This window comes from Trachurus trachurus, assembly GCF_905171665.1.
Source record: "Trachurus trachurus genome assembly, chromosome: 14".
In the NCBI taxonomy this organism is placed as follows: domain Eukaryota; kingdom Metazoa; phylum Chordata; class Actinopteri; order Carangiformes; family Carangidae; genus Trachurus; species Trachurus trachurus.
The window spans coordinates 24,391,838-24,463,609 of NC_139903.1; the positions used below are offsets into that span (position 1 = coordinate 24,391,838).

The 71,772-nt window shown below is 41.5% G+C and overlaps 4 protein-coding genes across 10 annotated transcripts; 1 reads left to right on the forward strand and 3 right to left on the reverse strand.

Moving 5' to 3' along the window:
* Positions 1-3,567: 3,567 nt before the first annotated feature.
* On the forward strand, positions 3,568-21,214 carry LOC310996936 (periostin-like). 7 transcript variants are annotated; one of them, XM_083986474.1, is made up of 24 exons: positions 3,568-3,797; positions 4,619-4,717; positions 9,472-9,536; positions 9,658-9,815; positions 9,908-10,072; positions 10,169-10,315; positions 10,480-10,621; positions 12,041-12,253; positions 12,353-12,487; positions 12,631-12,779; positions 13,197-13,333; positions 14,057-14,187; positions 14,320-14,450; positions 15,789-15,891; positions 15,979-16,046; positions 16,147-16,192; positions 16,282-16,317; positions 17,693-18,027; positions 18,067-18,154; positions 18,248-18,283; positions 19,853-19,897; positions 20,119-20,205; positions 20,317-20,364; positions 20,634-21,214. In XM_083986474.1, exons 1-24 carry the CDS (start codon positions 3,679-3,681, stop codon positions 20,684-20,686), a joined length of 2,736 nt encoding a protein of 911 aa, XP_083842600.1. In that variant the 5' UTR covers positions 3,568-3,678; the 3' UTR covers positions 20,687-21,214. The 7 variants fall into 7 exon arrangements, with proteins under 7 accessions (XP_083842600.1, XP_083842601.1, XP_083842604.1 ...); XM_083986475.1 differs by having other exon boundaries at positions 17,693-17,862; positions 17,902-18,154; XM_083986478.1 differs by having other exon boundaries at positions 17,693-17,862; positions 17,941-18,154.
* Positions 21,215-30,044: 8,830 nt separating this feature from the next.
* LOC310996940 (UDP-glucuronosyltransferase 2C1-like) lies at positions 30,045-33,336 on the reverse strand. The gene is made up of 4 exons (XM_083986483.1): positions 33,277-33,336; positions 32,817-33,112; positions 31,986-32,699; positions 30,045-31,177 (listed from the first exon to the last, which is right to left on the reverse strand). Exons 2-4 carry the CDS (start codon positions 33,105-33,107, stop codon positions 30,593-30,595), a joined length of 1,590 nt encoding a protein of 529 aa, XP_083842609.1. The 5' UTR covers positions 33,108-33,112; positions 33,277-33,336; the 3' UTR covers positions 30,045-30,592.
* A 4,578-nt stretch (positions 33,337-37,914) lies between these two features.
* Positions 37,915-47,867, reverse strand: LOC310996941 (UDP-glucuronosyltransferase 2C1-like). The gene is made up of 4 exons (XM_083986484.1): positions 47,833-47,867; positions 40,299-40,594; positions 39,455-40,168; positions 37,915-38,772 (listed from the first exon to the last, which is right to left on the reverse strand). Exons 2-4 carry the CDS (start codon positions 40,587-40,589, stop codon positions 38,188-38,190), a joined length of 1,590 nt encoding a protein of 529 aa, XP_083842610.1. The 5' UTR covers positions 40,590-40,594; positions 47,833-47,867; the 3' UTR covers positions 37,915-38,187.
* Positions 47,868-49,191: 1,324 nt separating this feature from the next.
* On the reverse strand, positions 49,192-51,248 carry LOC310996942 (UDP-glucuronosyltransferase 2C1-like; the record flags this gene model as incomplete). The annotated part of the gene is made up of 3 exons (XM_083986485.1): positions 49,192-49,791; positions 50,131-50,844; positions 50,958-51,248. 3 exons carry the CDS (start codon positions 51,246-51,248, stop codon positions 49,207-49,209), a joined length of 1,590 nt encoding a protein of 529 aa, XP_083842611.1. The 3' UTR covers positions 49,192-49,206.
* Positions 51,249-71,772: the final 20,524 nt, after the last annotated feature.

Consider the following 71,772-nt stretch of genomic DNA (forward strand, 5'->3'; position numbering starts at 1 on the left):
TTGCTGAAATGCTTCTGGGGTTGTGATGGATCTTCCAACCATGCTGAAACAAGCTGCCACAGATGCAGACACAGAATATAAAGTGCTTCAACTTCAATATGCTCACACTCGTATTTTAAATGTAAATTGTTTTATTATGTATGTATTATGGATTATGTAATTCCCCATACAGTAATAGTTCAAAACACTGGTGTGTGACTCACTCTCAGTTTTCATCATTTTAATATGAATATGGCTCTTTTTTTAAATTGCCTAAGGAAAAAAAAGATCTGTATTGTCTAGAGCTGTATGATGGTTCTATATGTATTAATGCAAAAACATAGGATGAAATGAAATTCATTAATCTATGATGAAGATGAGCTGATATTAACTCTTGTCTTTACAATTAAAGGCATTCTGTCAAAGGTCTTGTCAAATATGACCTGTACCAGAACAAAAAAGAAGAGGTTTGCATGCTGGAGTCTGTACTTTATACCATTTTAATGGATTAAATAGATTGTCCAGCACATGTGAATTTTTGTACCACTTGTCATGGCTTTTGGGAGCTTTTACGCCATGTGGGCGGGGGACACTTAAATCCAAAATGAACCGTGTCATTTTCCTTCCAAAGCAAAAGGCAAAATAAGTGAATAAGTTGTGCTCTAGGCTCCCGCAGCAACTGTAACCAGCTGCAGCAACTGCTTGACCCAACACAAACATACCAACACACACACACAGTTGATGCAATCATATTCTTTTTTTCCAAACATGACTCAGGTTTCTAAAAGCTGAGACTCGACGCACGAGTTTCAGAATTCTAAACAGATTTAGTATATTAAAATGCAGAACATGGAGATCTAATACATACACACACACACACACACACACACACACACACATAAAGAGGCACATACTCTGTTTACAGGCCCAGAAAGTACAACAGTATGTCAATGAAGACGGTGTCTCTTGTTGTAGCTACATGAGCCAGGTCATAAGAAAGGTCACAAGGGTCCACTTCACTGTGACACCATAATGTTCTGCAAAAACACTTTTCCACTCCTTATGCAGCACCATGACTCAGGAACAGAAGAAAAAAGTGTGACCAAATTTTTACTGAGATATTGCATTAGTGTCACTAACCTTGAAACTGTGCTGATTGTACTGTATCGATCCTGTGTGAAGCATTCACGGCACATTTTAGCATTCGTAGCCTCTTTGCAGCAACACTGTCACATCTGCAGCTATATGTTCTAACAGAATCATGTTGGCCAAGCAGGTTTCACTCAGTGTGCTTACACACTAACAGGGTAGACACACACCAGAACGAGAGGTATGTGTCTACCCTGTTAGTGTGTAAGCAGTAAGTATGCAGTCTATGGATCTCTATATTGCAAATCAAAAAGATATATGCTTAATATCGTTTGATGAGGTTCCTTCAAAATCCTCTCTTCATACACTTCAAAGGCTTCACTTCAAAGTCTTCACTGCATTAGATTCCTTCAAAGGAATTATTTCATGACATACAAAGTCTTGGAAGAGACCACTCCTTCCATCTGGAAACTGCTCTCAGACTTTTGGACCTCACTGTGCGTTACAAGTCTGAACATACATGGATGTAAATTGTAAAGTGTTTACTGGAGGCACACACACAGTCCCAGGTGTCCTTGCACATGACTGTGCTGATGAGTTTTTTCCACTAGGGGGAGATGTCTCTATAGGATGGAGTTCCTCTCTGCCTTTATCCAGAATACCCACCTGCAAGCTGGAGAGCACTGAGCTGCAGACCTGTGGGCATGAACACGGTGATACATGAGGATCAGCAGGGTGTGAATAACTTTTACAGGTTTGTCTCAGAGGATGGAAAGCTGACACAACAGGAGTTAATGAAAGAGAAGCGCGTCATTAACAGTTGACTGTGATCAAAGTTGATAATCTATGATACTGTAGGGTGTTTGTGCATCTGCTTTGAATGCGTGTGTACGTGTGTGTGTCGAGGGGGATTTTAGAAGAGCCCAGGGCAGGGGAGGCAACGAAAAAGGAAATCAATAGAAAGTTAAAATTGCTGAAAATTGCAGACAAGGTTGAATACTGCATGTGTGTTCTCAGTCTGTTACTGTAAGTTTATTTTTCCCTTTTCACTGGAAGATAGCATCACAGACAGGAAGCCGTCTCCAGAGGGAGGAAGCCCAGACTCCTGCATGCTGCTGTTCTCCCTGGGAGAGAGGTCACGTGAGTTCACGCAGTGAGTTAATACTGGGTTATTAAATGTGAAGAACGAAACACGCTGATATTCCTTTCATCACAAAGGTTGTTTTTTTTTTCATTAATTATTTTTATTCTCTGAACTAAAAAAGAAAACCTATAGTCTACGCTTTCCTGTCCTGAAAAAACATTCACCTGCACCTGGCCGTGCTCCGTCTGTGGCCACATATCAAAGATTTCCCTTTTTATCCTGGGAGATGATATCACCTGCTGTGTGTCTCTCCTGTTCAGAAATATACCCAGTCATGTTCACGAGTCAAGCCCATACATGATGACATGATGTCGTCTAGTGGCCTGATCCTTGATTCATTTTTTCCTTTGAAGCTGAATCAGATCTGGCTTCAACCCTGAAGACGGAGACAGGCAGAGGGAAAAATTAGGACCTGGGGTTGGAGGAGGGAACGGGAGGGAAGGGGAAGGGTGGGGGGGGGGGGGGGGTGTTGAACGATGAACATGACAGCAGGGAGGATGAAGGGTGAGGTGGGGAGGGCCCAGAGCACAAATGGGAGTTCAGGGGAGGAAAGGCATGGTGGAAATGATGAATCAACATCATAAAAGTAATGAGGAGGAGAGTGGTATCCCAGGAGACGGATGATAAAAACACAGAGTCGGGCTTCTGTCAAAACAAAGTGTAAAACTATCATCTACAGTACACGCATTCATCATCATGGGTCTTTGGCTTTAATTCACAGCCTCATTTTCTAGCACATTAAAAACATCCAAATCAACTCTATTTACATATTTTGCTGCCTAATGTCCCACGGATACACGGCTGAGCTGTTCCTGCTGCCTGCGTGTGTGTGTGTGTGCTTTTGGGTGTGAATATGATATGACTGTCCATTCCCTAGCATGCACTTACTTGTTCCCCTCTGCATCTTTCAGCTGTGATGGGACTCCAAGTAAATCCTTCATCAGTCTGAAATGCATTGGTCAGAACCTCCGTATTATATTGCAGTTTGATAGACTTGCATCAGTCCCCCAGCTGTAAGACAAACTGTCCCCACAGAGTGCGAAGGACGGTAAATTACAGAGAATTACAGGGTGTCCTCGGTGCTCTGGGATGTGATGGTGGTAAAGAAATTCATGTGAAAGAACGTGAGGGAGGGGGAGACAATGAGCTTGTGCTTGAGTCAGAGCTGGAGGGAGGATTTTTTACTAAAAAGAAGGGTGTGTGAGGGCGAGTGCAGGATGTAATGGTATGGAAAAGACAGTGAGGGAGTAAAAAAAAAAAAAAGGAGTGGGTGGGTATGGGTGTGTGTTACAGAGAGAGAGGGACTTGTTGGTATAAAAGCTCCCTCTCGCACGCGCGCTCCCACATCTCCTGTGTATTTCAGTGTGGGGGGGTCATAGTCGCGTGTGTGTGTGAGTGTGTTTTAAAAGGCAGGCAGAGTGCATTTCGTGCCCTTGCAGTTTACAGAGGACTGATAACTCCCCAGGATGCATCAGCTGCTAGTGGTGACCTCAGTGCTGGTGGCACTCTGCTGCCTCAGCTCCGTGGATTCTTCAGCTTATGACAAGATAGTGACCCACAGTCGAATCCGGGCCAGGACTCAAGGGTAAGGAGATGGGATGTGTGTGAAAAGGGGAGAAGTGGAGGAAAAAAAGAAAGTGTGTTAGAGGAGAATGATGTTGAATGACACATTTAAAGAATAGTTGAACAGTTTCTGGTGTTTTCTTTCACTTTCAATTTTATTTTTTTAGGATATAACTGGTGATATTAACAATCCTGATCATTTTATCTTTTGTATTTGTCTGCAGATATAGTGACATGATTAGCACGATTACTGATAAGCTGACAGATATGTGAGCTGCTACTCACCTCATATTTTATATTTGTGCTGTGCTCAAGGTGCTTTTGAAATGCAGAGAGCAGGTCAGCCACATTGATGAATATATCGATTCAAGCCATGATGGAAAATTCAATATTGTCGTTCACACTCATCCTCTTCTCCTATAAATATATCTGACCGATTCAATGTCTAAAATCGATTACAAAACAAATTTTTCATCCAAGTTTAAGAAAGGTCACACTTTTCAGAACTTTTTTTTCTTTGCTTGAAAAGAAAATGTGATTAAGCAAATAAGGGTGAAAAGTTTAAGATTGAAATTACTGTTTCTTTTTCTTACAAAAAGAAGAAGAAAGCATTCATTGTTAAGATGCTCTGGCGTGTATAAATGACATGTTCTGTCTTTACCTGCATGCACTTATCCCTGTTTGACACCTTCACTCAACAACCCTCCCCTCCCCTCCCCTCTGCTCCTCTCATCCTTCTTTCTTCTTCATCTTACCGCTCTCTCCCCCACCTCCTCCCCCCCACCTTTTTCTCGCTGCATTCTCACTTTCTTTGTCCTCCCCCCCCCATCCCTCCTCTCGCAGACCCAACGTGTGTGCTCTGCAGCGGGTCGAAGGGTCCAAGAAGAAGTACTTCAGCACATGTAGGAACTGGTACAAGGGCACCATCTGTGGCAAGAAGGCGTAAGTTTGACTGAACGGGTGGAATGACTTGTTTCTGTTTGATTTGCATCTGCTCTCACCCACAGTGCAAACCACTCACAGCCTCCACACATCATGCACATTATTTATGACTTAAAATAACACATGATTTTCAACTCTGAATTTTCTGGTGCTTAGAGTCTCTACATTTGCAAATGGTTTTCACTCCTCATCTGTTAAGTGGTCACTTTACAGTAGTTTTACTATAGTTGAAACAGCAGAGGTCAGCTCCGTCTGACCCCAGCTGTGTGGACCCTCCGGCTCTTTGTGTCTCAGACGTCTGAACATATCCCACAAAAGTAGCCGCAGGTTCCACGACAACGACGACTGAACATTCACATTCTCAAAAGAGAGAACCCGAACTACAAAACTACAATCTTTTTTTTTTTTTTTCATACAGCCTTTAGCTTAATTTCAACCCTTTCTTTTTCTCCCAAACACACAATCTCTGTTTATACAGTATAACTCTCTCTCTCTCTCTCATTATCCCCATCCCACCCCCCTCCCCTCCTTACAAGTCTGAGCATGCTGTGGCAGCCTGCGGGTGGGTGCACTTATATTGTGGGCCCACTGATGTTGTAAACTTTGCTCAACAGTGATTGATTCACTTCCCCTCTGACACGTTTTGGGTACTTGGGAAAAAAGAATTGTGTTTATATGCTTTTAGTGCATGTGTGTAAAGTGAGAATATACTGCAGCTCCAGTTTCCCTTGGCAGAGGGGAGCGGAGCAGAGGTGACATGATATGAGCTGTTTGCATGTATGCGAGAGTCATAGGCTACTGAGTTTTTGAGCAAAGATATCCATCTCTGAGTGAGATGTAAGAAACCCCTGCAGAGATAAACATGGTTTAAGTGTGGTTTTATGTGGCACAGTGGAGATGATATCTGTTTTAGATTTCAGTGATAAACTTATTGTTTTGGAGCTTCTGCAATAAGATAGAAGTCAGTGTAATATTTTGTGTTAAGATATTAGATGAGAGAATGTGAGGGGAGAATAGGCATCACTGCTGTGTTGTGTTAATGGAGTGTAAGGCTCGCCTGGTGCTGTCCTGTCTCATCGGTGACTTAAGTGTTGCAGGAGTTGGGAGGAAAAACATTCTCCATTCTCTTTCTCACGTATTTTCAATTATCCCCCGACACACACACACAAGAAAACAAGTGCGGACACACACTTGCACACCTTGGCTTTGTCATGCAGTCAGCTGTAACACCTGCTGCTGTGTCGGGATTAACATGAAAATGAGGAGATGAGAGGAAGCGCGGATAAAAGAGTGATTCAGAGCCAGTTCAGTCCAGTGATAGACCGCACTAATACATTGAGCCACCCAGCAATTACCATAAAAGAACATAATATGTGGGTGCACAGGAGGAGGGTAATGGGGGTTTCTGCCGTGGATACCAAACATGTTTAATTGTTTTTGTTTCTTGGGTTGCTAAGGTACGCTACAGACATTTTTAGCAATTTAATTTCCTGTCCTTTGTGTAAGACATGTTGAACTAGTTTCAATAAGTTTATTAAGTTTAGTTAAGAGAATGGTGATTAAATATATTTTATTCAACCAAAAGAATTGTATTAAAACATCTAAAAGGTTAAAGTTCTGCCCTGATGAACTGATTGTTAAGAAAACAGATTCTGCACTTGTTTTAGTCTTCGCATGCATATACGTGAATGAATTTATGATCTTATTTTGCACAGGGACTCAAACAAACCACTAAATATGAGTCGCATTAACATAAAAAAGAGAACAAAACAAAAAACACGTGCAAAGGCAAGAAAAGGTCTTGCCTCCCTCCTCCTGTGGTCACAGTGGGGACATTGTTCAGCAGCAGTGGAGGAAATCCACCCAGCTGTGGTTGTGTCTGCGCTGGATTCGGTGTCGATGAGAGATTAGAGGTGTGTGTGTGTGTGTGTTTGAGTCTACAGTGTGGCTGTTCGCTCGCTGCGCAGTAGTGTCTGAACACGCTGGTGTTTCAACAAGCTGCGTTTTTGAAGTAATACCATGACCCAGTCCCTCAGAAACCACCGTTTTACAAAGGACAAATTAAGTTGATGTGAATCCAACCTGCACTGTTCATCTAATTATCCTCTCATTAGGGGTTTAATGACACCGTTGGGATTTCTTAATGCCTTCATTTCCGTTAAGAGCTCTTGGAGTGGGCTGCTGGAGGTTCAGGTGGAAGCAATTTTGTTGTGCGCTGTGATATGTTGTGGGTGACGGACGCGCCATGCACAAAGCAGTGGGTGCATACTTACAATAATAACACCATGATAATGAAAGAGAAGTGCTAAAGCCACAGTACTACATCTTCATTTACTGTTTAATTGACGTGTACAAAATACGTAGAAAAAAGCTGGCACTCTGTCCGGGAAGCTTTTGGCACTGAAGAGAAAAAAACACTTGATTAGGACACAAGAGAGACGGATGGTTATTTGTTACATAACAGGAAAACAGTCATTTTTCTATCTGATGCCAAGCAAGTGTGTGCGTTTGTGCATTTGCGCGTTGGTGCACTTGTACCTTTGTGTTTGCATGTCTGCTCATCTGGGAGCCACATTGAGCTGGTTGATGCAGTGACACAGCCAGAGGCCTGGTTGCAGCCTGTTGGCCAGCGTCTGTCTCTGGTCTATACTGCATCTATTATCCTGTCAGGGTTCCAGCTGTGGGACCAATGACTTCATGCCTTCCTCACAGCCAGCTGTGTGTGGATATTTATGTATGCTGCTTTATATCAGTTAGTGTCAACACACATAATGGTTGTTCTATAAGCAACATGGCATGTGGTGCGAGCACAAAGTGGCGATATTTAATGGCACCACACACGTTTCCATAAACACACCAACACCGATTCAAGTGGATTACAGAGGTCTGCCAAAATATGTGAGTCATTTTAGGGAGTTGATGGGAGAAAGTGAGTGATTTCTTTCTTTATTTTTTCTTCACGTGTGTTTGCACTGCATGCTTAGAAGGGAGTGAGTTGCTCTTGCATAACATGTCACTACTGTTCCTCTCTGGAAGGAAAGGAAATAGTTGTTTGTTTTGGATGTGAATTCTGTAAAGAAAGCAGGGACTCTCATATAGAAACACTGTATTTCCACGGGAAAACAGAAAGCAGGAAACCTTAAAAGTGGAGTCCCGAATGCAGGGGATGTGTAATAAGCTCCGTGCACACCTCTCTGAGCAAACCTCTTTAGCAAACCCACTGAAGGATCCAACTGGAACCTTTTGAAGGGTCAAATCCCACATAAATTTATTCCAACTCTTTCTCTGGTGGATCATTGTTGAGCAGCCAATGTTGACTCACTGCTTCTTTTTTTTCTTTGCTTTTTTTTATTTATTTTGGAAGAAAATCTTGGGATAAGTCCCAAACTAACGTCTGCTCATAGTTATATTTCAGAGAGACGCTACTTTAAAAACATAATTTATTACTCGATTTAACCTAAATTCTGTGGAATATTGACTCTTGCAGTGTCAGTCCTCTCACATCTGAACTTCTTATCCATGACACAGCAATGTATTACAACTCAATTTCCTGTAAAGCTCATGCCTGATTGACGAGGGTCAAGTGTGCAGCTCCCTGGGTGTGTGTGGTGTTAGCAGCTCCTCTCAGCTTCCTGCCAGGATGTTTCTTCTCCTTTGAGCTGTGTTTTCACCAATTTCCATATAAGCTGCTCCTTCCAGCCCGCAAATCCAAATCCTTTAAATGCACACAAGACGTCAACTGTATATTAAGTTGTTGTTTTTCTTGGAAAGTGCCTTGGGAATTAGATAAAGAGCCAAGACAAAGTGCAGGAGGGCAGCAGACACCCTTGTCTGGTTTTCATGTTAACATACTTACAGTGTCTGGATGAGTATAAAGAATGTACTGTACTGTAAATCTCCGTCTCTTAGCGAAGCAATCTATAAAAACGTATAGACTATGAAACGATGCTTTTGAGTTTTACTGGTGTCACGGCCCACAGATACGGCTCTGCATATTTTATTCAACAATAATTTTGAATAGAAAGAATGAAATCATTTGGAGTTGAGATGTGGCTTCTCCTTCATTACATCTCATATTTCTTTTGGTAATGCACAGCCAGCAGTGTTATTGATACTCCTTATCCCTCCATGACTCTGGTGCTTTTGCTGGTGGAGATCTTGGAAATGATCTTGGCAGACTCACTTGAAGCAAGTGTGTTTGGCTAGCCTCTCTCTCTGTGATAGGTCTCCTGAGATTTGTGCATCCTCTGCCAGTTTATGAAGCACTTTCATATTGATGCTGTTTTTCTTGTCTTTTTTTGTGTTTGTTTGTTTCTTTTTCATGTCTCCCTGACTTGCCTTTTGCCTTTTTGGATGTTTTCTTACATCCTTACTTCCTCTGCTCTAGCTTTCAAATGTACTTTGTCCAAGTATGGATTTGTATCTTGGTGAGTAAGATCCCCTCTTTGTGCAGCCTTGCTCTCCCATTTCACATCTCTCATTCCAAGCCTTCGTCATTTTCTCCATCACAGCCTCAGAGGTTTTTTTTTTCTTCTTCTTCTTTTTCTTCCTCTCAGCTGTCAGTTCTGCTTAGTTCTTTGTTCCTCGACATGCATTACATTTATATTACATCTTGTTTTGCTTATTTTTTCTTTTTGCCATTTTTGAGGGGCCATGATGAACTGCACAGTTCTCTGGCTGTATGTGTTTAATTCAATTCAAGTGAATTTACTGAGTCACACATAAGCCTAATACGTATGTGCTTTTTTTGGCAGTGAGGTCATATATGAGTGCTGCCCTGGATACATGAAGCTGGAGGGTATGAAAGGATGCCCTGCAGGTAGGAGGCTCAGACCTCAGACCCCATCTGGTCTGATAATATCTCAGCAGCAACAGTCCTATACAAAAACCTTTTGTTTCTAAATGTGAACAATCCCTCCGCCCCCCTCCCTTTCCTCTAGTGGCTCCCATCGACCATGTGTATGGCACACTGGGGCTCGTAAAGGCCACGACCACACAGCAATTCGCTGACGTGTCCAAGCTGAGAGAGGAAATCGAAGGCAAAGGTTCGTTCACTATGTTCGCACCGAGCGACGACGCCTGGGAGGCCCTCGACCCTGTGAGTGGAATGAAGTTAAGGAACAAAATAAATACACACAACACTCACTCACACAGTTAGTTGCCTTTAACTTGTGCTGTGACTTTCCCCAGGCTGTACGGGGTGCACTGGTGAGCAACGTGAACATCGAGCTTTACAACGCCCTTCACTTCCACATGGTGAACCGCCGCATTCTCACCAAAGACATGAGGAACGGCATGAGGGAAACATCCATGTACAATGACTTAGGGCTCTTCATCAACCACTATCCAAATGGGGTCAGTTCATCCACAGTGAAACACGTGCACGTAACTGTAAATGACTAACCTCACTGATTATGTTCATTTATGTAAAATGCTCCTCTCTGTGTGAAGGTTGTGACGGTGAACTGTGCCAGGATCATCCACGGTAACCAGGTGGCCACCAACGGAGTGGTGCATGTGATCGATCGGGTCATCAGCGCTGTGGGCAACACCATCAAGGACGTCCTGGATGTCACTGACGAGCTCTCCTCCTTCAATGTATGTCAAATGCGCAAAAGCCAACATTACATTCAATCACTGGAACTGGAGTGAGCAAAATGTTGAGAAATCGTATCAGCAGCATCAACTGGAACTCGAGTGTTTCTGGCGTTAAGGTTTGCTCCACACCCATATGAGACACATTCTCCTGTCTTGTTTCCCAGGCTGCATTGCTGGCCTCCGGTATGATGGACAAACTGGACCAACCTGGTCAATTTACCCTGTTCGCTCCCACCAATGAAGCCTTTGATAAACTGAGCCCTGGCTACCTGGAGCGTATCATGAAAGACAAGGCTGTTATTGCAGGTACTTTTTACATGTCATACACAAGCTGCTAGCATACCATTCAACTGGTAAAGAGTATTTGAATGTTTATATATAGCCACAATGCTATTTGTTTGGAAGGTCAGCCGAGCACTTTGGTCCAGACTGATACAGTATGTCTAGACAGCTGCTTGATTGATTGATCAATTCATTCATTCATTCAGTTATTGATTTTAATTTTATTCAGACATTCATGATCCCCAGAGACTAAATCCTCAACATTTTTGGTAATCCACTGTCATCTCTTACACAACCTAAAGATCAAGATTAAAGTTGATTATCTGATGATGTAATTGCTCAACTTTGTTTAGATGGATTGACTCAAACTTTTGTACAGACTGCCATAGTTCCCATCTGATGTAACCTAATGAGTTTTGGAGGGGCTGAGCTTGTGTCCACCTCAGCATGAATTGTAACCACTTTGGAGATCCCCTTACTTTCCATGATGCACCACTGTTAGGTTATGATTTTACTCAGTTTAATACAACTAATGATATCAGCAATATATGAATGTCATGTTTACAGCTGACTCACAGAAATAGGCATGTTAACACACTAAAGTATGACGGCAATTAACATGTTAGCGCTGTCACTGTGAACATTTATACATATACATTATCTCAGGGGAACATAAATCAGGTGGACACATTAAAGTCACATTAAAAGTAAAACATTGAAACGTTCAAACCCATCCTGTAAATTCCTCTCCTATCACATACCATTGCTACATACCATTCTCAGGAATAAAGATGACGCCTACTCAAGCAAGTCTAGTCTACATACCATGAAATGCGAGGTCTCCACAGTGGCAGATTATCTGCTTATTTGCTGAATCACTGGCCGGTCAGGAATGCCTATTAACATGAAATCAGTTTGCGGTTTCTCCCAGTGGGAACACAAGATAACCTCAGACACATACTCAGACGATTGGCAAACACAATTTTTTCTGACCAACCATGGTAGAGTAGCCACTAAAGTAAAGATGACATGAAGACTAGCGCCTTGTTTCTACAGGGGAAGGTTTGGCCCACAGAGTAATTTGGCGTTTTGTGTGACACTGATTGCATTTGAATTTTTGTGGGTTTGGATGGATTTGCTGTGTTGTAATTGCAGAGCTTCAGCAGGCCAGGTTTGCTTCTCAGTTTGACAGTTGGACTCAGTTGGAGGTGTAATCCCATATCTGAATGTTGACAGGATTGCCAAAATATTTCTAAAGTAGCTGAAAGAATATGTATGTGTGTCCATGCGTGTGTGTGTTGAGTAATAAGCGCAAATGTAAACCTTATGGGGGAATAGCCAGATTACAAAATAACTACAGGCAGCCCTAAAAATCTGTAATCCAATCAGCTACCTCTCTTCCTCACATGCTTGTGCTAACCTTGCTGTCTTTTTTCCCATCAGCCCTGGTGAACTACCACCTGCTGAACAGTGTCCAGTGTTCAGAGGCAATCATGGCAGGAACCGTGTACGAGACGGCAGAGGGCAGCACCATCGAGGTCGGCTGCGATGGCGACAGCCTGACCGTCAACGGTATCAAGATGGTGCTGAAGAAGGACATCGTCACCACCAACGGCGTCATCCACCTCATCGACCAGGTGCTCGTCCCCGACTCAGGTAAAACACAGTTTGAATTAAATCCCAACTTCTTCAGAAAATAATAGATGTTGTTTCTCTGTGATCATCATCGTGTCATGTTTCTGTGATTCACATCAGCCAAGGATGTGATGGAGCTGATGGGAGACTCCCAGGGCACTTTCACTGACCTGGTGTCTGAACTGGGCCTGGCCGCCGCCCTGGGCCCACAGACAGAGTACACTCTCCTCGCTCCTCTCAACGTTGCCTTCACCAGTGAGTTGATCTCTAAACAAGTTTTATTTTTTTGACTCATTACATCCATTTTTACGTAAGCAGCACACAGGAGAATTAATGATAAAATTTATCAGAAGTGGAAACTCCTATTAACCGTAGCTAATTGTTTCTGGGTTTGTCAGATGAGGTGATGTCAATGGACCAGAACCTGCTCAGGATCATTTTGGAAAACCACATCTTGAAGCTGAAAGTTACGCTGAGTGAGCTCTACAATGGACAGCTGCTGGAAACACTGGCTGGCAACCTGCTCAGAGTCTTCATTTACCGCACTGTGAGTGTTTGTGTGTGTTGTGTGTGTGGGTTGGTTACATCAGACAGTCAAACAGTCAGTAATGAACAGGGTGGAAAAAGGTAAATAGGAGTTGATGGAAAGGCATTGTGGAGCTGGCTAACATATTGGAGATCTGAAAGCCATTACCGGGCCCCTTACTAAGTGTTAACATGATTTCACTGTCTCTCAACTATAAAGAAATAACAATAAAATAGCCAATTAGCCCAGGTCTTGGCGAATGAAGTGTGTTCCTTCTCTGATGGTTCAGCTGTGTTTAATTCCCTCTCAGCATTTGTATTGCACTGATTGATTGCAAACAGGACAGTGTGACGGTACCCCTCCCCTTTGGCTAAATACATACCAGGTTTGTACAGTGACTTTTAGACCCCTAACTCTATTCTCTAAATGTTTTGTCAGGCTGTGTGTATAGAAAACGCATGTATGGTGCGTGGCAGTAAGGAGGGAAGCAACGGGGCCCTCCATCTTATGAGGTCCCTCATCAAACCAGCTGAGAAAACTATGTACGAGCTCCTGATTGCTGACGGACGCTTCAAGTAAGAATTACTTCTTGTTTTATGTTTTGCTTTTTTACATATTTATTATGAATCAAAAAGATTGTTAATAGTTTTTTCTTTGTTGTTTCAAATATATTTGCTTTCCTGACTTTGACAAAAGAAAGAAATAAGAACATCCTTTTCTAACCTCTAACGAAGTGTATGTCAATCAATGTGTCATTGTAATGGAGCTGCTACTTGTGGCCTTGGTGGCTGTAAAAGCTGCATATTGTGACCTCATGGTGATAAACACTTTGTTTTTAAATGGTTTTCCACATTGCACTAGCAAATTTGGTAGAAGGCAAACGTCTAATTATGAGGTTTCAAGTGAGAAATTAGTGAAACTCTTCACATACACTACTGGCAGTGCCTCACCATACACATTCAATCATCTCTGGCTCTGTGACACATTTTGGCACCGACACAAACTGATGATGAGTAAGTGAGGAAGCAGATGTGTGAATAAGGGACCACACAAGATCATGGGTCTCACATAAATCCTAAAATCAGCTCCTCGTAATGTTGCCAAAACCGTAATCCTCCTCTTTAGAATGAGCAACACTTCTGGATCCAAACGTGACATGTGAACAACATCATCAACACTGTTTGCATGAACCTTAAAGTGTAATATACAGGCTTCATTTCACTCCTATTGTAATGTGTGATCATTGCATTATTTGATTAAATTTTGTTTCCTTTTTTATTTTATTTGAATTAATGTAGGATTTTCCTGGGTCTGATGGAGACTGCAGATCTCACTGATCTGCTGAAGCAGGAGGGCTCTTACACCATCTTTGCACCAACCGATGATGCCTTTGGTGACCTCTCTGGAGAGGACTTAAATCTGCTCAGAAGTAAGCACTGCACTGAAAATGAACATTTCCTTCAATGCTTCTCCCTGTTAAACACTGGTGATTTGTGTCAAGCTACTATGTAATTATATATAATGTATGGACATTCATGTTTGCCTTGTTGTGTTGTGGCAGGTGATAAAGACGCTTTGAAGACCATTCTTCTGTACCACTTCAGTAATGGAGTCTTCATCAATGGAGGACTGGAAGGAGGAGTTACCAATCTGCTCAAAACCCTTCAGGGCAAAAACCTGCAAGTTAAATCTGTACGTAGCCTAACGTCAGAAATCATTTTAGTGTGAAGAATCATTTCTAACTCTAACTAAGATGTGTTACCATGTTTATGTTAAACAAAGAGGCTCAACTCCTGTTAAATACAAAAAGGCATTCTGGGAAGTTCAGTAAATGTCCATGTGAAGAACAAACAGATGACACATTATCTGGGGAGTTGATTCCTGAGCATGTTTGTATTATGTAACTGAGTCTCAAAAGATTGTGAGGATACAATCACATATTTCCTTCTTTTCTCCGTGTTCAGTCTTAATGGCATGTTCTCACAGGCAGCAGGTGACCCTGACGTTTGGGAAGGCTATCTGACGTGGGGGGTGGGGGTGGGGGGTTGGATCGTCCGTTTTAGTGCGCTTTTACCGTGCACTGCTGTCATGCATGCGTGCTTCTCTCTCTCTCTTTTTTCATTTTTCATTCATTTTCCAGCATAACATTTGGGGAGGCTCAGCCTTCCCTAGCCTCCATTACGTGCCGTCCATGCATCTTCTCATTTAGACAATAGCATCAAAGCACTAATATTAATCTATTATTTCAAAGCTGGATATCTCTGGAAAATGGCAGTAATTGGATCTGGCTTCCTGTCATTTCCGTCAGCACCCACTCTTGGTATTCACACACCACTCCCATTTGACATTTCTCTCTTATTTCCTTTTTCTCTCTCAATCTGCTTGTCCATTTTTGTTATTATGTGACATTACTTCAGTGTTGCCCTCATTCTCTTTCCTAGCTCAATCTCAAGTTTAGTCAAGGTCTCTTATCAGGCCCACAGGGTTTCCTTAATGGACACAGAAGAGCTTGTTTTTGTAATGCAGTAATGATAAGAGAGCACATTACAGGCTTCAATCAGTTAAAACAAAAAGAGGGGACAATGAGTCATGTCATACTTTTTCTAAAAAACTGGATGTGATGTGGCTCAGATGGATGAGAGGGAGAGGAAACAGAGGAGTAAGGAAACCTATCCCTGACTTACTCCACATGTCCACCTTCAGTCACATCTGTGGAGACAGTTAAATTGCAGCACATAAATGAGAAATGGGACTCCCAGATCTCACTCCCAGCGATGGAGCACACTGCCTGGGATTTCTATCAAGTCTCCTCCTGCACTGCAAATCCTCTCACATCAAACCATTTGTAAAAATTGTGCATTAAGATGTCGTAGGGAGTACAAAAATGACAGTAACTGTCTCCGTGAAGTATCTTTTAAAAGCAGATATTGATGTAACTCAAAAAATATGACTAAATATGCTTTATTGATACACTGAAAAATAGAGAGACAGTTTGTTTGTTTTTTAACAGTTTTTTCCTGCTATTCCCAGGTGAACAACTCTATTCACGTCAACTCTGTGGACGTTCCAGACAGTGACCTGATGGCAACAAATGGTGTGATCCACATAGTGAAGAATGTTCTCTACCCTGCAGGTGAGAGCAGCTTGCATTACCAAATATTCATGCAATGTGCACTCTGTGCTGGGATGCATTATATCATGTTCTCTTGATTTCTTACAGATCTCCCCGTGGGCCGTCAGGACCTCTTGGTCCTCTTGCAGAAGCTGATTAAGTACATCCACATACAGGTAGAAGAAGAGAAAACACATGTGCATGAATATATACAGCTCAAATCTTCGACCTTAACCGCATTACCATAACCACTTTCTAATGCTTTTTGTTCTTTAGTTTCAGTCTGGATTTACCTACACTGAGATCCCACTCACTTTCATCAGTAAGTTTCCTCAGCCAGTGCCGCTGTATAACTTAAATATTATTACATCTGCAAAAAGTTAAAACTAATTTTTTTTATTTTCTTCACAGAGAGGACCATCACAACTACTCATTACATTGAAACAGGTAAGATCCCTATGATTGAAAGTTTTGAATGTATGACCATGGTGATTGTAAAAAGTATGACTTCCTTTGAAACCTTTATTCAAAAATGAGACCCTGCTCTAAAGTGAAATCCAACCTGCAGCCACCTGCATACACATCCATGTCATCGCTCCATTCAGGCGGCTTCGCTCTCCTTTGTTCCCCTGATTACCCACTCTCACTATTACTTAAGGTCCACTTGGGGCTCTTGCCATCTTTAATCAGCTCCTTTAGAGATGAGGTAATTATGCTGTCAAAGCAAAACAGGGTCGGAGACCACAGAGGGCTCTTGGATGCTCTTCACTCAGCTGGGCTTGATCCAGTGCGCCTCCACACAGATGGGAGCATGACTCGACATATTAGATAACATGGGGGAACTAGTGTTCAGTGTTCAAAGTGATAGGCAGATTACACAGAGTACAGCGCTGGATCATTAGGGGTATCAAATTTAGGCGGCTGCAATTTTTCATGATAACTTTATAATAATAAAGTCATTATGGTTTCTGTTGTGGTTTTCTGTTTTCTGCTACTATACTTGTTATAATGCTAGAGGTCACCAAAGTTCAGTTCAGCTGTGTTGTGACCATCTGATATCAAATTTCTCTTCAAGGGTGTGATTGAAGAGAAAATAATCGTGCATATAGATGTAAATAAATATAAGTGACGTCATTCAAATTACATCTCTTATTTTTACTGGTTAGATACAGTAATTGGATGGTTTTTAACCAAATCATAATGGTGGTTTTTAAGTATGGATTTATCAAAATCTCATGACTACTTTGAAACACAAATATGAGTCTGGCTGTGGTTCCCGGGTCAGGACACAAGTCAAGGGAAAGATTAGCCTTCTGATAAAAACACACATCTGTCAGCTTTCATCTCTTTATGGCTCATATAAATAATGTCCCACCAAAAAAAAATCATCACTCAAAAGCAGAAAATATAAAAGAAGTGAAAGAATGTTCCTGGCTGAAGTTTCTTAGTGAAGCTGAATCAAAAGAAGGATTTGAGATATCTACTCCCACATGGGAATTTACTGACTAGGTTAAAGCAGTTTAAAATAACATTTAGGCCTAACAGGTCACATTTTCTCTTTCACTAAAATATATCAAGATTCTAAAACTTGAACATGTACAAAGTATGAAAAAATCAATCAGGGTGTGATCCAACGCTTCAAAGGAGAGGAGAAAATCAAAATCTGTCCATAGAGAGCAGTTCATTGGACCATGACACAGTCTAATGCTCTGATGACTTGATATACTGTAAACACAGCCTGCTACTTCACTATCAGCATGGAGGATGTGGGTGTTTAAAGATAACCTCTCCATGTTGCCCCCCACCTCCCCCTCCCCCACAGTCCCTGAAGTGGAGAAGGTGATCAGAGTCATCGGGGAACCGACCATCAAGCAGGTGACCCACGTCATCGAGGGGGAGCCCACCATCACCAAGTACACGAGAGTCATCGAGACCGAGCCCACCGTCACCAAGACCAAGGTGGTGCTCGAGGGGGAAACCTCCATCACCAAGGTGACCAGGGTCATCGAGGGAGAACCTTCCATCACCAAGGTAACCAGGGTCATCGAGGGAGAACCTTCCATCACCAAGGTAACCAGGGTCATCGAGGGGGAACCTTCCGTCACCAAGGTAACCAGGGTCATCGAGGGGGAACCTTCCATCACCACGGTAACCAGGGTCATCGAGGGGGAACCTTCCATTACCAGGTTAACCAAGGTCATCGAGGGGGAACCTTCCGTCACCAAGGTAACCAGGGTCGTCGAGGGGGAACCTTCCGTTACCAAGGTTACAAGAGTTATCGAGGGTAAGATCGTCATTCTTGTTTTGAGTCAATGATGAGTTTGATAGTTTGATTGGTTGGTTTGATGACGCATCACATTTTATTTATCTGTGGCAGGAGGAGAGTTTGATGCAGATGGACAGAAAATTGCAGGTCAGTCTCTCTTCACACATCTGTCGCCATGAGGAGCATGGTAGTCTGCTAGCAGTGGTAGATCTAGTAGTTTCTCATGTCTTCTAACACTGTTAACAAATGCATCCAGTTAACTGAGCACCATCATCCATGGTGTAAAGTTCATTTCACAGTGCTTTTTGATGGTGATCAGTAAAAAGTCACCAGACACCTCATTTTCATGGTGGGCACCACTTAAGCCTTGCAGGAACAGTTTTGTGGATGGTGATTGTAGATTTTTAGCAGGCTACAAGTAAATCAATGTAGTTAAATCTCCCCACTTTGCGGTGTATATGTTTTTCTTAGTAATCATCCTGTAGTCGTCCTTGCGCACCAACATTTCTATTGGGTTGTGCTGGTTTCAAATACAAAAAAATGGAATAAACCATGTAGTTTACATCCCACTCAGCTGTAGCTGGTTGAGTGGCAGCCAGAGTCACTCATCTTCTTTATTTATGACATGACGAAACAACACAACAAACATCCTGTTATCAAGCTTGATCATGAGTTTGTAGCTAAAACTAAAAAAAGCTACAGGATGTATCCACTAAAGTTAGTAAGAACATTTGCCGGAGGCATCATATCATATAAAATGTCTTATATTGCTTAATTCCCAAACCACAGAAACCAAAAATAAATTGCTGCAGTGGTTCAGTTCAAGAGTGTAACTTCCACTATTTAAAATCATCTTGAGGAAAATCAGTTCACTTCATTCTGTGTGTTCACACAGAGCCAGAGAACAGGGCCAGTGAATATTGAATAGGCTGGAGCCTCGCTTCCTGTTGGGGGAAAATCACAAGTCATGTTTTGTCACTCGCTGTCATATTGGACAGCTGGATGTGTTTCACCCAGAGAGTGCTCTGTTTGTTAGGACTGTACGTTATACTCACAAGCTCTGGCCAGCCGCCAGTCAAAACATCACACGCTCACTCGGCTTTATGATGTTTATATAGGCTCAGTAATGATGTGACAGAGGAAGGGGGTTGAGTTTTGCAGCCCGCCTCGTGGTTAGGCACACGCTACTGTCCATGGTGCACCATGATTTGGATGTCTGCCCATTCATTGCTTATCCAGCTGATTTCATCTCTCTATCAGGGTTCTTGCCCTCTCAGACAGGAATCCCATCAATAATGCTCTGCATACTTACTGTAGCTGAGATGCGTATGTTTGAGTGGTGTGTACGTAACGTGTCATTTTGGGGTGGCCTGCTCCAAAATGCCATTGGCTTGTGTGGGCGCAGGAGCAGGGAGCTTAAAGCTACTCTCGCCTAAAACTCTCTAAAAGTCTCTGGTGTCTTGCAAAAAAAAACTATCTTGCTCTGTTTTACTAAGCTGAGTGCGCTCCCTGCACACCTGCACATCACACCACTGTGCATTTGCGTGCAAGTCTGTGTGTGTGTGTATTGGTAAATACTGGACATCTGTGCTTGAGGCGAGCGGAGGAGGTGTTGTTTGGGGGCGTATGTACCTGTCAGTCTGTCCGTCTGTCAGTCTGTACAGTTGCTAAGTCGTTAAATGGCTTTCAACACCCTTCTCCGCTGCCACTCTGAAGGTGGATCAGGACACACCAAGGAGAACGAGCCTTATATCATTGAGGGTAGGCTCCTCTTACATGAACACTTCACTTACCAAACAGGTTACTTCAAATTGTTTGTTTCCTTCCCTCCTTGAAATAATCTAAACCTTCACTTATCAGTTTCCACATAAGTGGTTACTTCAAGGTGGGAAACATGTTGCCTTCATTAAACTGTATTGATTTTCAGTGTGAAGCATGAATAGTTTGTTTTTGGATCTAATTGTTTTGTTTGAAACGCTCAGGCCCGGACTTCTCCAAAATCACCACCATCCACGGCGACCCAAATCTGATCGACGAGGAATCAGAGAGAATTTCCAAAATCATTAAAGGTGAGCGCTCACAGCTGCAGTAGTGTTAAGGTTTTGTGTGGTGCTTGCGCATGCATGTGTCTAAATCCAGTGACTGACTGTCACTGACTGTGGCCTGTCTCCATTTCACAGAGGGAGGCAGAGGCTTAGCAAGCAGGAGAGCTCCAGGTAAGAGGACAGGTAACCGATGAGGCATTCATGAACACATTGGATCACACTTACATGAGTTTGCCAAAAACCACATGATCTCTGCTGGAAAATATGCACAGCAAGAATCAGGAGTGTCTCACTGCAAATAATTGTCATAGTTAGATTTTCCTTTCGCTGTAGTTTCACTCTTCTTTCCCTTAACTACTTTTTCAGTATTTCCACCTGGTCTTATCTTTCCTAACTGGCGTGTTTTCGCACCTCTGATTCCCTCAATTAACTCTGTCTCGTCTTTTTTACAGCTGGAGTGAGAAGAGCAAGGCTGGTCAGGCGTCACCACAAGCCAAGGCAGTGAATCCAGCAGGGATTCAAACAGACAGACAAAAACAACACCTTGGGGCTCACCGCAGAGACTGAATGCATCTCCAGTGCTCCTGGTCGAGTGCTGGAGGACTGAAAAACTGTGGACCAACGATGAGAGATCCAACCAATCTAGCTTCCTCCAAACATCAGTAACAGTGATTGTTTACTGGACCATACTGTGCGTGATAGGCATGATGTGTAATAGCGATGCAATGACATTAGAATACCCTTCATGTAAGTAATGTGTAAGTGTGCATGGGGAATTTTTGCCACGGGGTAGATGGTGTGTGAGTTGAGATATATTCTACCACAGAGATTTTTTAAAGAGTCAGCTTTTTTTGAAATCATGACGCTTTGTAAACTTGGCTTGGGAAGATTTTTTTGTATGCTTTTTATGGTGCTCGCATTCTGTACAGTGGATGCATTTTAATGACTATGACAAATGAAACAGTGTCAAACAGTGTTTTAATACCATTAGATGCTGTACTGTACCTCTGTAAATTATCACATGGTAATTAAAGAACACAATGAATTTTTATACAATTTTCACTCATTATTTCCATATATATGTATATATACACCTTATCCTTAACCCTAACCCGTAACCCTAATCGTTAAACCTAACTCTTAAACCTAGTACTGAGCTGATTTACATCGGCTGATCTATCTATCTATCCCTACAGTTTATATATAAATATAACTGAACATTAACCCTAACCCTAACCTTTAACCCCAAACCTAGTACTAATTAGTCAAAATGATTGTTTTCTACTACTTTCTGTTATTCAGTCATTCTTTGCAGCTAACCCCAATCCCTCAACCCAAATCCTTACTCTGGCACTTAACCCGTAACTCTAACCCTACCACTCAGAACTGATTTATATGTACGTTTATATTTTACGCCTTCAAGGATAATATAATTTACTTATCTGATGTTTGAATTTATAAACTTTTTCTGACAGGTGTACAGATTTTCAAAGTTGTGCGTTTTGTATAGATTAGTCTGATCAAAAGGAGTCTTTTTAAATTTAGGAGAAATATATAAACGCAAAATGCAGTATGCAAAAACATTGGATAATGGTTACACAATGTAATATTTTCTCTGTAGGCCTACCAATAATATTGCACAGGTGTGCATCTATTGGACTCATATTTTCCTCAAATATATTTCCCCCTCCTAATAAGCTATTAACAAGCCACAAAGCTAAAATGAAAATGATGAAACAGCACTCTGTATGGAGTGTGGCTCTTTCACATCATTAAAATGATCCAGGGCAGCAGCAGCAGAGGGGGGCTGAGGTTTGCACAAGGTCCGCTGGCTTAACATCACAAACTGCAGATACCAAAGGCCAAGAAAGCCAGTGTTAGCTTATTAGGTGTGCCACACGGGAGTATCGAGGCTCAGAGTCTAAGCATTGTTTCAGCAGCACACACACATACACGTGATAGCGCTGCAGTCCTGTACCCATGCCCTGAATTGATGTGGATGATTTATCTTGACAGTGACACTGGTCCAAATCTCTGACAAATGTCATAAAAGTGCAGAGGGTTTTCTGATCTTTGCTGGTTACTAAGCTCTACAAAGATGAGGACAAAAACAAGCCGTCAAACTTCATTGGTGATTTAACCGACCATCTGAAACTGCTCATATGGAGCTTTTATAGCTGATTCACCCTTTGTCATATTTCATGGGCAATGGTAGACATGCACCAACACTTCTCCAGACATATTGGCATGGTGGAGCTACAAGTGACTAAGCAAGACTGGGTTTCTGCTGAGGTTTATAAATTGCTTCTGCAGCTTTGAGGTACTGTACAGTACAATATTATTATTGAGTCCACAAAAACTATTGGTATAACATATTGTAATGATAGAAGTAAGTTTCATCATCTATTTTATCATCATGGAGCAGGAGAGTCAGCGCCACCATCATCTGTGACTCCTCATAGATCTATGACACAAAGCCCTGTTGTTTCACTCGCAATTAAAAAGAAATAAAACTTGTGGATGAATCTCACAAAGACGCATCTGATCCAGGATCATGGATGTGATTTATATCATGTCATCCTCTTCCAGAATTTACAGCTAGCCAAGTATGAACTCACACTCTTCTAAAGAATAACCAACTAACAAAGCGGCGCAGTAACCAAACATAAAAATAATGAAAATCAGCTCCGTGAAAAATTGATTATCGATGTTGTTTGCTATCAATAATCATATAACTGTCAGCCTGTGGGAACACAGAACGTCCCCTGTAACCAAACGTACATTTTTCTGCATAATTCAGTCCATATTTATCAGATAAGTCAAACGGCGGCTGCTTCATGTGACACCAGTTGCTCTCTTCTGTAATGTGTTTTGTAGTTTGACACAATTTGAACAATTCACCACCTAATAAAAAGCCTGTATTAAGCATATGAGTTGTATTGCCTCAGCCGAGGGGGTGTGGACGCTCCTCAGCTCAATTCACCCCATTGTTGCCGTGACGCCTGTCTCCACGGCTGCACACCAATCAGGAGTTTAATCAGTGACATTGGATTCACCTGTGTCGAGTGTGCCCAGTGCAGCATGAACACCAGAGTTCAGGAGGTGTTGTGAGAGTTTGATATCTCCAGAACTCTGAGCAGTGAAGTAGAAAAGAAAATGCAGCTTACACAGGTTAATGTGAAGGTCACGTCACTTTGTGAGGCTTTGGTGTTTGGTTCACTCAACACAACTCTGCAGCTTTTGTTTCTTTTCCTTGCTTTGACAACACAACACCAATGCAGACTCCCAACATCACTGACTAGTTATGTGTCCCCCATGGCCTTTTTAGTTTTTATGCCTCCGTCAGCAGCAGCCAAATCTAAATATTGGTTTATAGGGTTGTCCCTCCATACTGTAGCCTACATGGTCCATCTGTCCGATTCTCATGGACACAATATCTCAGTATAACACTTTGACTGAACATCTCCAGATTTGGAAAAACATTCACCTGGACTCGACAACAAACTGATCAGATTTGGGTGGCTGAAGATCAGTGGTCACAGTGAACTTGCAAAACATGGTTCTTCTAAGGCAGGGGTGTCAAACTCATTTTAGTTCAGGGGCCACATACAGCGCAATTTGATCTCAAGTGGGCCGGACCAGCATCATAACCTATAAATAAAAAGAACTTTGAATTTTTCCCTTTGTTTTAGTACCTTTTACAAAACATATTATGAACAACCTAAAATGTCTTGCTAAAAAAATATGTGCAATTTCAACAAAAGTATACCTCTTCTGTCTTCTATGTAATTTTCACACATGGCAAATTCATCCTGAGGGCCAGATTGGACCCTCTGCCGGGCCGGTTTTGGCCCACGGGCCGCACATTTGACACCCCTGTTCTAAGTTAAAGCAGATATCAGCTTCACGGCCGTTTCGGCTAATGCTGCGTTCAAGGCAGGCTTTTGAAACCGTAAGTTACAGCTTCAAGTCACAACTACGACTTGGTAGCGTTCCAGGTAACCCGTAGCTCGTGTTTTTACCATCCTGTTGTCTGTGAAAGTTCCCTATAACGGCCACTCGTAACTTCCGACCCGTGAACTCGTACCAGATCGAACTGGTATGACTTCACAGGAAGGAAAAACACAAAGTACGAGTTTCTTTGAACGCACCATGAGTTAGCAGCCCCCGCCCTTGTCAGGCATCAATTGGTCCTCGTGCTACGTCACCACATTCACGCGCATCCCTTGGCTGCACACACAGCCCTTCATGCCGTTCTCTCTCCTCATTGGATAACACTTGTATCCCACAAGGAAAATTTTCTCCTCGGGTTACAGAAGAGGAGAATGACGGAGAGACTCGTGTTTAGGCTGAAATACTTCATGTAAGTGATTGCTGACGGAAAATAGGACTATTTAGGACTTATATTAACAAAAACATTCCACTGATATCTGCTTTAATCCTTCAAATTTGGCTCAAACATTCATTTGGTCTGAGGGACTAACTGACTCAAGTTTGGTCGTCAAAGGTCAAGGTCATGCTGACTTCAGAACACTAAGTCTGCAATTATGATCAAATTTCACACACAAGAGTTAATATTTTAAATGAGTATGCTTTCAAAAGGATGTAACCTCAGACTAGTCTCGGTGGTGGAAGCAGACGTCTGTGAGGCTGTATTTTAATTTTAAAACCACACGGCACAAAATCACATTACCACATGAAACCACACTTTCTTCAAAAACAAATAGGCTATGTATGATTTGTCATTGGATTGTTCAGCTTTCATGTCTGTGTTAGTCACATGTAAAATATTTCTCTTATTCTAACATGGTTACAGTTTTACAGTCATAGATTTGCTTCCATGTCCTCAGTTTATTGAAGAAATAAAATGGATAAATTGGTAATCAAAAAGAGTTTAAAAATATACAAATACCATCACCATTATTCACCTCGAGGCAGTTAGCTAGTACCTGTAACTACTACTGCAACTTCCCCTGATGAACAGCACTTCGGACAAAACTGCATTGTATTCCCTCCCAGGGTTTGACCCACAGGCTTATTATTCTCATTCCCTACAATCTTGTTGCCAGACAGCTCTGCTGTCCGTCCTCCAACTCCAAATTAAAAGCAGCTGACCGTAGCCAGAGCTAAAATTTACGGATCTTGGGGGTAGTGAGCAGAGACGAGAGCAAAATGCCATCCAGGATTTGCTTCGTGATCGATGTTCTGTGACAGAGAAGCACTATCAAACCACTCCAAATGTGCCACTTTCACTGATCTCAGACACTGTGTTTGGATTTGCATGTAATAAAACACAGATGTGCGGCAATAGTCAGCCTCTTTTCTGTATATTCTTTTTATTATATATGTCAGCAGGTTACCATGACAAACACCTGAGAACAACAGAGGAGGTATCTAAAAGTATAGTATATGTATAAAGCAGAGTGATAGTCCTTCTAACACACTGTTTGATTTCCTATTCACGTACAGTGATTGATTTATAAGTCTGATCTCTGACTTTACATCTCATGTCAGGAAACAATATTCTCTATAGCCATTATCTTAATATTGGTTTTCCACATTAATATTTCACTGATACAGAGCTTCTGAAAACAAAATATATGATGATTATAAAAGAGAAAAACAGCAGGAAGGAGAAAATGACACTTGTCGAGTTGTTGGGGAAATTCTGCCATGTGTTCAGCCATATGACAGACAATAGATTTTGGAGGAAAGACAATGTGGTCTGTCTGGGAGAATTTCACATCACTGAAATATGACTGTAATTTCCAAGGATCAACAGACAGTAACACGTGCAAATAGCTGAGGCACAGCAGGATTTGTTGTGCAGATCACTGGCCCCAATCGAGCATCTGGCCAGTAGTTCCTCTTATAGAGAGAGAGCTGTTATTGCGATCTGTGTGTCTGCAGAGAGAATGATGTCACGCCTTGCTGATGCCCTTGGGAGCCACGGTGGCTGAATTTGAATCTGTGTGTTGGTGCATGACATGTGTGTTCAGAGTGTTGCTTAGTATCGGCTAATTTATGAACACTTTTAGTTTTTCTCTTTTCCATCTTATTTCTTTCAGAGAGTTAAGGTTCTTTATTTGTAGTAGTACAGGCTGCCAAGCCAAATAATGAAGTCTCTTAATGTCCTAGTTGAGAATGATTTTCAATACAACTCGTTAGAGCTAGAGCAATAAATTCATGTTTCAGTTCAGGCAGAGATTTTTAACACTGAAACATCAGAGTTGGCACAACCCAGTATGCAGGCAAATGAAGGTGCTCCATTGAGGTCAGACAGTATTGACTGTAATCCTGTTTTCAGTTACAAATTGATGTACGCAGATAACAAGAAAACACTGTATAAAAGCCTTTGCTCTAAAACAAGATTATATCTGACATATTTTTCAGATTTTCCTTCTTTTTTTTCTTCTAAATTTTAAGTCTTCTAATGCATTTTCAGCTTTTTTTGACAGTATATGAGACAGGAAATGTAGGGGAGGGAGAGGGGGAAAAAACCCAGTCTAGACGTGATTAGAAGCCTCAACATGTGGCAGGTGGGTGGCTGAACTGCTCTTATTTAATTATTATATTCATAGAAGTTGTCTAGTTTTTTATTTTACCTTTTATTGTGTAGAGTGAGACCACGTTTGTAAAGGTACACCCATACTCAGAATGTCACATTTAATCATAAGAAGGCATCTGCTCTTAGTACAGACACAGGCCAGCCTTGACCAGTCTTTAACACAGAACATGTTCTCTGACATCATCCAAAATCAGCCATGGTCACAGGAAGGAATATGGGGGTGTCAAATCAGAGGGGGAGAAGGACAGTTGAAACGAAATCAAGGGAGGAATATGAGGACACAAAGGGAGGAGGGCCGTGCGCTCACCGGTACATTTGCTGATACCAGTGACGAGACACAAACATGCATAGCATCTGTTTTATGTATGTGGGCTGTTCCTACAGCAGATGTTAAGGTGTCTGACCTTATGTCTGGACTGGTCGACGCATCCCTCGGGGAAAGACTAATGTGAAGGAGAACGTGTAAAAGCTGTGCAGTGAGCAGCAACTCGTGGATTATCACACAAGTAGGGTTGCAGTAAAAGTTAACTTTGTCCTCCTTAGAATTTAATTTATTGGAAGACGATAAAAACAGGGCAGTACATTTGCCATTTTGGGCACATTGTTGCAACACAGTAGAGGTCTGTGAGTTCATGTATGGAAGTATACTGCACTGTGGTGATTAGGAGATGGGAGCAAGCCGTCCTTGGTAAGATGAAATACTACTTGAATAACAGTAATTACAGTGGTTATAAATAATGGATTGCAAAATATTGTAAAAGATAATGAACAAAAAATATTTTGTTCGTCATTGTAATAATAATCATTTGATTGTACAGATAGTTGTTTTTTATGCGCTGTTATATTCAGTGATTTTCTGATTATTCGAGGACATGACTGTGATATGGCATGGATTTTTTTTTCTTTGTTTTTCTTTGGGTTTGTTGGTTCAGGACATATTTAATCTAAGATGGTACTTTTCCCCCCGAAGGCCTGTCTCAATAAAAGAGCTAAGAGTCTATTTTTTCTCACTGGCTTTTGTGAGAGTGTACTGATACAACCGTCTTCCAGATTTTACCCTCAAATATTAATCATGTTTGATATTGTTGGGGTGGCTCCAATGAGTCTGAAGATCGGTGAAGTCCTCACATCAGTGCTGAGTGAGGTCACAGACCAGATTTCTCCTGACTCCTCAGTGTTAGCACATCTATGTTTCAGTGATTAGGATACTCAGTTGTTATTAGTTGTGGATTTCCTTTCATCTGTTTTTGTCTCCATTCTCTATATTACCACATTAATTAAATAAAGATATAAAAGATAGAGGGTGCGAGTGAAATAAAACAAAGAAAGAAAGAGAGGATATAGGGAAGAGGGAATAAAAAAAACATGTCAATATTGTGAAATGTGAGAGAGAACACAAAGAAATGTTTTTGCTTAATTCCCGGCAAAAGGGTGTGTGTGGTTGCTTTGTGTGGTTGTTTTGCTCTGTGCTGGTTTTGCTTGTCTTCACATGGGTCTGCTTTTATGCCATTGTGATTTGCAATTTTGTTTCGTGTATTTAATTTTTATTTTAATAATTTTTTTGTTTTTGTATAAAACTGCTGTATCTGAGATTAAAGGAGAAATGTGGCATGTTTCCAGTTTAGAACAAAGGCTGTGTTTCAACTTAAACAAACCAGTTAATGTGTAGTTAAGGATGTTGAAGGATCGGTTTGTGTTTGTTTAAAAGGAGTTATTTGGACTGTCTGTTTCACCATGTCATTAAAATGTGATTTACCCTCAAACAATTGCATCAATTCTTCCACTTTTATTTCTCAATTTGGTTTTAATCTGTTCAACTCGTTCACCTCCTTTTTTTTTCTTTTCTTTTTTTTTTTTTTTACAAAACAGTGTTTCAGCCCAATGGCTACTTGAAATCAACTACAATTAAAGTCATATGCCAAACACAATCTTTTCAGCATCAAAAACTCATCCATCTTCAGGGTTTAAAAAATGGCTCTTACACATTTGTATTTTATCCACTGGCAGAGGATGGCAGCTGTTCTCAAGCTGTGTTGGTTATTCATGGGTTACAATGGTGATAAATTACAGTGGAAAGAAAAATAAATAACATGATAAAAGAAAGTCTTAACCTGCTTTTGTACCTTAATCTGTTGAGCCAGGGCCTGAGGGCGGCAGAGGTGTGTATATGCAGTGCAGGGCCAATCCTGTTGTTACACTTTGATATGTATGAAAATATGCAAAAATAAAACATGATGGTAGGGTCACTTTTTCAAAGAGTTGCAAAATTACATCACATTTTGACTAAGATGTGAAGAAGTGAGCATGAGTGCAGTTCACTACACTTACACTACACACACATGCAAACCTACACGCATCCACACACAGTTCGTTTTTTATTTCACTTATTGTAGTCCCATGTCTCATTAAACACCTCACTGGTTTCAAACCTTTCTCAGAAGTCTCGGGCAGAGTACAGCAAAATGATAAGTGAAATGTAATTTAGCTTGTAGATTTACCAAGGCAAGCTCAGTCACTGTATAGATCAAAACCATGTGAGTTTATGCTGCACTGAGGAGATCTCCTTCCCAGCCTCTTGATTGTTTCAAGACATCGTTTTTGGACTTTTCAAGACAGGGAAATGGTTTTAATACGGTCTATTTTCTGAAATTATAGGATTTTCCATAGTCATTTTTGAGATTTGTCTTCTCACTAGAATTGATTTTAGTTTAGAAGATGATGTAATTTATATGGCTTGATATAAATACAAAGAATAACAACCAGGACATAATTGATCTCTAAGTTTTCCATAAAAACTGATTGCCTGTGGCGTCCTGGTAGAGATACATACATGTGTTCCTGATATTGTGATTAACTTTGCTGTTGCTCAGTGGTATACCAGCGGCATCTCAGAGAAAACACTGCATTGTCTTTGGTAACAAACACCAGATTACTGAATGTGTCCCAGCTCCATGTGTTTCTCTGGCATTTTCCTGTTCCTTCAAAAAAGTACATTAGTGTCTTAACATTATTAAATGTAACTGAATAGATGATATTGTTTTGCCCCCTAGACCAGTAAAAACTGGTCTCTGGTGGCTGTAACAGCATTGGTCTCGCTCTCAGCATATCTCACATATCTAACTTTTATTTTACAAGTTTGGCACCTGGACAGGGGAATGTGGGCATGTGAGGCCAAGATGTCTGTGAAAAAAACACAGAGCAAGTCCACACTCAGCTGAAAAGAGATGTTAATGGTACAGAAAGAGGTTTTATGAGTATTTGCACTTAAAGGAATGATGACAAAAACAAGTTCCTTTTTACGTAAAACTTTATTGGTCCTTGTTTTTGCATTTAACATGTGCTAGGGAAAAATATATTACGGAATCCATGAATGTGTTCATTATCTGGCTATGGTTTTGTCACATTTGAATAGATTTGAGCCCAAACACACTGAACTTATAAAGTGTTGGGGGTCGCCACATTGAAAATAGATGGTACTCGCCATGATAATGAATATCAGGCCGTAGAGACAGTGATTGGTGGTTTGGCTCCACACTTTTTATTTCAGTGGATGTAAAATCACAGAATTATTTTGGCAAAATCAGACTATTGCCAGTGATTTGGCATTTTATGAGCAAGGTTTTAATCTGTCAAGATAAATGTAACAACTGATTTTTGAAACAGGGTGTATGGTGGATGTACGTATAGGCTTTAACAGTTTTAATTCCATGTATATTTTACATGTAAATTAATTAACTGATTACTTCATAAATAATATAACAGGTACATTTTTTTCCCTTAAATGCAGTGCATTTAACCCATTTTAACCCATTGTTGCATGTTTCTAAATCAACTTGAGCTCAGTCAGTGTTGTTTGGTTTTGGTCTTTCTTCTTCTGCTGCAGCATAGAAACCTGAAAACAGCCAAAGTAGAAAACAGCAGTACAGATGCTGCAGTCAGCAACAGCAGCACTACATCTAAACAGTAGTACGAGTACCAGGGCATCTTATAAGCCTCAGTACGAAGGTGTGGAGCCCCTTTGTGGCGCATCACATATTCCACCCAGAAGATGGCCTTATCCATGGGTGGTATTGGTTGATCTCTGTGCAGACGTGACAGTCTCTGCATGTTCTGTCTGTAGCTGTCTTGATGGAGGACTTCCTTCAGCCCTTGTTCAAAACTGTGGCCGTTGACATCACCTAACTGAATGATCTTTCCAGCTCCTCTCTCCTGCAAACGTAGAAGGTTGTCGTATTGGTCAAAGAACAAGGGTATGCCCAGCACAGGGACGCCATGGTAGATGGCCTCCTGGACTCCGTTGGTTCCTCCATGAGCGACAAAGACTTTGATCTGTGGGTGGCCCAGGAGGTCCTTCTGTGGCATCCAGTCCACTATCAGAGTGTTGTTGCCCAAAGTGGAGGGACGATCACCTATATGCCTCCAGATCACCTGATCAGGAAACAACAAACAGACAGTAATGATGTTGTCATTGCAGCTGAGCCCTTTCCATAGTACTCACATATATAAGATTCAATCCTCTCCCAAGATTTTGGTGATATGATTTGCAAAATTTCACATATTTAAAGGTACATTGTGTAAGAATTACTCCCATCTAGTGGTGCGGTTGTAGATCGCAAGCAACTCAGTCGTATTTTTCATGCTGCATTCACGTGAAATCGGTTAGACGGCAGACGGACAACAGCCGCTGCAGGTAACGGCTTAGACAAGCCTCTATGTAAACAAGTGGCCCGTCAGCAAGAGGCAAAACAATACACGTGACAATATGTTGTCATGGCGATGTCGTATTGTTGATCTGACCCACGTTTTACCGGCTTTCTCTGGACTTCTGTGACTAAAATGACATCTGGTTTGTTACTGACGACCGTTTTTCCGACTGCACCTGAATATTCAGGTTTAATAAGCTGCAACTAGGATATACTCTATATAAGAACACTGGATATCCCCACATCCCAACATCTTATGAAAAACATCTTTAAGACCTTAAGGCCTAACATGATTAGAGCTATTTACTCAGTTTGTTCTTTAATTGGGATCGTTGAACTTCTCTTAAAACTCTCTTTTACAACATTCAACCCTTTGAGGGGGCTGTTTTCTTGCCCCCTTTGATGCAAGGAAATTGCAACAGCTCACAGCTCAGATTAGATATAAAATTGAACATTAAAAGCAGATTTTAGCAGGACACATCTTGCTTTAAACATATCACATCTTTGTAAGTGTATCACTGAGGTTTTGTTACCTTCTGAGGCATCCTGGCAAAGACACTGGCGATTTCATCTGCAACCTCTTTGGGCAAAGCATTGACCAAAGTTCCCAGAGTCATGATGATCACTCCATGCTCCCCAGCACCCTGGACAAACTCCTCCAGGTCTGCTGGCAGAGGTTGGGCTGGTTTGCACTGGAACCCTCCTATATAGACAACATTTGGCATTGTGGGCCGAGGGAAGTCAAACACAAAATCGGACCTGAACAGCCAAATGTCTGCTTCTTGAAGAAGAGAGATGATTTCACAACCGCCCTCGATATATTTAGCACAGATGGCATCGTAGCTCGGCCCCAGCAAGAATTTCTGCTGAAACAGTATGATGCTGTAGAAAAACATGTTTTTGACCCGCTGCATGAAATTCATTTTATCAGTTAGGCCTGATCCTGGCACTGGGATGTAAGAGAGTGGTGAGGGGGCAATTGCAAAGTGGCCTTCTCCACCGGGGATCCAACGAACATTGAGAACCAAGGGCAGTTTGAGATATTTGGCAAGTACAACCCCTGGTCCTATTGCTGGGTCAGTGAGAACAAGGTCATATTTCGAATGTTTTAATCTTTTGACCAAATTGCTATTGTCGAATATTTGAGCGAGGGCATCACACCATATCTCATGAGCCTCAGTAAGCATTGAAAGGAAACCCTTGGTCATTTTGATGAATGTAAATGCTGAGGCCCCTTCTCTCTGCGCCTGAAAAAAGATTTGGAAAAGAAAAGTGTTGGGAAAAAGTGCAGAAAAATCATTATCTTGATAGTTCATTACTTAAATGACCCATGTGGTGCCAGTACACAATCCATGATGACGTACCCTCATATGCTCCAGTAGGAATGTGTCAAAAAAGTTCTCTAAGTCTTCATCCATTTCAAGTGTGATGGGTGTGTAGAGAGGAGACTTCTCTGGGATGTACCAGCTGGTGGAGGCTCTGATCACTGTGATGTTGTGTCCTCTGGCATGAAGCTCTTCCAGCAGGATCTTCATGTTGATCCAGTGGCTGCCGTCCACAGGGAAAACCAGAATATTCCCTCCATCGCACGGTGTGAAGGAAGTCAGACATATACTGATGAGTAAAAATACTCCACATACACGGTGCAGTAACATGGCTCCTGAAATGAATAGAAAGGTGTTTCAAAGAAAAGCTTTAAAATATTACCTAAAAGATGTAGGTGCCCAACAATTTTAAGCAGTAGGAATTACCTATGTTCTAAATGAAATTCCACACCTAAACACCACACATTACAATATCACAATATTCCTGAAAGTCACTTACACGTGCTGAAGAGTGGCAGCAGTAGTTGTACTTGACCGCAGACTGACAACCCATCTAAAGGATCCCTTGCATATCTGAGTTCAAACTCCAGTCTCAGAGTTGATTGGTCCTTTCACAGGTGAATGAGTTACATAAAGCATAAGTCATATGCTGTTATGGTGCAGCAATGTTCTCCAATACCAAAGTGATTCTTTCTTATTTTCATGTCATTATAAGTTCATTACTTCATTTAATCATCATGTTAAACTACTAATATTATGATTTATTCTGGCTGTAGTTTTATGAATGTGTCACAAGAGAGCACTGCTTGCATCACATCAACCTGTGACCTCTTTCATAAGGTTATTAGAGTGCATTATGTAATGCTGAACAACATGAGTTTGACACATGCCATGTAAAAAACCCAGAGGAAAACAGAGAGATTCCTGGTTAGATGTATGTATATCATGCTTTTATAGCGTTGTTCAGTTATTTTCTCTGCGTTTTTTGACCTGCTGGTTTGTTTACTACAACTCCTTGTTTCAATATCCCTCATGCTCTATGGCTGCCGGGTTGAATATAGGCTGCAGGTCACAGGAGTGAACTCAGTTCACCTAAGCCATGTTCTCTCTTGTCACGCTTCAGATCAGTGCAAGAGGAAAGCTAATCTTCACATTTGAATAGCTGAAAACATGAAAACCATTTAATCATTGAATACATTTACCTATTTATTTAATGAGATTAATCATTTTTCCAGCTCAATTGTTATACTGTTAGAAATAAGCCAGTGTCACCTAAAGTTAAAGATTAAAAAGTGTAATATTTCATGAAATGCAGTGAGGCTCAAGTATGAAGTAGTACAAAATTGTAATAAATAAAATTTTACAGTGGATAACAAGTGACAAGTGATTATAATCATGACGTTTTTGAGAGAAGAGGTGCTTGTGTAGTGATATGAGGATAATGACATTAAGATAGTAAATCAGCTCCCTCAGACATGTTTGTTGTGTGACGAAACTTGCATACGTTATTGTCATAGTTTGTAGTACAGAATTTAGTTTGGTTGAGATAATCACAGTTGTTTCCATGCTGTTTTGATATGTTTAAAGATAGCCTGCTTTGTCTGTCAGTTTTCTTATCATACCAGTTCCTTCTCTTCTCCAGTCCACCCTGGCTTCTTTGCTTTTCCTGGTTTCCTCAAACTCACTCAGGAGAAAACAATCAAACCTATTTCCTTGTCAGGAGAAAAACAATGCCCACATTGTACCTTCTCCACTGGGTCCTAGTGCCTGCCTCTCAGGTTTCATTTTGGTGAATTACATCAGTGGTGAAGAGGTTAAAGCTATGGTCTACAATTTGAAAGAGGATGAGAAAATTTTGAAAAAAGCACCCCCCCCCCCCCCCCACACACACACACACACACACACACACCCCTCCCCTCCGAGCTCGTATGGCCCGCCCCTCGGAGCCTACTTGTGACATGCCCCCACCCACCCCTCACAGAGCAGAGCAGAGCGGAGCAAGCAACAAGCCTGCTGCCTGCAGAAACCAAACACGGCTTTGAATGCGGAGTAAAATGTCATATTCACAGTCACAACTTCCACAATAAAACCAAAGATTACCTGTTCAACATAAACTCAGCACCGCCGCTGCAGCCTGACCGGGGTCTACACTTCTACGCTTCTCTCCCCCAGACACAGGACCCTGTCCTGGGTCACCCAGCGCGAGGAGTCTCCGTGTAGCTCGGCTGTGCTCGGCGCTACTAATGGCGGCGGCGCCAGTCCCGATGCCGCCGCTGTGCACCAGCTGCCGGTAATGAGGCGGTGCCAGTTGCCGTCGTCGCCATCCCCGGTAACGGGACCGCGGCGACCACTGGTACGGGCAGCGCCGCCATTAGCAGCGCCGAGCACAGCCTCATGCTACAGGGAGACTCCTCGCGCTGGGTGACCGGGCAAAGGTGCTGTGTCGGGGGGAGAGGAGCAGAAAGACCAGGGGCTGGAGCTCCGCGGCGCCGCAGTGCAGAGAGACCCGGTCAGGCTGCAGCTGTGGCTGGAAGCGGCTGTGTGTCGGGGAGAGGAGCAGGGAGACCTCGACACGGCACCGGTACTAGTAATAAGGGCAACAACACATTCTGTGCTTCTGTACTGTGCTTCTCTGAATCCTAGTGGGGCTTTCAGCGGCATGACGGCCCGGGGGTGGGGGGCAGCATGTGCTGAATTCATGGGTTCATGTGTCTGTGGCTGAGTAGCTCAGAGCAGTTACAACTACTTGTAGTTTCTAAGCGGAAAGGGGGTGGGGACGAGGCGGGTCAAGGAGGAGCAGGCGAAATATAAATAACTAAGTCCAGTTGCTTTCGATTTAACCTCCTTTGAAAAAAAAAAAAAAAAAAAAAAAGCAGGCGAGACGAGGGGATTGGATGGAGGGTACGAGCCAATAGGAACCAGCTGGGGCGGATGGCTCCCATTGGTCAATTTCTATGCAGGTCCACGGCTGATAGACTGAATGGATTTTTTTGGTTCTTTTTGCTATTTATATTGTGTAGATCGGACCACAGGACCATAATCGCCGTATAAACGATGTTAATAATAATTACCAATCCTCCAAATCGTAGACCATAGCTTTAAGAAAAAAGGTACACCTCCCACAAAGTCGTGTCCAATTTTCTGACCGTTTAAGTAATTTTGATGGGAAGGTCATTTCAAGCACGGAGGATCTAGAAGCGTCACAGTCTGAATGTTAAGTCTGTGGAAATTTAGTTAGTGGACACCAAATTTTTTACAACATGGGGCTCTAATTTCATGGCGCAACGTAGGGTGGCGCAGCACAGTGCAGCCGGCCTTGCCCGTGGCACATTTAAAGGCGAGGAGAGGAGCTCATTTGATTAGTGAAGAACGGACTCGGCTGTGTTAAATCCACTCCACGCCTTCTCTTCTCCCTCTTTGCCACTTGCGCCGGTGGGAGGGAAGGAGGCGGGATTGCGCCACGGCGTGCATAAAAATTGCAAAGTGCGCGGGCCGGCCCGTGGCATAGGCCGTATAGGCAAATGCTAAGGGCGCCGTCCATCCAGGGGGCGCCAGCGCCACAAATGGGAAAGAAAAAAAAGTGTAACTTTCACTATTTTTAGGTACTATTATTTCTTAATACAAAAAATAACCCCACGTTAATTTAAATGCAAAGCAATACCTATTAAAAAGTAATAATATAATATGTTACAACATTACTTACTAAGTCGCCCCCCCCTCTCTCCCCCACATGCCCATTGGTACTGCCCTCCGCTCTCCCCGCAGTCACACACACAGCAGAGGTACCTGTCTGCAGTAGGAATGCTTTCAAGCCGTTTTCTTGTTAGAAACGCCACATTTTTAATTAGATGTGTGGATACTTGGTTCAAGTTGGTTGCATTAATCCTCAAAGTCGGCGCAAATGCCGGCTCGTTTGCGCGACCGTCTCGATATGTTTTTGTTTATATTTCGGTCATTTTACGCCGCCCTTGACGACCTGTCAATCAAAAGAACAGCTGTGAAACGCTTCGAATCCGCAGAATCGATAGGAGAGAGAGAGAAGCAGTGAGGAGGATGAAGGTGCTTCAGAGGCTGAAAGTTCTGACTCATTTGATGAGGAAGATATTGAAAAAAGAAGAGAGAGTTGAGACTTCAGCCTGCTTAGACAGCAGGGCCACAGCTCCAGCTCCAGACCTGCTGAGCTCTCAAACCATTTTTTTTTTACCTAAACAGCACCACAGTGACAACACATGGAGGGTACATTATATAGGTTAAATATTGTAAATGTTGTGTTTTTTGTCTGTTTAGTTGATATTTTGTTTGGAGAAAAAAAGCTAATTTCTCATTTAGGGCTACACACATCTCATGAAGTTTGAAATGTAATGTTAAGTCAATATTTAGCTTCTTTTATTTTACATTTGAGACATTTGGTGAAAATAGAATGACATAACATTTATGCTCAAAAAGCAATTTCACAAAATTTCATTTTAACGTGTTTTCCACACGTATCTATTAGCTTTTATTCATACAGTATATTCCATTGCTTTTGTGAAGCTAAGACTTTCGTATACCCATTTCAAGCATCACAACAGGTTATTCTCATGACTGTAGACTAATTTTTTTCATGTCTTCACCCAGGATTTACTTAATGACATTTTACTGATTGTTGTGCAAGTTGTGTATCTCGGGGTCAGAGGGGACATACAGATACACTGCTACGTTATCATTATAATCATTATTGATCATTGTTGGGGGGGGGGGGGGGGGGGGGGGGGGGCGCCTGGGAGTAATCTCGCCTAGGGCACCAAAATGTCTAGAGCCGGGCCTGTGCGCCTGGACACACTCCGTTGGCGCAGCGCAGGCGAGGCGCAGGGTAAGTGCGCCGCGCCGGTCTACGAAATTAGAGCCCCATCTCCGCACACTACCTATAAATGATTTTGTACATTAGCAGGAGGGCAGAGAGGACTTTTTCTAGACTTTATGGATTTGGGTGAACTGTTTCCATACTGTTTTGTTGTTGACTGCTGGCTGAAAAAACAATTGGCCCCGTTGGGGATCACAAACATTGACTTTGACCTTGACCTTGAATTGTCCACCGTTTCACAGAGAAAATACAGGTCACTTTCTGAAGACCACAAAACGGTCACACATATAATGCAAGTTTAATATTTTTGCACTGATAAAAAAAAGAGATTATACACATGGAATTATTTACTCATTCATATCGAAGACTCTGTAGAAAATCACTTCCACCACACTTGGTAGGCTGGTGAAATCCTGTGACCTTATGTCAAATTTAATCCTCTAATGGTCTACAGTATTGATAGCAGAAACACTGATTCAGCTGATTGAACAATTCATTATTGTCTATACAACAATTAGACTATAAAAAACACAATTGCTGCATGTTTCTAAATCAACTTGACCTGAGTCAGTGTTGTTTGGTTTTGTTTTTTCTTCTTCTGCTGCAGCATAGAAACCTGAAAACGGCCAAAGTAGAAAACAGCAGTACAGATGCTGCAGTCAGCAACAGCAGCACTACATCTAAACAGTAGTACGAGTACCAGGGCATCTTATAAGCCTCAGTACGAAGGTGTGGAGCCCCTTTGTGGCGCATCACATATTCCACCCAGAAGATGGCCTTATCCATGGGTGGTATTGGTTGATCTCTGTGCAGACGTGACAGTCTCTGCATGTTCTGTCTGTAGCTGTCTTGATGGAGGACTTCCTTCAGCCCTTGTTCAAAACTGTGGCCGTTGACATCACCTAACTGAATGATCTTTCCAGCTCCTCTCTCCTGCAAACGTAGAAGGTTGTCGTATTGGTCAAAGAACAAGGGTATGCCCAGCACAGGGACGCCATGGTAGATGGCCTCCTGGACTCCGTTGGTTCCTCCATGAGCAACAAAGACTTTGATCTGTGGGTGGCCCAGGAGGTCCTTCTGTGGCATCCAGTCCACTATCAGAGTGTTGTTGCCCAAAGTGGAGGGACGATCACCTATATGCCTCCAGATCACCTGATCAGGAAACAACAGAATCAGTATAGACAGATACTGTAAATCAGTACACAAGTAGACAGACAATACTGTTGCAGATTGAGTGATGAGTACTCTCCATGATATTCAAAGAGGCTCTACATGCTAAATGATATTTAGATGGCAACAATTTAGAGGCTACTATTTATTTTCAACTCATCCCACACGGAAAGAACCTATAGGTTTTAATATAGGTTTGAATATATGTGACATACATAAAATTGGCCGTTTTCATATATGCATATACGCTAATATATTATGCTGCATATATGCAACATATATGCACAGATACACTGCATATAGGTTTCATATATGCGCATATCCTCATGAGGATATATGGATATATGTATATGCGCATATATGAAACCTATATGCAGTTTATCTGTGCATATACACTATGCACCATATATATTAGCATATGCGGCCAATTTTATGTATGTCACATATATTCAAACCTATATTAAAACCTATAGGTTCTTTCCGTGTGGGATGATTCCCTGTGAAGTTCTTCTGTCCATCCAAATCCTTTCAAAAGCTGATCTGAATTTGATCTATTCAGTAATGGATTAATTGCTGCACAACAGTCTTTCTGGGTCAAGCAAACAACATTTTAAGTTTCTGAAAATTTCTAGCTTTAAACATTCAAACACCGAGGCTTTCTTACCTTCTGAGGCATCCTGGCAAAGACACTGGCAATTTCATCTGTAATATCTTTGGTCAAAGCATTAACCGTAGATCCCAGAGTCATGATGATCACTCCATGCTCCCCAGCACCCTGGACAAACTCCTCCAGGTCTGCTGGCAGAGGTTGGGCTGGTTTGCACTGGAACCCTCCTATATAGACAACATTTGGCATTGTGGGCCGAGGGAAGTCAAACACAAAATCGGACCTGAACAGCCAAATGTCTGCTTCTTGAAGAAGAGAGATGATTTCACAACCGCCCTCAATATATTTAGCACAGATGGCATCGTAGCTTGGCCCCAGCAAGAATTTCTGCTGAAACAGTATGATGCTGTAGAAAAACATGTTTTTGACCCTCTGCATGAAATTCATTTTATCAGTTAGGCCTGATCCTGGCACTGGGATGTAAGAGAGTGGTGAGGGGGCAATTGCAAAGTGGCCTTCTCCACTGGTGATCCAACGAACATTGAGAACCAAGGGCAGTTTGAGATATTTGGCAAGTAAAATCCCTGGTCCTAATGCTGGGTCAGTGAGAACAAGGTCATATTTCGAATGTTTTAATCTTTTGACCATGTTCTCATTGTCAAACATTTGAGCAAGTGCTTCACACCAAAATAAATGTCCCTCAGCAAGCATAGAAAGGAAATCCTTGGTGAGTTTGAGGAATGTAAATGCTGAGGCCCCTTCTCTCTGCGCCTGAAAAATTATTTGAAAAAAAAAAAAAGTGTTGGGAAAAAGTCAAGAAAAAAGATCATCTTGATATTCCTAAAAATTCAGCAATTAAATGCCCCATGAGGGGCCAAATACATCATCCTTAATGACCTACCCTCAAATGCTCCTTGAGGTATGAACCAAAGAATTCCTCATAGCCTACAGTGATTTCAACTGTGATGGGTGTGTAGAGAGGAGACTTCTCTGGGATGTACCAGCTGTTGGAACCTCTGATCACAGTGATGTTGTGTCCTCTGACATGAAGCTCCTCCAGCAGGATCTTCATGTTGATCCAGTGGCTGCCGTCCACAGGGAAAACCAGAATGTTTCCTCCATCGCACGGTGCAAAGGAAATCAGACATATACTGAGGAATACAAATACTCCACACACACGATGCAGTGACATGGCTCCTGAAATAGTGAAAGAGTGAAATAATGTTCCTTTTAAATAATGAGCTTCAGCCAGTATAAAGAAAGTACAACATTAACATTATCATTGTTATAAATCAAATTTTACACACTGCAAATATTCTGTGATATACTAACCACAAGATGCTTCTCATCCATAAAGACCAGCAACAAGTTATACTTAGGGGTGTTTTCACACATACAGTACCTTAAATGAAAAATAGATTTGAAATGAAAAAAAGAAGTTCAAGTGAAAATGGCTAAATGTAGCTGGTTGTATGTAATATGTTAAAATTTGCAATAATTTGCAATAATGTTAAAATAAAAAAATATGTTAAAATTTGGAGGCAGTTTGGTGTGTTTTGTGGTGCTTCCAACTTTGTTTCAGTTATTCCTACAGCTTTATTTAAAGTAGCTACATTGGTTATGATAGGCTATATCATGTATGAAGTGTAAATGTTACAGTGAATGGGAATCTGCTCCACATTGATTGAGAGAAAGGGCAGCTGAGCCACATGTGGGGGAGAAGGCTGTTCTCAAAGCTCTTTTGTTGATTTGTACAGAATGCCATCACCATCTGACATTAAAAGTACAACCAGTGGCTACTCTAGTCCTGTTTTCATCAATGCAGTCCTGGAATCACAACACAGATTATGAGAGTCAACGGATGTGCATCAACCATACAGTATCACAGCAGACAGAGCCAGTGGTGGACAGTAACGGAGTAAATTTACTTGAGTACTGTACTTAAGTACATATCCAGAGGATTTGTACTTTACTTGAGTATTAGATCCGCTGAGTCTCAGTCACAAAGTCATGTCCCCTCAGTGAGGGGGAGATAGAAAATGCCTTGCCTGGGGGGACCTGGGGGGTGTAAAACGTGAAAATGACAATTGCTGTCCTCTTATAATTCCATTCATTTTATTTGTTTTTATAAGTGTTTCTGCAGGCTTTATATAACATTGTGGTTCTAAAAGCAAGCACATCAGTGCAGGTGGTTTCAAAGAGTTAAATCTCAGAAACAAGAGTTAAACGGTCCTTAAATTCATTTAGAAAAAAATTATAGTAATTCATTGATGTGAAAAATAAGAAAAGTAACTTTAAAAGCAAGTACTTTTTGGACTTCCGGTGTAGCGACTAATGGAGTAGGACGTGCCTCTCTGAGCTCCTGCAGCAACTTTCGCAAATTCTATCTTAGGCACACTTTTGTATCTTTTTCCCGTCTTTTTTCGGTGTGTGTTTCCCCCACCACCATAATCTCAACTCAACGCCGACTTCTTTTCGATCAAAATGCCTCCAAAAGCCAAACCAGCTACACAACCACCGCGGCCTACCCCGCCCGCTGCAACCCCGCCTCGAAGTGGCTCCCCCTCCTGCTCAAACGCAGCCGCGGGCGGCGGCGGCACCCCCCCTCGCCCCGACTTTAAGGCCGAGCTGCTCTCGTCACTCCGCGTTGAGATGGCGGCTATTTTCAAAACCGAGCTTCAAGCGGCCTTGACCGAGAATTTGTCAAACATCAAGACTGAGCTACGGGCAGTGAAGTCGGAGTTATCTGACAGTATTACAAACATCCAGTCTGAGGTGTGCGCTCTGAAGGGCACCGTTGGAGAAATGGAAACATCGCTTTCCTCCTGCACTGACGACATCACTACCTTACAAGCTAAAGTGGAGCATCTGTCAACAGAGCTGACAAGATTGGACAATAAATGCGAGGATTTGGAGGCGAGATCTCGGCGCAATAATATACGGTTGGTGGGAATACCTGAGGATTTTTCCACCTCTTCTACTGCTATGGCTATTTCCTCTCTGCTCAAGGAGGCACTGAAGCTCGAGAAGGAGCCTCTCGTTGACCGCGCTCATCGCACTCTCCAGCCGAAGCCGAAACCTGGTGAGCGCCCCCGCCCCATAGTTGCTCGTCTACACTATCATGTGGACTGTGTAGACATACTGCGCCGAGCCAGGGCTCAGCAACGGATCAAGATTGGAGACATGAGCTTCTCTATCTTCCCCGACCACACTCCGAGGACGGCTCGTGCCCGAGCCGCCTTTAATGATGTCCGGCGCCAGCTCCGTGATATACCGGGGATACGTTTTGGGCTGCTCTACCCGGCGCGCCTCCGGGTTACACACAACGGCGCAGAGAAGGAGTTTAAATCACCAGAAGAAGCCAGTGCATTCATCAGGTCGCTGGACGCGTAAGGGAAAAAAGATAACGTAGGCCTACACAACACTGATGTAGTGACTCTTCACAATTAATATTGACAGTAACTATTTTTTCAATTCATATGGACGTGTTTCACGTCTTCACGGGCTGTGTCCCGTTTTCTTTTTTTCCCCCTTTCTTTTCTCACTCATCAGTGGTTTTCAGTTTAACTTGGACTTGAATAGTGCCTTGTTTACCAAATGTTGCTAGGTTTGCAGGAGCTCAAACCGAAGCCTGACTGTTACTATTAGTCTTAAAGCCGTAAGCATTTGTTTTAGGGATCCAACTCCTTGTGGAGTTAGCACTGGGTTCTCCATCGTTTGGGGATGGGGTCATGGTAAGTGCTACGGGGTGGGTGGGGGGGTGGGGGCTGTGTTCTACAAGTGTTTTTGTGTCTTTTTTTTTCTTTTTTTCTTTTTCCTTCCTCTCTTTATTCCTCTTTTGTTACCTTTGGGGGTCCACATTCAGTTTATTTCTATGTCTAAGAACTTAAAAAATGGCCTCAAATCCTAGTACTTCTGCTATCCCACATATTGGGTCTTCTGTGAGATTTTTGAGCTGGAATATTAAAGGCATGGGGAGTCCAATTAAGAGATCTAGGATACTTGCACATTTGAAGCGTCTTAAAGCTGATCTAGTGTTTCTACAGGAAACCCACATGCGCACCAAAGACCAGGTCAGACTTAAATGTCCTTGGGTTTCTGAGGTATTTCACTCAAATTTCAATTCTAAAGCCAGGGGGGTTGCTATTTTAATTGGTAAGTCAATTCAGTTCTCAGCTTCTAAGGTTATATCAGACAAAAATGGCAGGTACTTAATTGTTTCAGGTACATTATTCCATGTTCCCATTTTATTAGTTAACATATATGCCCCCAATTTTGATGACCCGCATTTTATGAATAAGCTTTTTGAATGTCTTCCCTCATTGAATAACAATCTCCTTATAATTGGTGGGGACATGAATTGTGTAATCAATCCCAATTTAGATCGCTCTAACCCGCGAACTCTGACCCCATCATTAATGTCGAGGTCTCTTTCTGATTTCATGTCCAAAAATGGTTGCATTGATCCTTGGAGATTTTACAACCCTAACACCAAGGAATATTCCTTCTTTTCAAAGATGCATCAGTCTTTCTCTCGGATTGATTATTATTTTATTGATTCTAAACTAATTCCCAATGTACTTACTGTTAATTACCACCCTATTGTTATTTCTGACCATGCCCCTCTTTCTTTAGACATTCAGTTTTCATCACAACCCCGGTACCCAACACCTTGGAGGTTCAATACATTACTTCTTTCAGATGATAAGTTTAATAAATTCATTGCAGCTAAAATTGATGATTTTATCGCTATAAATAAAAATGACACGGACCCAGTCTCATGCTCACTGCTCTGGGAATCGTTAAAAGCATACCTACGGGGACAAATAATCTCGTACTCTGCCCATTTGAACAAGTCCCGTAAAGCCAAATTGCAAGAACTCTCTATTAATATCACTAAATTAGACCAACAACTTGCTACCTGCCCCTCTCCCAGTTTACTTAAACAACGTGTTGAGCTGCAGACTGAATTTGATTTTATCACCACTAATGATGCAGAGCGACTTCTCTTACGATCACGTGCCACATATTATGAACATGGTGATAAGGCAAGCCGGCTTCTAGCTCATCAGCTACGTCGCCAGGCAGCCTCACGTATGATTCCCCAGGTAAAAGATTCTTCAGGCATATTGCATAGAGATCCCACCACCATTAATTCTGTTTTTCACTCATTCTATTCCTCTTTATATAAGTCTGAATCTCCACCCGACACTACTGAAATGAACTCATTCCTAGATAACCTCAATTTCCCTGTGATAAACCCAGATTCTGCTAAAGAACTTGACTCGCCGTTAACGGTAGAAGAAATTATTCTTGCTATGAGAAACATGCAAAATAACAAAGCTCCTGGCCCGGACGGATTCCCAGTTGAGTTTTTTAAAAAATTTCAGGATAAACTGTCCCCATTACTGCATGCTGTATATAAGGAATCGCTACAACATGGTACTCTCCCTCCTACTTTAAGACAAGCCTCCATAAGTCTCCTCTTAAAAAAAGATAAGGATCCGGTTCTCTGCAGCTCCTACAGACCTCTCTCTTTAATAAATGTGGATGCTAAAATCCTTGCGAAAGCTTTGGCCTATCGCCTAGAAAATATTGTACCAACTATTGTTTCACCTGAGCAGACTGGATTTGTTAAGGGGCGGCAGCTGTTCTTTAATGTCCGTACTCTCCTAAATATTATCTACTCTAAAACTAACACAGTAACACCTGAAGTAGTGATCTCGGTTGACGCTGAAAAAGCATTCGACAGGGTTGAATGGGACTATTTATTCACTGTACTAAAGAAATTTGGGCTGGGAAATGTGTTCATTTCGTGGATACGTCTCCTCTATACATCTCCACAAGCTAGCATCTCCACCAATAACATTCAATCCGGTTTTTTCACTCTAGCCCGTGGCACCAGGCAGGGGTGTCCTCTATCTCCCCTACTGTTTGCACTAGCTATAGAGCCCTTGTCAATCTTTCTGAGGTCCTCTTCTATTTTTACTGGAATTTCACGATTGGGCACAGAATTTAAGTTGTCTCTTTATGCTGATGATTTATTGCTGTATGTTTCGGATCCTGTTCTTTCCATCCCAACAATTTTATCTACTTTTCAGAGATTTGGATCATTTTCAGGCTACAAAGTAAATATCTCTAAAACTGAATGCTACCCTGTCAATGCTTCAGCATCACAGCTCAAACAGTCTGATATTCCTTTTAAATTTAGCTTGTCTGGCTTTAAGTATCTAGGGATCAATGTAACCAGAACGCTAAACTCTCTTTTTTCTGCTAATTTCCTGCCTTTAATGTCTAAAATTAAATCTGACCTCCAAAGATGGGGAAGCTTACCTCTCTCATTAATCGGAAGAATTAATGCAGTCAAAATGAACATTTTGCCCAAATTTCTATTTTTGTTTCACTGTCTCCCACTTTTCCTCCCAAAGCAGTTCTTTAAAACAATTGATCAAACTATTTCTCACTTCCTATGGTGTGGAAAGGCACCCAGGATCCGCAAATCCACACTTCAGAGATGTAAATTCAATGGTGGATTGTCACTTCCAAATTTTCAATTGTATTATTGGGCAGCACATATCCACAAGATTTCATTTTGGTTCAAATCAGTGGATCTGCCATGGTGTGATCTAGAGGCGCAGTCATGTGTTTCATCCTCCCTAACTGCTTTACTTACCTCTTCTATTCCATCCAACCCCTCTGGCTTTACAAATAACCAAGTGGTTCGCTCCACACTTAAAATTTGGTATCAATTCAGAAGGCACTTCAAATTTAAGTCAGCATCTACCTTGGCTCCTTTATTGAGAAATCATTTATTTAAACCTGCATTTACAGATTCATCCTTTTTTGCATGGCATAATAAGGGCCTGAAATGTTTTAAAGATCTTTACAAGGATGGTATTTTTCGCAGCTTTTCAGATCTCTCAGGAGAATTTAATCTCCCACCCTCTCATCTCTTTCGTTACTTTCAAGTTAGACACTGTGCTAATGCTTTATTTCCAGTTTTTCCCTCTTTACCACCAAGTCTACAGTGGGAGGAGCTTCTAACCCACGATCCACTTCAGAAGTCACTCATCTCTAAAGTTTATAATGAAATTCTGTCTTTTGATTGCTCACCAGTTACCAAAGTCAAGACTAATTGGGAACAAGAACTGGGTCTACATCTGGGAGATGACTGGTGGGACACTGCTCTTAAGAAAATTTACACTAGCTCAGCCTGCGCTCGTCTCACACTTATACAGTTTAAAGTATTGTTTAGAGTCCATTATTCCAAAACTCGACTGTCACAAATCTATCCCAGTACCACCGACAATTGCGACAAATGCCATGCTTCATCTTGCAACTTAACTCATATGTTTTACTCTTGTTCGTCACTTTCTCGTTTCTGGCAGAATTATTTTGATACCATGTCAAAAATATTTTCAATGACCATAAAAGTCTCTCCCCATGTCGCCATATTCGGGCTCCCAGAAGACCACAACCGGTTTACCTCTAACCAATTAGATATTTTAGCCTTTACTTCCTTACTGGCAAGACGCCAGCTTCTTCTTCACTGGAAGTCAACTAAAGCTCCATCTAGCACTCAGTGGCTCAATGACACCATGTCTTTTCTAAAGCTGGAGAAGATCAGATATTCAGTGAAAGGTAACTCTGATAAATTTTATAACAAGTGGCTTCCCTTTTTAACATTCTTTCGCTCTCTTCAGGCTATGCCTCCTGATTGATGGACCCCAACCTCCTTTCTTTCTCTTTCTTCTTATCTTTATCATTATTATTATTTATTTGTTTATTTTATTTTATATATTTTATTTATTTATTTATTTTTTCTCTCCTGTATTTTGGCTTCCCTTGTATTTTTGTTTACACCCTGTAGCTTAAACACTTATTCACTCATCACATACAAGAATCCTCAGTTATTTATTTATTATTATTATTATTTTTATTTTTTTATTTGTACATTGTTTGTTTGTCGCCCGGTCATGTTCCTGTTGGGCCACAAATACAGAATAAGAAAACCTCCTAGGAGGCAGAATGTATGTCTTGCTCTTCATTCTTCATGATGCACAGTATTTCTACTGTATCAATATGTTTACATTTTCAATTGTGATGCAGATGTGTTGTGATACTCAATGTAATTATAACATTGGTTTCTGTTTGAATTGTGCCTTACCTCCTAATAAAAATATTAACCAAAAAAAAAAAAAAGCAAGTACTTTTTTACTCTTACTTGAGTAACATGTCGACTGAGCTACTTTTACTTGTAACAGAGTAAATTTTGACCAGTAGTATTTGTAGTCTTACTCAAGTACTGGGGTTGAGTACTCTGTCCATCTCTAGACAGAGCACACCCGTTATACAAAACTCTGTTTTGGAAAAAAAAACAGAAAACTGCAGCCTTAATGTTAGTTTAACTGAGAGAGACAAAAGAGAAAACTTACTTCATCTATCTGACTGTGATGTGTGCTGTTGACTGGCTGGTTTGTTTACTTAAACTCCCTGTTCTGATATCCCTCCTGCCAGGCTGAATGTAGGCTGCAGGTCACAACATCTGACCCCTCCCACAAAATTGTGGCCAATTTTCTGACAGTTAAAGTTATTTTTACGGGAAGGTCATATACGGAGGATCTAGAAGCGTCACAGTCTGGTTAAAAATCCATCACAAAATCCATCACTCTCTTGATGGAACAGCTGGAGCAGCAAGTGAATGTTTAGTCTGGAAATTTAGTTAGTGGACACCAAATTTTTACAACATATCTCCACATGTGGTGGAGTAGATGTCCATATGGAAGTCCAGTCTATGAAGTGCTTTGCTCACATCAGAAAACCTGCTACCTATAAATGATTTTGTACATTCGCAGGAGGGCAGAGAGGACTTTTTCTAGACTTTATGGATTTGGGTGATTTTGTTGATTGTTGTTCTGTGTAATTTTAACTGTTGCGATATTGTTTTGTTGTTGACTTCTGGCTGAAAAGACTATGTTCCCCGTTGGGGATCATAAAGATGTATTGACCTTGATCTTGACATTGACCTTGAATGTCCACCGTTCCACAGAGAAAATACAATTCACTTTCTGACTTCATTCCTCACTTCCTTTGTGATGCATTATATGACACTACAAACACTCAAACACCAAAACCACAAGATGGTTACACACAAAATGCAAGTTTATTATTTTGCACTGATAAAAAAGGACATTATACATATGTGAGATATGGAATTATTCACTAATTCATGTTCTTCCTTTACATTGATGTAATTGTTCAAAGTCTCTGTAGAAAATCACTTACACCACACCACCACACTTGGTAGGCTGGTGATATCCTGTGACCTTTTTATGTTAAATTTAATCCCCTAATGGTCTATTGATTGAGGAAACACTGATTCATACAGCATTCCAAGATCTCACATTGAGCAAAAGCTAAAATGGGTACAGTGTTTCCACTAGGATTTTTTAAAGGAGTGGCGGCACGCTAATTTTAAAAACACACTGGCAACAGCGACCACTGATCTGTACTGAGACTGTTGTTATTCTGTCACCTGAGTTAAATGATGCTGCGGAAAAAACGCTGTGGTCCGTCATCAAGGTGCGAGTAGATACTGAGCAAGATAGTTATCTGTAGTTTACCTTAGTACTTGCGAGTACCCAATCCAGTGCAGTACTCTGCTGTGAAGGTATAGAGACATGCGGCAATGGTGCATTTGCGACATAAAAAAAAAATTACTTGACTTCAGCTGATTGAACGATTCATTGTCTAACTTTGACTATATAGAAAACACATTGTTGCATGTTTCTAAATCAACTTGACCTGAGTCAGTGTTGTTTGGTTTTGGTCTTTCTTCTTCTGCTGCAGCATAGAAACCTGAAAACGGCCAAAGTAGAAAACAGCAATACAGATGCTGCAGTCAGCAACAGCAGCACTACATCTAAACAGTAGTACGAGTACCAGGGCATCTTATAAGCCTCAGTACGAAGGTGTGGAGCCCCTTTGTGGCGCATCACATATTCCACCCAGAAGATGGCCTTTTCCATGGGCGGTATTGGTTGATCTCTGTGCAGACGTGACAGTCTCTGCATGTTCTGTCTGTAGCTGTCTTGATGGAGGACTTCCTTCAGCCCTTGTTCAAAACTGTGGCCGTTGACATCACCTAACTGAATGATCTTTCCAGCTCCTCTCTCCTGCAAACGTAGAAGGTTGTCGTATTGGTCAAAGAACAAGGGTATGCCCAGCACAGGGACGCCATGGTAGATGGCCTCCTGGACTCCGTTGGTTCCTCCATGAGCAACAAAGACTTTGATCTGTGGGTGGCCCAGGAGGTCCTTCTGTGGCATCCAGTCCACTATCAGAGTGTTGTTGCCCAAAGTGGAGGGACGATCACCTATATGCCTCCAGATCACCTGATCAGGAAACAACAGAATCAGACAGATACTGTAAATCGGTACACAAGTAGACAGACAATACTGTTGCAGATTGAGTGATGAGTACTCTCCATTATATTAAAGAGGCTCTACGTGCTAAATGATATTTAGATGGCAACAATTTAGTGGCTACTATTTATTTTCAACTCATGATTCCCTGTGAAGTTCTTCTGTCCATCCAAAACTTTTCTAAAGCTGATCTGAATTTGATCTATTCAGTAATGGATTAATTGCTGCACAACAGTCTTTCTGGGTCAAACAAATGACATATTGAGTTGAAGATGTCTAGCTTTAAACATTTCACTGAGGTTTTGTTACCTTCTGAGGCATCCTGGCAAAGACACTGGCAATTTCATCTGTAATATCTTTGGTCAAAGCATTAACCGTAGTTCCCAGAGTCATGATGATCACTCCATGCTCCCCAGCACTCTGGACAAACTCCTCCAGGTCTGCTGGCAGAGGTTGGGCTGGTTTGCACTGGAACCCTCCTATATAGACAACATTTGGCATTGTGGGCCGAGGGAAGTCAAACACAAAATCGGACCTGAACAGCCAAATGTCTGCTTCTTGAAGAAGAGAGATGATTTCACAACCGCCCTCGATATATTTAGCACAGATGGCATCGTAGCTCGGCCCCAGCAAGAATTTCTGCTGAAACAGTATGATGCTGTAGAAAAACATGTTTTTGACCCGCTGCATGAAATTCATTTTATCAGTTAGGCCTGATCCTGGCACTGGGATGTAAGAGAGTGGTGAGGGGGCAATTGCAAAGTGGCCTTCTCCACTGGTGATCCAACGAACATTGAGAACCAAGGGCAGTTTGAGATATTTGGCAAGTAAAATCCCTGGTCCTAATGCTGGGTCAGTGAGAACAAGGTCATATTTCGAATCCTTTAATCTTTTGACCATGTTCTCATTGTCAAACATTTGAGCGAGGGCTTCACACCAAAATAAATGGCCCTCAGCAAGCATAGAAAGGAAATCCTTGGTTAGTTTGAGGAATGTAAATGCTGAGGCCCCTTCTCTCTGTGCCTGAAAAATTATTTGGAAAAAAAAAAAGTGTTGGAAAAAGTGTAGATCATCTTGATATTCCTAAAAATTCAGCAATTAAATGCCCCATGAGGGGCCAGATATATAATCCTTACCCTCAAATGCTCCTTGAGGTATGAACCAAAGAATTCCTCATAACTTACAGTCATTTCAACTGTGATGGGTGTGTAGAGAGGAGACTTCTCTGGGATGTACCAGCTGTTGGAGGCCCTGATCACAGTGATGTTGTGTCCTCTGACATGAAGCTCCTCCAGCAGGATCTTCATGTTGATCCAGTGGCTGCCGTCCAAGGGGAAAACCAGAATGTTTCCTCCATCGCACGGTGCAAAGGAAATCAGATATATACTGAGGAATACAAATACTCCACACACACGGTGCAGTGACATGGCTCCTGAAATGAATGGAGAGTGAAATCATGTTTTTGTTTTTTTAATAATGAGCTTCAGCCAGTATAAAAAAAGTACAAAATTAGAACTATGGTCTACGATATGAAAGACGATGAGAAAAATTTGAAAACCCCCTCCACCCCCCTCCGAGCTTGTATGGCGCTCCCCTCGGAGCCTCCTCATGACATGCCCCCCCATCAGCAGAGCAGAGCGGAGCAGAGCGACAAGCCTGCCAGCAGAAACCAAACACGGTGCCAGCTTTGAATGCGGAGTTAAATGTCGGATTCACAGTCACAACTTCCACAATAAAACCAAAGATTACCTGTTCAACATAAACTCCGCTGTATCAGCACCACAGCTGCAGCCTGAGTGGGGTCGTTCTGCACACAGCACACCGCGGCTCCGCTGAGCTCCACCCCGAGTCTTCCTGCTTCTCCCCCCAACACACAGCGCCCTTTGCTGGGCGGCCCGGCACGACCAGCCTCCCCCCAGCTCTGGAGCTTTCCTCGGCGTGGCACCGGTACCCGTAATAACGGCAGCAACACATTCTGCGCTTCTGTACTGTGCTTCTCTGAATCCTAGTGGGGCTTTCAGCGGCAGACCGGCCAGGGGGGGGGGGGGGGTCAAGCTGGTGCTGAATTCATGTGTTCAGTGTGTGTGTGGCTGAGCAGCTCAGAGCGGTTACAAACCACTCGTAGTTTCTAAGCGGAAGGGTGTGGGGATGAGGCTGTACGTCTCCGGAGAATGAGGAGCCGGGGAGTCGAGGGGATTGGATGGAGGGTACGAGAGAGAAATTGACCAATAGGAGCCATCCAGGCCGCATGGCTCCTATTGGTCAATTTCTCTGCAGGCCTGCAGCCGCTAGAGAGAATGGATTTTTTTTGTTCCTTTTTCTTTTCACATTGTGTAGGTCGTACTATAGGGCCATGACCACCGTCTAAATGGCGTTAATAATAATGATCAGTCTTTCTTTACACACTGCAAAGATTCTGTGATACTAACCACAAGATGCTTTTGAAATGATCTCAACATGAAGACCAGCAACAAGTTATACTTAGGTGTGTGTGTGTGTGTGTGTGTGTGTGTGTGTGTGTGTGTGTGTGTGTGTGTGTGTGTGTGTGTGTGTGTGTGTGTGTGTGTGTGTGCGTGTGCGTGTGTGTGTGTATTTGCAGCCAAGTGATTGGCTTGCAGAGAAAATTAGATGAGAGCTGAAGCAGAACGCATAGTTTTTCTACTAACTGATGTAATTAATCTTTTTTGTTTTATTTAATGTTTTTAAACAGAATTACATCCCGTCATTTCATATCAGACTTCCTACGGCTCATTAGTGACTTTTTTGGCACCCAGAAGGAAAGCCACTACATATTGTATTGTATCATAGATTAACTGCTCTTAAAATGTTTTAAATCTAAAGTCTGACTCTTTAAAGTCACTCATTTCTACAGGAAAGGAAAAAAAGTTCCAGTGCAAAAGTTTTTTGTTTTTTTTTACTCAACATACACTTTATACGGTGAGTTGCAAGAGATAATTGCTTATAGCCTATCATGTTTTTGCACCTGTGAAGCTCTTTCTAACTCTCTTTTGGAAAATAGCACAAAACTGCGAGGGCCCATTTTTGGGCCCAATGTTTAACACCACACCACGTCAAAGTAAAAATAGGTATTACAATAATTTTTTTTTGTTGCTTAGGGTTAGGTGTCTTCTAATGAATGATGTGTAGTTTCAATAATATTTTTTATAATTTAACCCTTTCATGACCTGTTTTAGTGAGGGACTGCTAATATCTGTTATAAAAAATGTTGAAAAACTGCAATAAATCAAAAATATTAAAAAATAATTTTATTTCCTCCAACTATGAGAACAGTCATATGCCTGCCTTTGAACAGGGCCAACATTGATTTGTTTGCTTATAGTTTGCTGGAGAAAACATGACATCATAATACACATATGGCTAGAGGAGAGTTAAAAGACCATCATACCGTCATAGCAGCGTGACCCGGGGACAAGAGCCGCCTGGGCGAGTTTTGACCAAAATCACTACGTGTCTGTTTGCAAAGCCGTAACCATGGTAATATGAAGAGATATTTCAAAAATCACCCAGAAACCAATATTTTGACTTCCCCTGATGTGAATTAAACCAGGAAAATATAAACAATATTTTCCTGGACAAAATAACCCCCAGGTGAAAACGTGTGGTTTTTGCGTTTTTCAATGTAAGTCTATGGGTCCATTTTTGGACCTTGCAGGAGAACAGGTCCCACAGGGCGCATTTTAAGGCGTAGAGCCTCGGGTACCCCGGAAGAGTGACCTCTCTGCATCCTACGAAGGTTCTAGCATGATCACAGCCAAAATGACAAGCAAATGAAACTTTGCCAAGTCCAAAAATGGGCCCAACAGGACCAGAGGGTTAACGTTAGTTTAACTGAGAGAATACTTACTTCATCTATCTGACTGTGATATGTATGCCCGGAAATTCATGATGTATTTCTCAAACTTCCACATATTTCTGTTGAAAATAATTCACCTTAAATTTCTCCATCTGTACCGGTCCTCACACCTTTAACTAACATGTGGGCTATGAATAGCAAAGAAGTGCTTCTATATACACACAGGTGGTCTGACTGAATTCAATGTCAATACATGACCTCTGCACCTGTTGGACTGTTTCATTCATGTGGACAAGAATGTACATGAAATCTAACATCTGTGATGAAAGCAAATACTTACTTTTTTAAAGGTAGCAAACAAATATCTCCTCAATGCGCGTTAGCCGTCAATTCTCTGTGCAAGTGCTGAAAAAAAATCTTTCGGTAGGTTACACAGTCCCAGATTTGTAAAACAGATACAAACAAAATGGCTCACGCTCAGTCACACCACACGATTCTAGCCAATCAGCATAAGGTAGCGTTCTTGCTTGTTCACAGGAAAAGGGAAAGAAGAGACGGAAAGGTAAAATGGGGAAGAGTGGGCGTGGTGGCAAGTGACGCTACATCTGCTACATGCTAGTGGATACGGCCAATTTAAGGATTAGCTACCTGGAGAAAAAGAAGTAGTCCATGCTTCTGCCAATGTCAGACCATAAATGGGATAACCAAGGATGGCAGACGAGACACCGTTGCAGAGACCTGTGGTGAAGTCAAACGAATAATGACATGTCCGCTAGCAATGTCGTGATTGTGAATATACCCCACATCACGGTCACATTGTTACAAAGAAGTGATGGCCAAGATACAGGAAAAGAGGAGGTCAGAAAAACAAACACTGAGGTGTTATGATCAGACAAGGAAAAAGAGCTGTGTTGATAGTAGGGATTTCCAGTGGTGGGCACAGCACAGTTGGACTGGCAAGGAAATTCGAACTTACCCCCTGTGACCGTCCTGCACCCTGATTGACAGGCACACAGAGAAAATCTATCAGAGACTGACTCGGTTGTTTAAAGCTTTTATTATTGACTAGATTACTTTCTCCATATTGGTACATTTACTGTCACTTCAGTTTATAAAGACCAGAATATTTGTCTGAATATTGTGCTTCAGAGAACCTGCTTCATGATAATGCTTTCATTACCAGAGAAAGAGATCAGGTTACATTCTTCTATGTCTAAAGTGTCTTAGCCACCTGCATCATGTGACACCGCAGACACTCACAAACACTACAAACACAGATCACCAGACACAGCATGTGAGGCTTTAATAGTTCACACATGTGAGACATGGTCATGGAATAACTCATTCCCTCACATCCTTCCATTACAATCACGTCACATTTTTTCAAGTATCCAATGAAAATCAATTTCACCACAACCGACTAAAAAAAAAGGATTTCCTCACATATGATTTTTAGAGAAATTGGCTTTCAAGTAGCTGACTTGAAAGGATGGAGGAGGATAAAACCCCATGACAGTTTCTTCCATGACAATTTCATCATCTAATGGTTTATTGATGGAGGAAAGACTGTTTCACACAATATATATAAAAACAAAAAAATAGAACAAGAGCTAAAATGGGTAAATATGTTGAGTAAGATGCCAAAAACAAAAAAATTAATTTTCTACACCCCTCATGGTATATATTGCTTTAATTAAACTGATTAAAGGATTCATTGGTGTGTTCAGGGAAAGGTTGTTAAAGCACTGAAATATGAAACTTGACAACACTGGTGTTTAACTTATCCCCCATGGCATTCAGCAGACAGTGCAGGAAACTGCTCCCACTTGCTTTTCATATTTTGTGTTCCTTATTTTTCCAGGTGCTTCCTACAGTTTTGTACTTGATTCTCTTCCCAACTATACAGAGGAAGGCAAACATAGCAGTAGACTAGATCACTATCTGTTACATGGTAGGTTTGGCAAACTTCGTTCATCAGCTGTCCAATAATTCACATGAAATAGCCATTTCAAAATGATTAAAAGGGAAAAGTAAATAATCAAAATAACATTAAAATGCAAATCCACTCAGCCATGCATGTACAAGTATGCCATGTCATATATCTTATGCAACAGCTTAGGTCTGAATAAATAGAAGCTGCCATTACACTATCAGAAGGATTATTTTTGTTACAGTCTGTACAAGTCGTTTTCATTTGTCAGCAGGGCTCTGGACAGGATAATGACCATGTGGAAACCCAGGGATGTGTGACTCATGCACTAGCGAGGGGGTCTCCACAGCCCTTACTGTACCAAAGTGTGACAATAGCACAGTGCTGGAAAATAACAAACTAAGGAACTAAATCATTGTGTAACATCTTTCACCTGTGCTGTCCCTGTGAAAGGTAAAGATAGATTTAGGTGACAGCGTAATGAAGTTGAAATGACTGGCAAATATTTAAGTCCACAAAAACAAACATTAAACAAAATTAATTTGGATTTAGTTGTGGTTGGTTATCACATTTACAAAAAGTCTGATGTTTTCATAGTAGCTGTTTCAGAGGTTTTCATATACAGTAGTTATGTATGTGATAAAGCATAGAATTTTTATACTTTGCATATGCTTTATGCTGTAATCTTCTACTCCAAGTACTAAAGGACTAAAATTAAAAAAGGACTAAAGCTAACAAATACACACACACACACACACACACACACACAAACAAACAAACACATACAGTATATACAAATATACACCAAAACCTTGAGAGCACAGAGGTGCACAGAAGCCCCTCAGGGAGGAAATTCAGCAAATGGAAAAGATGCTAAGCTCAAACATATGTCAACTTGTGAGATGCACTAAGCAAACAATGTACATTTGTCCATTTCAATGGCTAAAGGCAAATACCAACTCATGAGGTATTCAAGATGTATAGCTAGATGTACTGTAGGCTATGTGTTGAGTATATTCCCTCAAGGGCAGTAGCTGCTGTCACAGATGTATGTTAACAGGAAAAGAGTCAAAGTCAATAGAGTCAAGAGAAGGACAACGGACTTTGGATTGACTGGCCAAATTACAGTTTTTGGATGATCCACTGGAAAGTCGTGTAAAACTGCGGTCCAGTAAAGTGTTAAATACGGACGCATTGACACCTGCAGGCCATTACACGTCCCTCTGTCAACTCTTTCCTCTAGCAGGTATACACTTGCCAAATGACTCTCTCCAATTACGGCATTCTGTATGTGTGTGGGTGTGTGCACGGCGCACATGCGTGTATAATTCTACTTTGTGAGGACCACAACTAGATAAGAAGAAGGTTTAGGTTAGGATTGGAGTTAGACATTTAGTTGTGATAGTTATGAGGAAACGATTTAGGGAGTCCTCACAAACACAGAATACAATGTGTGTGTGTGTGTGTGTGTGTGTGTGTGTGTGTGTGTGTGTGTGTGTGTGTGTGTGTGTGTGTGTGTGTGTGTGTGTGTGTGTGTGTGTGTGTGTGTGTGTGTGTGTGTGTGTGTGTGTGTGTGTGTGTGTGTGTGTGTGTTTGGAACAGAGCTTTTCCAGTTTCCTTAGGGTGGAGACGACGACGATGATGATCATGATGGTGATGATCTCACAGTGTTATAGCAGGATCCTGCAGCTGACAGATGAAGACCATAAAAGCAAACACAACGGCAAGATACACCCTGATGAAGTTTCTCCCTCATGTGCCAACCTGTTTGAGGAAGAAACAGAGTGCATATGAAAGCTCAGGGAGAGAAAAAAAAGTCTGTTTCTTTGTCCTTTGTGAAGGAAGAAAGAGCTGTGTCTCAGTCACTTTCAGCCTGCTTGTCTAACAATAATATTTTTGCACCTTATTAGTTCTGCCCTCAGGGTGTGTCAACATTTAGAAAAGTGGTAAAAGTTGTAATCTTCTGCTTTCTGTGGGTTCAGATTCCACCTGTATGCTCCTCTTACTGCATCCCAGTGCAGCTCTCAATATGAATCACAGTTAAAATATATATATATATATGGTATCCCATTCAGAAATGTAGTGTATAACATATCACTATATTGTGATGGCTCAATACATCATTATACTGTACATCCTACAGATATATGAGAACAGTCAGAGACTTACAACATATGAAATATCTATTCTAAAAAATGATATAAGCATATTTGAATGGGCTAGATATGTGTGTGTCAATATATGAAATTGTCTAAATACAAATGTGTAATTCTAGATTATGATAGTAGTATATAAGCATATTTTAATACGTACACTCCCATTTGACTTTGGTGGGTGATGGTTTTGTTACTCATACAGGGATGCTTTAGTTTGTCATACAAACAAAACCAGTCAAACTGACCTTTAATTTCTCCTCTTGTATAACACAGTTGTACACAGACTGAATTAAAGGATGGAAAAGTCCTCTGACAGTATGAAGCTGATTACAGGCTCCATCTTGAGTTTTTTTTATGTGCTTATTTTAATTATACAGTACCTCGCAGGCGAGCTTCAGTAAGAAACAACTGATGACTCTGTTTTATGGTATCACATTAGCTCCTCTTAGATCACAAGGATATATTGACATCCGTCTCTGTTAAAATAAACACACTGTTTAGACACGGGCATGACTTTGTTGTGCACAACACAAACCGAATGTGTAACCTTGAAGCAGTAAAGTAGATGCGAACAATTTTCTGATTTATATTAGAGTGGTAGGAAAATCAACAACCTCACATATTACATTTAGATTAAATTTATTGCCGTTGTTTCATTTTAATAAAGTGGATTGGGTCATTTCTTGTTTTTTAAAGGTTCTGTCCAACATGTCTCACACTCTGATGTGTGGATTTCCTCAAAGCACTTAATCATGCTATTGATGAGGAACTGCCAAAACAGGTTCTGCTTGCAACTCTATATTTGCCAAAACAAAAGCATCTCTGCAGATTGACTGTCAGCACTGGAAGGAACAGAGGATCTAAAAACCTGCAGGTACAATGGTCAGCCAAAGTCTGACTTGTAGTGTACAATAAAACGTCAGTATTTGTATTTGATCCTCTCTCTAATGTGGGGCAAGAGTTTTATTTAAAAGTGAGCATTCCAAAACCATCAGCTTTCTTATTCATGTTTCCAGCACATCTCGCCAAAGAATCCTGATACTTGTTGATGCTTTAGTCATTATTTATTATCTTGCGATGACAACCTGATTAGAAAGAATGAATCCGTTAATGAGAACAAAGGAAGTTGCATGAGATAGCGTGATGTCCTCACTTTCACCGTTAATGTAATAAACAGATGTAACCAAACAACTTCCCTAAGTCCATCTATTTGTCTATACAAATGCAGATTGTTTCCAGGATCTCAGATTTCTGCCTCTCAGTAGGCAGGTAAAAACAAACTAGTCCCAGTCGCTCAACAATCTGTGGCGCAAGCCATCATAAAGCCATAACACACATAAACAGCTATAAACTGTATTGGCTTTTGGACAGTTTGCATAAAGACCCCACACAGTAAAGGAGCCTGTTACAATGTTTATGGTCTATAAAATGTGAATGTCACAGATACAGAGTGATATCTGTGTTATACTGCCTCACTCACACCGTCCCTGACTAACAGCTTATTCATCCACTGGGTATGAGATGTATTTCAGTTGCAGGTATCCACACAAAACAAAATGACCACATCCTACTGCAATGAAAAACATCCACCCCATTGTCAACAACATGGTCCAAAGTACAGCAGCTTTTACCCGTTGTGACCTCTGCTTTACTTTCTGTGTCATGGAGTCAAAGCTCAATCATCTGGGAGAGATCAAAAACTCCTCAAGGTATATGATTTCATTCTATTTCACCATCTTCACGACTGGATGTGATTCGCACCGACCCCTGCACATGTGCACACAAATGCAAAAAGTTGCACGCACGTGTTGAACGCAGTGGTTGTTTTTTTTCCACCCACGGCGCTCGGTTTTGTCTTCCTCTCTGGACATGGACAACGTCAGAGTGTAGCACTGACAGCTCTCTGGAGAGGGCACGCGATTGCACACGTGTACGTTTCAAGAGTGCACACATTTGTATGTACTCATACAAATTGGTTTGATGAGTGGGATGATGGATTACTGATATAAAACACACTCCTGGGTCTGACATCTTGTCGTCAGATGGGTTCTCTGTTTTTGTTAGGAAGCGAGTACATCTAATCTCAAGACTCAGGTTGGTAGGAACATCCTGGCCTCTCACAATGTTAAGCAACATAATGGTATTCATATGAGGTTTCTTCTTGCCTGGTTACTGAGAACACAGTGGATTAAGGATTGTACATCTGTCACCTGATCCCTGGTGGAACTGGTTGCGGAGATCTGAGTTCCATTCAAGGGGTTCTTTGAGTGTGTAGTGGTGGTTTAACACCTTTGACCCTGTTCACCCTTCATTCACATGAAAAGCGAGTGTTTGTGGGTGTGGTGCAGGAGTCAAATGTTCACTTTTAGCAAACAACAAGCTTATTGTAAGGCAAGAAAAACTGGAAAGTTGATGGGACAAACAGTCGTCCCAAACCCACTCAGAGTAGAATAATCTTCACAGACAACACCGGACCCTGCGGCCAACACTTGCTGGCTAACAACACTCAGACACAGGAAGAGGAAAGGGCATGTCTGCCCTGCGTCATCCCACATGGGAATCACTTTTACTTTTTTACTCTTCCCGGGAAAGTTCCACGTGGTAGAAACACTTTAATCACTTCACTGTATCCTTTCAGAAAACACTAAAGGGCAAATTTGAAACTCTGCAGCGCTCCAGCTGTCAGACCTGATCATTATATGAACTTTGCATTATGCATTGCACACAAAAGTGAGCTGTGTGCATTGTCATATCGTACCTATACTGATTCCTCACATCTCTGAAAAGACCATATTCCATTCATGGACTTGTTAAAGAGCTGCGTAAGCTGTCTGAGCATGTTCAGAGGTCGACTCTGAGTGTGTGAGAGGGCATGCACTCTTATCAAGGTGGATACCTGATATCCATTTCCTGTGCTTATACAGCCTGAGGAAAGATCGATTGGATTTTATTTACCGTAAAAGACAAAGATGTATACACACATGTGGAGATTTACAGCTCCATAAACAACCATTTAAGACATAAACCAAACAAGACCGGTAATGTCTCGTATCCTGGGAATTAGCAGAGCGCACTGAGCTCAAGCTGAACGTCATGTATGTTCTGTGTGTTTAGGTGTCAGAGGGTCAGGTCCATTTACAACATCCATAGTTATAGGCTGTAGTGTTTTGCAAGAACCAAGCCTGTGTTTGGGCACGAGGGCCTCATGCAGGACACAGAACAGTTTAGTCACACGTGTACTTCAAAGATGTCCAAAGGCTGAACGTTTAACTGGAGAGTCTTTTGTAAATATCCATAAACAATGAAAAGGTTGAGGCCACGGTGTGATGTAAGCAGTGGAGAAATCGGCTGATGATGCCATCACCTCACACACACACACACACACACACACACACACATAGAAACCACCACCATGACCTCAAGCCAGGCAGCAAAAGCATATGTGTCATTGTGGGATTATGAAAAATAAAATAAGCAAAAATAATGGCTGGTTTTGTAACTGTAATTGAAAGGCTACCGAGAGAATGAGATGTTTTTGTTCAGATGATAAATGATGTTATACTCACCAGATATGATGGAAGACGCTGTAACAACATTATGATTGGCAGAGATTATTAATACAGTTTAAAGTTATGTTAAGAATATGAGACGCAAGAAATGAGTTATAGCCACAGCATGCAATAATATGTTTGAATTGCAGTGATTCAATAGGAAAGTGCCATTGTATCAACTAGGTTCTTATTGTTTATTGCCAAAAGAGTCTAAAAAACAGCAATTCACTCCGTTTGTATTCTGTCGTTTCTCCTGTTTCAGAAATTGGACAGTGCCCCGGGCTTACCTAGCTTTAAAATAAGCTCTAAACTTAGACTGACTGTAATTTTGTACATATTTCATCCTCTAACTCTGAATGAATGCCTTGCCCTGATTGTGTGTGAAGTACCATGGCACTGTGTGGTTGTGATTTGTGAGAAATGTTGGATACTTTCTCTAAAAGCTGCTGGGCATATGAATTTCTAAATAGTTTAACACTTGGCCAGTCTATGAAACATAAACTACCTGTGCTTTGAATTCGCCCACTGTAAAATCCCACTCAGGATCACTTTAAGCTCTGATTACATCCCCAGGCCCCAGACTAAAAACCTGTTCCTCCTACCCAGTGTTTTCCATAATATCAAACACCTTTTAACTATATAGCCTCGAGCTACGGAGCCAAATATCTGTCTCCCTCTCAGAAGGAGTCTCAGCTCCTTCCTCAGAGCATAATGACGCCCCAGCGGACTCAACGGGCTACGTCACACTCTATGTGCAAAAGAAAGATATCAGTGTGTTCGTTCTCAAATTGTTTTCCAGAAACTTCAACTCCCCCTCTGCACATTTAATATACACACACTCATAAGAAACCAGAGAGCACTTCACATGTGTTTTGTTGTTATTTTATTTTACATGATTTCCCCTGTATTTAAGCCCTGCAGTAAACCTGGGATTACAAAACTTTGATACCAAACCTGGATTTGATATTCATTTCTAATGTGTTGCACCAAGCATATCATGCACGTACACTGTAATGTAACACAGAGCTGAGGCTGGTCATGTACAGTCCCTTTTGAAGGTGAAGCCAACAGACAGAAGACAAAGGAGTGTGTTGAATCTGATTTTTTTTTCCAGAGGGGAAGTGCTGTTAGAGGCGGCGATTGACCCTCAGGACTTACAGTAACACAGACCAGAGTGAGGAAGTACCACCTTATCTTATCCACAGTAAGGTCAACCACTCTGACTCAACTTGAAACAGCTTGCATCAACATTAAAAGCAGATTTTTTTTTCTTTTTCCCTGGCTGCGCTATGTTTGTTGTCAATATTGTAGTTTTGTTTAAAACAAATCACCAGTCGCTAAGTGGAATTTTTTCACCCTCAACCAACACACACATAGCTCTATCAGTATCTCCGAGGCTGCGTTAACCTCTGGCTGTTTCTTTTCACTAAGTACTCACTATAAATCATTTGTCTGTTACACCACTAATACGTTCTCTTATTCTCTCCACGTTGTGAGCTCGACAGTAGACAGACCCGCGGCTCTAATGCTCTGGCCTCCGTCAGTGATCGGTGCATGCATGGACTTATTGAGGTTGTTAGTCATCGATCAAATTACCAAAGTCAGTTTATGTGGTCGATCGGTCTGAACTTTCCGCCAGCAGACTGAGAAAAAAGCATGAAATCCCCGTGATCTGCTATTTCTGGAATATTATTTTGTCTGCAGACGGAATGATCAGACAGTGACACTTCCATTCGAACAGGCATCGGCGGTGATGTCACTGCACAGATGCACCCACACACACACACATACGCACACACAAACACATAGACACACTATAATGCACAACCCTCTGCTTGTTCTGTCTTTTGTGACGTTTTCTCTTCCTCAGTTTTTCCAGCATCCCGTGAACTTGTCAGTGTTGTTGAGAGGTTTAAAAGTGAGGAATTTGCGATTAATCCCCCTCGTCAGTGTTGGGATTGTAATGGAAGTGATGGATTGACAGTTCCTGAGGTTCCTCCAGAGGGCTGCGTTTGAAACCTCCGACACACACACACGCACACACACTCAACACCCAAACTTGGCACTGTGCAAAACATGGAGAGCGGAGTCAACTTACACATGCACTCAGCCTTTTAATATCAAAGTCAAAAGGTTCAGTGCCCTTTTCCACCCTTATCTCCTGCTTTGTAATCCAGAGGAAATCTGTTTTAAAACATTGCACTTACAATAATCACACAATAAAGTGTGTGCACGTTACATGAGGGAGTGTCTGGCTGCATTATTCCCAAAGATTAAAGGATATTACGGAACTAAATTTTGCCAGTGACGCCACTTTTCCACAGTCAGCATCTTAACAAAGCAAAGATTTGTTTTACCATGATACAGTTTATTCTCTATGATCTGCCCAAGTTTGTACTTTAGCTTAAATCCGATTTAACAGTGTTCTATTATTTATTTTTTTCCCCTTGAAACAACAGCATAATATGCAAAGCAATAAATGCTCCTTAATGCACCACCTTCACCTTTTTCATCACTGCATCATGGAACTGTCAGTCTAAATGTGGTGAGGTGCCAGCTGGCGACCGGCCAACACGCTGCGCACCGCCACCTCTTCTGTGATGACAGACATCTTCGTATTTCCAGGGCTCGTGTTTAGAGAAACACCGACAGAGTGTGCAAGCTTATTTTCCCCTGCAGAGGGTGGATATTCTGGGATGTGGACGTGGAGCACCTAACGGGTGACCGCTGTGTTTTTATTGTTGTTCAAATCATTCATACTTTCCTACTGACCACAGAGTGGGGATTTAACTGTTTGAATGCTTGGATCTGTCCAGCGCCGTGAACCATGAGGTATACACCCTCGGCCCGTGACACAGCCTTGCTCTGTCACTGGCTTCACTCCTCTGGAAATTATGTAACACATGAGTCACATACTGTATGTGTTGTTGACAAAGTCCTACATTCAGCTTGGTCGCTTTTCAAACTTTTGTTGCTCGGGTTTTGGCTCAGAAATCTCACTGTTGTTGTTGTTGTTGTAGGAGTCAGAGCTTTAACTAGAACGCTGGCTGTTCATGAAAACACAGCAGGTTAGAAGTTGTATTTTCATTTTTTCAGCTCTGTATTTTCACTGCGGTGCTGTAAAAACTTTATTTAGATTTTAAACTGAGGGATTAAATGTTGCTCAGTGGATTGAGACAATTTCCATACTTCTAACCCTAATAAAAGCCATTTTTAAAATCTACTGGATAATCTGAAAATGCACTGCTGAACTGAAAACAGGGCTATTTTTCTTCTCTCATAAAGAGTTGGCCGTCTGGAAATACAAGATTTTCTTTTTTATTCATTGATTTTCATTAAATTCTTTATATTTCCTTTAGGAGTACTTTTGAGAAAGCACTACACACAACACACACAAACAGAAATACACACATCGGTCTTAAAACAACAGAAATAACTCCATGTTCAACAATATCCTAAACAAAGAGAGACATCACTGTGTCTTAACTTGGCAGGAAAATGACACCACATCAATATAAATGGATTGTAAAGCTGCTTAGTTGCTCACGTGTCATCACTAAAAGAATTATGTTGAACAATGAATATGAGAAGAGATAAAGACATTAATCATCTAAGATGTTTCTATCTAAACATATTATACCAGAGTTCACTTAACACGTGAAAAGTGTTACTGGTAATTGTGCGTTTTTGTAATGAGGAGTTTTGGAGGCTGTGTTGACGGATTGACAGGTGATGCGGTTGCCATGGCTGATTGGAAACACAACACGTGATGTTTGGGGTTGAGTCACAGCTTCCATTCGACAAGCTACAAGCTTGTGCATGGAAGTGAGTTCCCATGCATAACAACAGGGACCTCAGACTATTAAAAAAAACAGATGGAAAGATAATGGGATAGTGTGTGTATTTTTTTGTAAATTGATGGTAACAGCTGTATTGGTACAATGTACTGGCTTCAGTTTTTTTTTTATTTCATTGTGTCGTGCTGCATAATTGAGAACTCCTAACATAACAGAAAATCTTCACCAGACACAGTTGTGTTTGTTTAACCTCGACCTCCAGTATCTCATTCTCAATGTGAGCATGGTGCATATTGAACTACAACTGGCAGCAACTTTTTGTGATTTCACCAAATCCTGCATAATAGTATGTTATGCATGTTAAACTGCAAGACTGGTGAGACGTCCCCCCTTGAGGCGACTGATGTGAGGACAGCCTCCAGTGTCAGACTCAGCACACACACTACATCACTGTGCACAGTCAAGCTCTGACATCCAAGTGGAGGAACACTAAACAAAAAACATTTCACAAAACGTGTGGTTTTCATTTACAGTAAGTTGGGAGAACACTTCTCTGTACTGAATAATCATTCCAACAGAGAGGCATCCAGGCATTTAATGTGATTTCTTTAAAACGAGCTATTGTGGTGCGGCTCCCTGATAAAAGCCCAGAAAGTCTCCAAGACTTCCCTGGTGTTGTTTTTTGTTGGGCAAGTTGCTTTCTGCTTTATTCAAAGCTTCTGTCATCTGTTCATCACAAGTTAGGTTATCATTGGATGCCGTTTTGAGTGGTTATATAAGGCAAAAGGGGGCACACAAGGCCAAAACAGGCTGGCTCAGAACAGACTCAAACTGCTGGGCCTGTTTAATCACTGAATAATAAAGTCTAAGGGGGAAGCACAAGTCTGTGGCCAGGTCTGATGTTATACTCTCAGCTTTCAGACCACTGATTTACATCTCCGGTTTAAAGGCACAGTCACACAAACATGGTAGGAATATCCACATAAAAATGTAGAAAGTGACAAATGGCTTTTAAATGACTCACCCCTCGCCTTGAGCTTTATACACTCTGGGTGATTTAGTGAAAGGTGATGTATTGAGCTGAGGAATAATGTTCACCAAAACACCGGCTCGGATTTAACTGTGATGACAAATTACTTTTAAATTAGTTATGAATGACAGCTCTTTAGACTCGAGGTGACTCAGTAAAAAACATAGTTTAATTCCAGACATATAAAACTAAGCGAGGATATTAAATGTTGATTAAAAGGGTCATTTCACTGAAATCACGAGGAAATGTTCTCAACCTTGCTGTTTTCCATGTGGATAGCTTCATAAGATTATGAGTTTACTGCAGCCAACTCAGGCCAGTGGATGTGAGTAGCTCAAAAAACTGGAATGTTCAGGCCTGGTTGAGACAAAGATCATGACCTCAGATCAGAGCTGCTCTATAAAACTGTTGATTATCCAAACCAACATGGATAACTTTCTTTTTTAGTTTTTACAAATGTAATTTTACAAATTATGAGGATGGATGGTTCACCCCTGAAGGGAGGAGTTTAACATCCTGGGGAAATACATTAATTTAACCTGTGGTTGAAAGTTTGAAGAGAAGGTTTATATCCTTTTCATATCAGTAGGCTACTATGGACATGTAGTCCTCACTACAGCAGAGACAATTATGAGGGACAATGCAAACTACGAAAAGTACCTAGAAAAAGAGTGGTCCACAATGCCAAAAAAACAAAGCCAACGTTGTTTCAGGACACATATCTCACAATTTGTTGCTTGATGAGGGCTTTTTTTTTAGTTTTCCTGTTTACTGGTAACCCACTCCCACAAGCTCATACATGGACTTTGGGGGTTTTAGCTGTCACTTTTTCTCATTAGAGCTTGGTACTCATTTCGAAACCGTCTTTTTTCCCCAAGAGGTATTTGGCTTTAACATCTAATACCTTTAAACCAGTACAACACAAAGTTATATCACCCCTGTTTGAGGTTTGACATCATACCATTTGACCAAACATAGAAAATGACACAACATTCATGAGTCCTTACAGGCAAACATGCACATGCCAAAAATCATACTCCATCCCTGTCACGGGAGTTTTTGTTGCTGGCAGTGTGCAGCTACTGTCATGACATTTTTGCCCGGTGAGGTCATGTGGCTGCAGAGGTAAAGTGTATGTGAGGGGTTCAAGGTTTATTTACCGTGCAAACAGAGCTTTCTCATTACTACAGCATGTTTTTCACTGTTTGATGTAGTGAGAGCACTGCCACACACAAAGTAAACAGATGTGGCACATACACACACACACTGTGTGATGCATAGTAACTGTTCTGTTTTCCCTTAATTGACCAACTTTCTTTTATTACTTTCTTGAAAATCTTTATTTTGTTTTTGCTTGGTTGTTTATTGCTTGGAGCTGAAAATCTTCTATTCTCCTCCTGTGCTCATGAATGTTTCTTTTCTTTCTTATTCAAAATGAGTTTGCTGTTATGAAACATGTTGTGAAACAAAAGCGTTGAAGTTCTACTTGCACCCTTAGCTGAAGTCCTCACACCGTCCAGCCGAAGCCATCCAATAGTTGAACACGGATCAATGGCCTGGCCGCCATGAGCCAGAACACACTCTGACACCTGCAGGTTAAATTTCATGTCTGAGCCAGTCTCCTCTCAAACACAACCCAGAGAGGATTTCTGTTTGGCAACAGTGAGAGGGAGGATGGGCTGGAACGCTGATGGAGTGTCACTGAGTTCAAATGACATGGATGGGAACCTGACGGTTTCTGTTATGTCTGAGGCACAAGGGACTCGCCCCATCCAAATGTGTGTGTTTGTGTGAACGCACAAATGCGTGTGCTACTCAAATTAAAGCTGCCTTTTATTATCATCAGCAGTAGCGTGTGTGCAGTGGTGTTGGAGACCTCTACTGAAGTGGGAACCACCACAGCGGCGACATTTTGGCAGGTGTTTACGTGTCAGGCCACACGTTTTGTCACCATGACCAAAGTTTTGCATCTGCATCACAACCGTTCACGATGCAGATGCAAAACTTTGGTGTATAGCAGAGATGAAGATGAAGGCTGATTTCGAAGATGGGTGTGGTGCGACCCACAGCTACTGATCAGTTATTTGTCGCAACGTCAACATGTTGATCTTATTGCAACTTGAATTGTCACTTACTCTCACTGGCACCATTATAATGGCTCCTTATAACTCATATTTACAGCCCAGATGAGCAACACCCTGCAACTGGGCCTATTTGATGTGTGTGTTGTTGTTTTTTTTACAGTTTTTCCAACACTCTGCACCACACATGGTGTCTCTTGCTACACTTTGCAGGGTTCAAAATATTTTCATTTTTATTCTTTTTTATCTTTTGCATGTTGTAAACCAACACAAACCAGATGAGAGACAATTACGTGTCAGACTGGGAAAAGGCACGGTGAAGGGCTGAGTGAAGCCCTGACCTCAGCCCATTGTAATCCTGTGAAACTGCAATCCCAGTTCAAACAGCAAAACTCTGGAGAAAATTAAACACGAAATATCAGCACAGTCTGTGTTCCATATTCCTGCCAAATTATCATTACGTGTTTGTGGCTCACACACCTCGTATCTCAACTGTGAATTCAGAGCCGTTCAATCAGGGCTGCTGTTTGCCCAGAATGAACTTTTCCACAGTTTTACAAGAACTTATCCAGACCAGCAGTGGTTTCGTGAAACCTGTGACAAAAATCATCTGTACTTGGCAAAGATAGTGACTCCTGTCCAGCATTGCTTCATGTTTGACCTTGATCACGGTGATGAGAGCAGACAGTAGAAAGCTGGAGATAAATGGAGAATGGCAAAAACAGCTTTTATGCAGCCACACAAAGCCAACAAAGCATTCTGATGTTCAATTTCAATGAGAGAAATCTTTCTGTATTTATTTTTCATCTTGTTGCTCCTTGATGGATTTAGCTTTTGCATCTCAGCTATCCCATTTCTTCCTCTCAGTGTCACGTGTCCGACTGGATCCCACTTTACGACGTTACGCAAGACAGGGCAGCAACGTAAACATGTCACCCCCAGAGAACGAGGCCAGGACAAAGTAGATCAGTTGTGATTCTGACTCTGCTGAGTCTCCTCGATACTAACAAGCTTTTTGAAATGAAACAGAAAGGAGGGACCCATATATAATTTCTCTGTCATCATGATCACATTGCCTCAGTCCATATCCATGTTATCTGTTTTAAATCACCTTTCTGTTAGTCTAACTGTGAGTGACCTAGTGGAAACACTATGTCTTATTTGACAAGTGGGGCATTCAGTAATTTTAAAATGAGATGAGTCCAACATTTACAGCCAATTTAAAAGAAACTATGCAAGTTCATCATGTTAAAGAAACACTATGTTATTTTATTACTATTTTACCATAATATGATAGTTTTGTTTTGTTTTTTTAAGTATATTTTTTGGAGCTTTTTTGCCTTTAATGGACAGGAATAGTTGAGAGAGAGACAGGAAATGGGATAGGGCCGCTGGATGCGGGATTTGAACCGGGGCCACCTGCAGTGAGGACTATAGCCTCACATGGGGCAGGTGCTCTACCAACTGAGCTAAACACCGCCACATAATATGATAGTTTTTAAACCATTCTGACATTTCATTGACTTGTAACAGAGAGAATGACCTCTGCCACTGACAGAGCGCCCTGCTGGCCTGGTGTTGCACTATGTAATGTTGGTTGCCAGCCCGGCCTCCCCTCATAAGAACATGTATCACTTTACAGCAACATGTCACACATCAACACCTGTCGCCTAGCTATGAGAAGCCAGCTAGCTCATTATTCTCACTATGTTCATCATGGGAGAGGCGCCAAAGAGACTAAAGAAGATGGTATTGGGGGAAGGGATCAAGAGTGGAAGAGAGAGAGAAAAGAAAGGGACCAAACTGGTTTTGACTCATTTGCGAAAGCTCAGAGAAAAAACATGATGCAGGACTGATGCCAAACTCACCATCTTGTTGCTGGACTAGTAAATAATGTCTGTGCCTGTTACATAGGCTTCAGCTTGTCAACAAGTGTGTGTACACAACTCCACAACTGTAGGGGGACTTCTGCAGAATGACTTTAACTTTTGTCTCTATCACACTTTTCTTCTTGCTACTGATATTAACATGCTAATTAGCTAGTCATCATTTTCCAAAGGTGAATTATAGCCTCCAATTTGAGGATGTAGCACTGCTAAGACAGTGTAGCCTATTATAAGATGTTGTCTTGTCAGTATAATGATGGACGAGACTCTTATCGAGTGACAATCAACACCACATGCTCACTGGAAGAAACCACATCCAGGGGCAGAGAAAACTCACAAGCAGCTGCTTCAAATTAGAAAATCATTAGAATGCATTCAGATAGTTGGTGCATTAACCAAAACATTTTTTCAATATTGTATTGGCTTCATATTTGTGAGCTTATTGAATGGAAATTAATGATTAATGTGCAGGAAAAGATGAAGAAGTTAAAAAAAATTACTTCACGTCACTTGGGTAATAGTTGAACAAATGTTTTCAGGAAGAATCAGCCTGGAGTCACAGTTCTGTGTAGAAATAAACAACACTATCCAAGATCTGTTTTAGAGCGGACATGCCCACACTATCTGTATTCTCATCATCTCAGAAGAAAGCAATGCTTAAAGAAAATGCACCCTAACAGGACAAACATCTTGAGATCATTCAGACTATATGTGACCTTACTATAACCAGCTCATTTACATTTGAAATTCAATCATAATCTAGGGAAGCTCTGTGTAAACTCTTTCCATTCTCCACTTTCTGAGTCTCTTTCCCGCAAGTGATTAAGGATAATTCACTGTTTACCCCAGTAAAACCACTCAATTTCCAACAGAGAAGCCTTTCAATGCAGGGTAGCAGACAATCAATGACTTTGGCAGCATGTTTTATGTGTGTGTGTTTATGACATAAAATTGGCTGTGTGGGCGGGCCGCCAGGATGCATCCGTGCAACCACCATTAGCGCCATTCAATCATCTTAGCACCTTTCTCTCAGGGAGTATTAGTCATTCTGATGAAAGAAGAAAGAAGTAACTGAACACTAATGCCAAACACGTTTAAATTCCTCACTGGCAGTTTGGCTCCCACTTCTATCAGGGAAGAGCACGTAGCAGCCAGGGCTAACAGTGGGATGCAGCATGAAAATTGAAAGATAAAATCAAAGTATACATAAAGATGTGATAGACTATAACTGATTTATGATTCGGTCTTGGATTGATTGTAGGATCACCAAAGCCAAAGAAGGGTCACAGGTTTTCCTTGTTATTTTATAAAATACATCCAGTCTCAAATATAGCTCCACATAACATTTGGCCGTCTTCTAATAAGTTAAAGCTGTTTTCCGCCCTTTAAATATAAACATGTCCGAGTTGGTCACCGGATACCATAATAATATTCGGTGTAGCACAGTGACTGTAATTCCGTACAGTGCTGTGTAATCCTCCTTTACATCCTAAATCTGATCCCCGTGGCAGAGCAATAAATCTGCAGGTCGGCTGTATTCCTGGACAAGAAATGAAAGCAACAGTGTTATGACGGGGGGATCAAAGCAGTGACTTTACAGAGCACATAGTTATGAAGTTTGGGTGGGAGGAAGAGCCCAGGAACTCCAGCACCTGTAGGCAGCTGTACATCAGTCTCACAAGAAGATCTGACCTACAAGCCTCAAG

Bases quoted from the DNA above. Each gene is read 5' to 3' on its own strand.
- LOC310996940 (XM_083986483.1), bottom strand. From the start codon at position 33,107: ATGTTACTGCACCGTGTATGTGGAGTATTTTTACTCATCAGTATATGT. The intron at 32,700-32,816 runs GTACGTCATCAT...ATCTTTTTTCAG, and splicing joins TCCTACTGGAGCATATGAGG to GCGCAGAGAGAAGGGGCCTC. The intron at 31,178-31,985 runs GTAACAAAACCT...TTTCCTGATCAG, and splicing joins TTGCCAGGATGCCTCAGAAG to GTGATCTGGAGGCATATAGG.
- LOC310996941 (XM_083986484.1), bottom strand. From the start codon at position 40,589: ATGTCACTGCATCGTGTGTGTGGAGTATTTGTATTCCTCAGTATATGT. The intron at 40,169-40,298 runs GTAGGTCATTAA...ATAATTTTTCAG, and splicing joins ACCTCAAGGAGCATTTGAGG to GCGCAGAGAGAAGGGGCCTC. The intron at 38,773-39,454 runs GTAAGAAAGCCT...TTTCCTGATCAG, and splicing joins TTGCCAGGATGCCTCAGAAG to GTGATCTGGAGGCATATAGG.
- LOC310996936 (XM_083986472.1), top strand. From the start codon at position 3,679: ATGCATCAGCTGCTAGTGGTGACCTCAGTGCTGGTGGCACTCTGCTGC. The intron at 10,316-10,479 runs GTATGTCAAATG...CTTGTTTCCCAG, and splicing joins ACGAGCTCTCCTCCTTCAAT to GCTGCATTGCTGGCCTCCGG. The intron at 16,318-17,692 runs GTAAGATCCCTA...CCTCCCCCACAG, and splicing joins TACTCATTACATTGAAACAG to TCCCTGAAGTGGAGAAGGTG.